This window comes from Petromyzon marinus, unplaced genomic scaffold (assembly GCF_048934315.1).
Source record: "Petromyzon marinus isolate PM22_M1 ecotype Great Lakes invasive population unplaced genomic scaffold, UKy_Petmar_22M1.pri1.0 PM_G_Scaffold_105, whole genome shotgun sequence".
NCBI lineage: Eukaryota > Metazoa > Chordata > Hyperoartia > Petromyzontiformes > Petromyzontidae > Petromyzon > Petromyzon marinus.
The window spans coordinates 116185-170300 of record NW_027422657.1 but is presented as its reverse complement, the minus strand read 5'-3'; the positions used below and the strand labels follow the sequence as shown (position 1 = coordinate 170300).

Here is a 54116-nt window from a genome sequence, read left to right as displayed (position 1 = left end):
GAGAGGGGACCCTGGGGGGTGAATGAGAGGGGGCCCCAGAGGGGTGAATGCGAGGGGGCCCCAGAGGGGTGAATGAGAGGGGGGGGGACCCCCGTTACCTGAGACTGTTGCTCTGTGATCACCGCCACCGCCGCCACCGCCAGCAGCAGCAGCAGCATCACGCGGCGCTCCATCAGCCTCACCCACGGGGTTATCTCTTCAGGGCCACACTCACTGATGCTGCTGCTCATGGCGACATTAAGCGGGAAGTGACATCATCAGGTGACATTTAAAGGGAAGTGACATCATCAGGTGATATTAACAGGGAAGTGACATCATCAGGCGACATTAAGAGGGAAGTGACATCATCAGGCGATATTAACAGGGAAGTGCCATCATCAGGCGACATTAAGAGGAAAGTGACATCATCAGGCGACATTAAGAGGGAAGTGACATCATCAGGCGACATTAAGAGGGAAGTGACATCATCAGGCGACATTAAGAGGGAAGTGACATCATCAGGCGACATTAAGAGGGAAGTGACATCATCAGGCTATATTAACATGTACGTGACTACGAGATTACGAGTTAAATGTTCTTGCTGTGGTTTTCACACCTGACGGTGATTGCTTGTGTTGCGGTCGAAACGTCGTAAGAATTTTATTGTTTTATATATTTTTTATTATTTTATTGTTTCCCTTCTACGTGGTGACTTTACCGAAAGAACAAAGAATATGAATCGCTGCAGTCACGAAAGATTTAAATAATTAAATAAAAGCCACAAGAGATTGTGCCGCGTGCAAAAGAGCGTCGCGTAACCGATCACTCAGGAGTGGGACCTGCGCCTTTAGTGGCACCCCGACGTGAAACGAGCACACGGCACCAACTGTCCCCACTTCCTGAAACGGAACGGGGTTTTACAATCGATGCACGTACAACTAGTCTCAATGATTGTTGCGCAACAGGAGTGCTTCAGGAGAGCATCAGCGAGGTTTTACTGTTCCTCCTCCACTGGAGGGGCGCAGGCTACAGCACAGCGGTTTACCACCAGGCACTCCGTAGTTTGGGTTGTGTGGACACAACATCGCAGGGCTGTGAGACTTCTTGAAGGAGGAGATGTGGCACATCAGCCTGTTGATGTTTTGATTTAAAGCTTTCGTTACTGCAGTAATTCATATTCTTAGCTCTTTCGGTAAAGTCACGTTGAAGGGAAACAATAAAATAATAAAATATATATTGTGTTTTATATATATTTTATTGTTTTATTGTTTCCCTTCAACGTGACTTTACCGAAAGAGCTAAGAATATGAATTACTGCAGTCACGAAAGCTTTAAATCAAGAGTCCATCTATGTTCTGAAAAGAGGAGGGGGGAGACGAAAAATTAATTTATGCTGTCTGAAAGCCACCGTAAGCGTGAACAATCAATTAAGACCTGAAATGGTTTATCAAATCCTTCCAATGATTGCTAAGCCAGAGTCCATTTTCTCGGTTGAAATTGTCTCTGTGTTTGTATATGTGGATAGCCTCATGAACAAATCTCTCATGGTAGCCAGATGGATTGCAAAGAACCTCTGTCTTGGAGAAGTCAATGTCATGTGAGCCTACTGAATTATAACAGTGATCTGCCATGGCCGAGGTGTTGGTCCTACCGTGTTTAAGGTCTGCTTTGTGTTCACGAATGCGGTCCGAGACATGGCGTTTGGTTTCTCCAATGTAACTACTACCACAGAGGCAACTTAGTTTGTAGACACCAGGGTACTGTATGTCGTGATAGCGAACTAATGCGTATAATGCTCCCACATTTATAATGAACTTAGGTGGGTGACTACTATTGATTCCCATGTCACAGGGCTATACCTAATACATGAAAACTTGAAATGAAACTTGAAATAACAGACTGTTGAGGCAATTGCTGTTGGCGAGTAACAGCGTCTATGAAGGCTGGCACAGCACACGAGCAGTGGGTGGCCAACAGCAGGCCCGGCCACCAGAGACCCACAGAGACCCACAGGGACACATAGAGACTGACAGAGACACACAGAGACCCACAGAGACTCAGAGAGACCGACAGAGACACACAGAGACCCAGAGACACCCACAGAGACACACTGAGATACACAGAGACCAACAGACACAGAGACTCATAGAGACCCACAGGGACACACAGAGACCCGTAGAGACCCATAGAGACTCATAGAGACCCATATAGACCCAGAGTGACTGAGACTCGTAGACACCCATAGAGGCTCAGGGACTCACAGAGACCCATAGAGACACCATCACCACCACCATCACAACCATGATCATCACCACCATCACAACCACCACCATGATCACACTGCACCAGGTACTCATTTAAAGCCATGCCGACCCATGGAAAGCGGTTAAAATATTCGGCACCATTATTGGTCGAGAGTGGGGAGGAATTGAACTCTGTTCACTGGGTTCGCAACACAGCGTTGCAAGCCACCACACTGCCGCTCCCCATTAGGACGACGCACACGGCATTGACAACCTTGATGCTTCCGGTTGCTTGCGATGAAGTGACCGGTTGGCTCAGCCTGTCAAGAGCACCGAGCTGTACCGCTGAGACCATGGGTTTGAAATTCAGGCAACTTGCTTGTGATTTTAAACCAGGTTTCTCAAGCGTATTGCATTTAGCTAAATTCCAGCTGAGAATGAAAATATCAGTTTCACTCTCGTACGTGAAACATTTTTCTCGGTGGCAGGGCGTGTGGGGAGGTGCTGCTCATGACTGTTTGGGGGGGGGGGGGTGGTGGTGACACGTGGCCCCCCAATGATCCGATCAAAATCCCTCATTTCGATCGGATCAATGGGGTTTACAGTGAGGGAAAAAAAAGTATTTGATCCCCTGCTGATTTTGTACGTTTGCCCACTGACAAAGAAATATAATTATAAGAAATATAATTTTAATGGTAGGTTCATTTGAACAGTGAGAGATAGAATAACAACAACAAAATCCAGAAAAATGCATGTCAAAAATGCTATAAATTGATTTGCATTTTAATGAGGGAAATAAGTATTTGACCCCCTCTCAATCAGAAAGATTTCTGGCTCCCAGGTGTCTTTTATACAGGTAACGAGCTGAGATTAGGAGCACACTCTTAAAGGGAGTGCTCCTAATCTCAGCTCGTTACCTGTATAAAAGACACCTGTCCACAGAAGCAATCAATCAATCAATCAGATCCCAAACTCTCCACCAGTCAACGCCCTACCTGGTTGATTGACGTTGAGAGACCACGCCCACACACGTGATCGTCTAACGTGGTCGATTCCCACGTCTACACAGTAGGAATCGATTAATGAAGGTTCATTTTAGACCACTGTTGATTCCCATGTTATCCCAATGCAAATCGATTTTATTAGCCTAAGCCACAAATAAATCGGTTCCCATGTTATCCCAATTGAAATCGACTCATACATCCGTAACTCTATTATAATCGATTCCTAATGTTATCCCATTAGGAATCGGCGCGAGTATAGTTAATCGAAATTTAAATCGATTTTCTCTGCAGGTGACTTGGCGCAGCAGCCACGGTAAGCCGAGCCGATCGATACATCATCGGGTGCCAGGTTGTGGTGGACGTGGGGAGCGGTGGTGCAGTGGTTAGCGCACTGTGTGTGTGGGGAGCGGTGGTGCAGTGGTTAGCGCACTGTGTGTGTGTGGGGAGCGGTGGTGCAGTGGTTAGCGCACTGTGTGAGTGTGTGTTGAGTTTATGTGTGCGTTGGGGTGGTAGCTGTGAACACAGTGGGTACTGTGTGGTTAGTAGTGACAAGTACATTATTATACAGCAGTGCCTTAAACTTGTTATTAGATTCAAGTATAACGTTGCAATGACTATTGTTTGCTAAACATAACTTAACATTTTTAATGACTGAGTTGAGTTTATGCGTGCGTTGGGGTGGTAGCTGTGAACACAGTGGGGACTGTCTGTGTACTCAGTAGTGAGTAGTACATTATTATACAGCAGTGCATCTCATACACACACACGCATCTCATACACACATGCATCTCATACACACACACACGCATCTCATACACACACACACATCTCATACACACACACATCTCATACACACACATCTCATACACACACACACATCTCATACACACACACACATCTCATACACACACATCTCATACACACACACATCTCATACACACATCTCATACACACACACATCTCATACATACACACACACACACATCTCATACACACACATCTCATACACACACACACACATCTCATACACACACACATCTCATACACACACGTATCTCATACACACACACACATCTCATACACACACACATCTCATACACACACACACATCTCATACACACACACGCATCTCATACACACAAAGACAAAGACCCCCGTATAGCCTTAACAGACTCGGGGCAATGGCTGGGAGCCAACACCTATAAAGGCCGGCCCAACACACGATGGGGTGGGTGGCCAAACACCACGCCCGGCCGCATTTGTCTCCCAAGTGGCGATGTTCACACCCTGCACCAAGTACTCATTTAAGGCTGAGTTGACTTCAAAGACGGAAACAGGAATACTTCTTCACAATTATGGCAAATCGCCTGATGAAGCTGGTTGTAATAATCAGTGAAACGTCATACTCTAATGGTAAATGTTCTGGGTTTACTATCCAATACACCAGTGTGCTGAAGCAGTAACTAATTGGCACGTTTTGTTTACGTGAAATATGCTCTGACTTTAACATAGCTATTTCTGTGACCAGTTACAAGCTAATCACTCAGCTATTTCAATGCTAAATTCTATGCTAATTCCTTTGTCAAGGGGTACCTCTGCGGATATGTATACTTTAACTTAGCTATTTCAATGAGCCATTTCAATGCTAAATTATATGCTAATTCCTTTGTCAAGGCGCTTTGTGTTTTTCTTCTCACACAGCTTAAAGGTCGTGATCTAAGCGTGGCTTCTCTCACTCCAGCGCTGTCCTCCAGACAGTCTCGTCCCTTCACCTGATGAAGGCCGCTTGTGTTGTGGCCGAAACGTCGTGATTTTTTGTTATTTTATTTTCACCTACGTGACTTTACCCAATAGAACCAAAGAGTATTTATTATACTTTTTGCATTGTTTACAGTCTGGAAGCTACCCACATGGCAAATTTCAAGTTTGTTGCATGTCGGGAAGTATGCTAAACATTTCGAACAGACACACATATTCACAAATTTCGCTTTTATATATACAGACGAAGGGGTGGGTGACAGCACCACGCCCGGCCGCCTTTGTGTCCTCAGTGGCGATGTTCACACACCACAGCAATTACTCGTTTGAGGCTAAGTCGATCTAGGGGAGGCCCAGGAGCGGTTGAAATAATCGTCACCGGTGGTGGCCGTGAGCGGGAATTGAACTCGGGTTGCCGGGTTCGTAGCGCAGTGCGCTAACCACTACACTACAATGCGTTAAGCTTCCACATGCGTGGGTCACGTGACAGATTTGACGTCACAGCTCACTTGCCGTGCAAAAAATGCATTATTGAGCTTCCCCCCTCCTCCCCCCGGAAAAAAACACAAAAGTGTATTTTAATAGTTTTTGCGTGGTGTACAGTCTGGAAAGTACCCACATGGCAAATTTCAAGTTTGTTGCATGTCGGGAAGTACGCTAATCATTTTGAACAGACACACATAATCACAACTTTGCCTTTTACATATGTATGGAGATAATTTCGGCCAGGGCTGCCCTGTGTCAGCGACTCTGAAAAATCTGCTGACACCCGGCACACCACGTCCAGTGTGTACCTTTCGCTATCGCCGTGGCTACCGGGGCTGTGCTGCCCACTCCACTCCGCACCAGCGACCCGGAAAATATTCAGTGACAGATTAAGCCCTGATTATTATTCACACAATTACACATCCAGTGGAATTTGAACACGTGATTTCGTGCTTACGGGACAAGGTGTTTACTCGGTGGGCCATAGCTGCAGCTCCCCAATGCTGCATAAACCCACGGTTCTTGTTATAATTCCAGTTACAGTAATGCTACTTTATCAGGCACTGGCTGTATTTCCACTGAAATACACAAGGATAATTCTCTGTTATTACGAATCTTATATCTGATATGTTTAAGTGGTGCTTTTCTGTTCGGTGAAATGTGTTGCTATTAAATGTGATGCGAGCAAAGAGACTTGTTTATTGATCGCTGATCGATCGATTGACTTCATGGCCGAGCGGTAGCGCGTTGCAGATGTTTGTGGTACGAGCCCCACGACCACCCCGGTTAATACTGTGGGTGTATGAACTGTAAATATTGCGCACTGTGTGCTTCACAGTCGGATGCTAAAGATCTCGGAGATGTAATTTAAATAAGTAGTATGCCACGTGTGTCTGCACAACTCTGTAAATGCGAAAACTACTGTGGGCTGTCCGTGAAGCGTAGCGCCTCCAGGGTGTAGCCTCGTGTGTATGCTGAGCTTGTTTTGCACCATACGTAGCCAACCGTGCTCATCGGAGGCGCCTTGCGCTGCACGAATGGAGCGGACGCCAACGTGCACTTGCAAAACCCCAAAAGCTTTTTGATTGCCCTCGTTTTGTCCGTTGAAGACGATGCAAGCCGCGCCGCAGGACGATGGCCGCGAGCACGAGAAGCCGTGCCTCAGCGAGTCCCGCGCGGCGAAGCTGGTGGAGCGCCTCTACGGGGTGAGCGTGACGGGGATGAGCCCGCTGGCGAGCTACGTCGACCAGAACTACCGCGTGCTGGCGCGCGACGGTCGCCAGTTCGTGCTCAAGGTCACCAACACGCGGGACAGCCAGCGGCCGCAGCTGCTCGAGGTGCAGATGGCCATGATGAGGTTCCTGCGGGAGAGGGGCTTCCCCATGCAGGAGGTGGTGGACAACGTCAGCGGGAAGATCATGTCGCTCGAGAGCATCGGTGAGCTGCGCCTGCGTGGGTCCCGGGAGCAGAGACATTGGAGAAGAGATGTACATTATACTAAATCTTGTTCTACTTGATGTGCGTCTCCATCTCTCTTTGTCTCCCCCTACATGCTAAGGCCTCGGCACAGAGACCCTATCTCTCTGTGCTCCGTACGTTGTGTCTCTCTTTGTGTCTCTGTGTGAACTCCCTTCTACTTAGGTGTCTGTATATCTATCTGCGGTTCTGTGTTTCCTCTCTCTTAAATTTAGCTCTTCTATGCCTGATGATGATTGCTTGCGTTGCAATCGAAACGTCGTATGCTATTATGTAATTTTATTATTATTTCTTATTTCTACGTGACTTTACCGAAAAAACCAAAGAGTAATTCCTGCAGTCACGAAAGCGACAAATCAAGTTTAATAGATGTACAGTGCAGTACAATTGATTTTGCTGCAACTGAACTCTGGCCCCCACAACGTAGCACCACGCAGCAGCCTGTGATGCCTGTTTAATGCACGATTGTCACCCATAGAAGCCCTAATCCAGGCTCAACCTGCTTAGCTTTCAGATCTTATGATAGGGCACATTCTAGGTGATTTAGTAATAGGCTGATAGTAATCATACGAACACAGCATTGGTTTATACTTGCAAAGACAACGATCAATATCCGAGCATGAGGCGGTGGTATAATACTGGGTCGCACTCCACTGACGATAAGTGATGTAAAAGGATCATACTTTTTAGTTTTTGTGAGGTTGGTGGATGTAACGCACTGCTTGTTGGTACTGGCCCAAGGTCCACATTGTGATATTTTGTAAATTCTTCATATATATAAAAAAAAAACAATGTTTGGTGTGTGGGATGAAACTGGAATGACTGCTCACAGCAAAGCCACACGGACGAGACGATAACATCTGTGGTGAGAGATCAGAAGCACACTTGCTGTTTTCTCATCTACTGACCTGCAGGTTGGTAGATATAATGTTTGTACAGTTCACCGACGCCGCCATTCGCCAACTGCACAGTGTGTTCCACCTCCCCACACCTCCGATGAGCACGGTTGGCTACGTACGTATGGTGCGAAAGAATTTCAACATACTTACGAAACCTAAATCGTAATTTTTGTTTCTGCTTATCTTCCCACGAGACCCTGAGACGTTTTAATGGCACAGAGAAGCAAACGTCAAACTCTTTGCATCGAGTTCCGGATTGGCTGACAAGGGGAACACGTCAAACCAAAACCATGTATTACATGAACAAGCATAGACGGGAGAGAGATGTCACAAGCAATATAATGTAGAGATATGAGAGAGATTTATTCATGATAAAGGTTTTTGGGTGAGATCGCGTTATTAATAAATTTGTCGTAACCCTCCACCACCCGACACAGCCAAACAGTAAAAAATGTGTCACGTTGACAACAGACAAAATAGTTCACTACTTCAGCCCACCGGTGTGATGAGTGAATACACAACATTTACAATATTTGAGTACGACGTTTCGCTGGTAATTACATCCAGCATCATCGGGCAATTCGCCAGAATGGTGAAGCCCTCACTTGCTCCCGGTCTTAAATAGAGCAGCAGGGTGATGTCATAATTTAACTCATTCATAGAGAGATTTAATCAGAAATATATTTATATGGAAGAGATAGGAGAAAGATCTATCCGCAAGAGGAGAGATTTAGAGAAATGCAAACATGTCGATACAGAGCTTATCTCTCCCCCACACCCACTCCGACCTCCTGCATCGCATCACTTCTATTAATATTATTATTGTAATCATCATCGTTACACTTGTTTTCACAGCAGAGCCTCACTGAGTATCGGGAGGGTCTTGTCAAACTTTTCAGTTGGGGGTAGGGCGCGGGGGCGACGGTTGTCGTGTGTAATTTCAAGTGAGTATTGCTGACTGAGACATGTACTTAATTAGTTCTTGTAAGGCGTGGCGGGATAGTTGTCCTGTAGACCAGAATGAATTAATTTTGGTGGTTCGGGCTTGGCCCACGGGCTGTAGTTGGGACAACACTGGGCTGCTAAACATTTGTAAAGCAAAGTGCTTCATAGCTCATCGGATTCCTCCAGTAAAAGTACATATTCTGATTATAATGCCTGGGCTAGCAGCGCTCCTTTAAACCCAGGCTCGGGGTTCATCGCGTGAGCTGACATCGCCACCCAACGCCGTGTTTGGAATGCGAAGAACACGGAATGCCGCTGACCCTTATATTTACGTGATGGAACGAGCGATAAAAGTCGCCTCCTGATGCAGATGGGGCCCCCATTCACCCTGCTCCTAAGTAATTTGCTCAAGCTGAACCCAGGGAATTCAGCTAGACTCGTGGTGCTGACGTATCCATTCTGGCCCGAACCTGGGCGAATTGCCCCCGGTTCCGGCCAGCGTGCGCTAAGGCGTGAGGGTTGCGTGCCACGTTGCAACTTTGGCGGATGCCTTACGCATGGGTGTGGCGAGGTATTATTCCTCTCAAATGCTTTATTTAGCTACAGCGGTTTAGACAACAAGGCCATATAGGAATGCGAATTTCGGAATGCGTTCGTGTTATTAATTTCTGCGTTAATAGTACGGTGAAAGAAAGTCATGAGGAAAAAATCACTCCAATTTACTATTTTTGGGGGGGGGGAACAGAAATACTCGATTCAAGTTGCTTGAGAGATTGGCGTTTTAAAGACTACACGAATTTTATGTGCGTTATATATCGGACTTAGCACGTTCATTATTGTTATTAACCATTTAATACTGAGCAGCAAATTGTCGCTTAATTTCCTAAAAAAAGAATAGTAGCCTTGGCTATCAGTTGAGCAATTCATAAGAGACCCTGTGTAGTATAGCACGTGGGTAATGGACACAGGGCGCAAAGTGGTGAGTTGACACTTTGGCCAGACCTTGGAGGTTCCGATATCAGCTTCCGAACAGCTTTTTATGTTCCAGCAAAAGGAAGCGACGGTGAGATTTCACTAACCGTGGTGACCTCTTGACCTCGGTGGCGACTCCTGCTGTGAATTCTCAGACTGCGGCGAAGGAGAGAAGGAGTTCAACGTTCGGCTGCTCACGTACCTGCCCGGCGTGCCGCTGTCCAGGGTGCTGGCGGATGGCAGCCTGTACTACCAGGTGGGCAAGCTGGCAGCGAGCATCCACCAAGCCCTGCAGCAGGTACGAGCGCACGAGCGCCTCTTGACAGGTGACGTGAGACTGCAGGGATTCATATTCTTGTTGCTTTCGGTAAAGTCACCACCACGTAGAAGGGAAACAATAAAATAATAAAAAAATATAAAACAATGAAATTCTCACGACGTTTCGACTGCAACACAAGCAATCGTCATGAGGTGTGAAAACCACAACAAGGAAATTTGAAAAAAAAAATTCTTGTTGTGGTTTTCACACCTGATGATGAAAAAATGTAGTTGTTTTTTCATTCATTCTTTTATTTTATAGTTTTACCTACGTGACTTTACCGAAAAAAAACAAAGAGAAAATAATAAGTCAAGGAGAACATCTTTTTTGAAACGAAGACTATCCTTTGCTAGCTTGACGTTTTGCTGCCTTTAACTTACATATGTACTCAACTGGCCAATGCGATGTTAATCTCGTATTGCATTTTTTGTCATCTTACCGCCTTCATTTTTAAACATCTGCATAGTTTGAGCACCCGTTCCTGCACTCCCTGCAACGAGACGATTTCATCTGGAACCTGTCAAACACCCACCTGCTCGAGTCCTACCTCTTCACTCTGGACGGCGACCCCAACCAGGGTTTGGTCAGGGAGGTCATCGCCAAGTTCCGCGAGGAGATCCAACCCAACCTGCACAAGTTTACCAGATGTACGCTCGCCTCGCAGCTTCACCCGGGACGTAGCTCCATGCCTCAGGGGGCGAGGGGCGCTTCAGGCCACCGACGAGGCCTTGAAGCCACGACGGGTGCCACGTATGTGTGTACGTTGAACTTCTTTCGCACCGTATGTAGCCAACCGTGCTAATCGGAGGTGCGGGGGAAGGACAACAAACTAAACACAAAAAATCAGTTCAAAAATAAATTAGTGTTCAATCTAGGTTTAAAAGTGCATAGCTCCAGTGCCTTCCTAATATCGGAAAGAAGAGCTTTTCAGACGGCCGCAGAAGTGCATCTGAAAGCGCGCGATGCGGTGACCGTCTTTCTTTGTTCGATGGTTAGCCAAAAGCCGCTGCGAGGATCACCCGAATTCGCGTGATGGTTTATGCTGCTTGACGAGATCAGCAAGGTATTGTGTTTCATTTGTGGCAAGCATTTTCTTTGCAATGTGCTTCACGTGATTACTTTTACCCAGCATACACAGATGCATTACAAGGCATGCATGTAATGGGGGACACTCGCACAGACACTGATCACAGGTGAAATCAAATGACAGGGTTATTACATTCAGACGCTACTGTATATAAATCATAATTGTAATTTCTACCAAATCATTTTTCAATGGATGCTAAATTGTGTTCAACAGTTTTTGTTACACATATACTCATAATAATAATAATGTACAGCCCTTTGTCAATGCACTATCTGGACGAAGGCATTCCCAGGCTGTGTAGGGTCATGGGGGTTGTTTTGCCTCCTTCACCATGCTGGTCGGTGAGGAGGTAGGTAGGATCCCAGGACTGGTTCAGATATCAGTGATGTTCTCCATGGCCGGGAATCAAGGGCTCGTGATGCGGTGTGCATACCACTACACACCGCTCCATATCTCGCCCCTGTACAGGGTTGTACGACGCTGGTGGGTTATTGTAATTCTGTGCCTTTGAAGGCAGGAGAAGTCGGTGATTCACTGAGACTCTGCGGGGGCCGTTCTTAGACTCGCACACGCGGCTTGCGCAACACCAATCGTGCGGCCGGAATAAAAACGGCATGGGCACGAACGATGACGACGGCGACGAGGGGAGGACGGTCAACAATAAAAGACAACGGACGAAATCAAATTCGACGTTTCCCCCTCGCCGCAGGCATAATCCACGGTGACTTCAATGACGACAACATCCTGGTGCAGGAGGTGGCCGCGGGAAGCGAGCAGCAGCAGCAGCAGGGGCCCAAGTCGGCGGAGGGAGCGCCGCGGCACCACGTCTCCGGCATTGTGGACCTCAACTCGATGATGTTCGGCTACCACGTGTACGACCTGGCCATGGCCATCATGTACATGATGGTGGAGAGCGGAGAGGCGATGGAGGCCGGGGGTCACGTCCTGGCCGGCTACGAGAGCGTGCAGGCCCTCGTCGAGGACGAGAGGAGGGCCGTTTACTTCCTGGTGGCGTGCAGGTGAGAGCGGAGGTGGGGAGGGGGGCCGGGGCAGGTCGGGTCGGGTCTGCCCGGATCGCCGTTGGCCGCATCGGGAAACGTTGGCTTCAAAAACCTGTGGCGGTTACGTAACGAGAATTAATCCAGGTCTGGCGAGAATCCGATAAACTCGATGATTGTGCGGCAAAAAAAGTGCTTTATTATTTATTTAAAGCTCTTCATCAGACCAATGATGAAGGTCTTGCCAATGCCATGTCGATCGTCGCGGTGGTTGACCATACTTTACCATGCTGGTTAATGTGTATTGGTGAACGGGGGGGATCAGTAACAGTTAAGACATAATAATGCTGATTACCATGATGTTGCTAACAGCACTTCTACGGATGCTGCTGATGACGGTGATGATGATTATAGAAAAGACACTCATAGCGATGTTGTTTACGATCATGTTGCTGATCACACTGCTGCTGCTGCTGCTGGAGACGAGGAAGATGAAGACGGCGACTTTCCTTCTGCTGGCACTTCTGCTGCTGACCACGAGACTTGATCCAACTATGGCTGCGATTCCTGGACGCTAAAATCCCAGCCGATCAACAAGTCGGCAGCAAAAACCCTCTTGAATAACAAACGATATTAACCGTCATGACAGCAACGGCGACAACAACAACATGGTCTACTTTTCCCCGCAGGTTCTGCCAGTCGCTGGTCATGGCCCGCTACACGATCCTGCGATACCCGCAGAACGCCGACTACCTGCTGATAACGGCGCGCACCGGCTGGGTGAAGCTACGCGAGCTCTGGACCAGGGGCCTGGAGGACATGCAGAAGCTGTGGTCCGATGTTGCGGCACGGTACAGAAACTAGAACCGCGGTGGAGATCGAGCGGACGGCGAGGAGAGAGAAGGGGGAGTTTGGGGTGGGAGGGGGCCCACCGTGAGACACGTCCTCCCACTCGCCCCACCGGTACCTCCCGAGGCTTCGCAAGGAACCGGTTTCAACTTGAACGTGGCGCCGTTGGTTTTGGACACGTGCGATCTTTGAATACGGAATCTGAAAAATGTGAATTGCTCATGCCAGGCACTTAATGCATAGGGGAGGTTTTTCGTGGCTTCAGGTTAGGAACGTATTGTTGCTGCATCCAGCGCTGTTGACAAAACAGCGTTCATATGCGCATCCGTGGGTGATAATAATAATACTGTCAGAATATTTTTTTCCCGTTCATTTACTCAGGAAATCCTGACTTGTTTCTGAGATTTTGTATTCATGAAGTTCCAGCGTTCAGATGTTCGACCAATTATTTTGTAGCTTGTTTGGCTCGTGAGAGGAAACCGGAGTAACTCGGAGATTACCTGTACATACGAAAGGTGGTGGGGGGGGGTAACACTCGACAACTGCATAGATGTTTTATATTTTTATTATTTTATTGTTTCCCTGCTACGTGACTTTACCGAAAGAACCAAGAATATAAAAAGCGTCACCGTACACCGACATCTGTTGGCCAACTTGCAGCGCAAGGCCTAAAACGTCTGCTTTTCCCAGACAGTCTTCAAATTAAGCACTAAACCCAGGCTCTTCCCCGGCTGAGCTTCAAAGATCTGACGAGATTTGGTGCATTCTGGGTTAATTTTGTTATTTTGTGAGTTGTGGTTGCATTCAAATATTTTTGTTAATCTAAACTACAGTTGACCTTAGAACCCTCAGACACGGGCGTGGGGAGTCCTGGCCTCGTGAAAGATCAGTCGACTTTCTTGTGTTGCCATGACCTTCCACTCGGCGGACTTTGGGAACGGTAGTGGGGTGGGGGTGGTGGGTGTTTGATGATTTTGCTGTAAAGGTTTCCTCTACAAAAGTGGGACACTCCTGGGTTTTGCCACCAAGTACTAAGTCATGTTTTGCAGAGGGGTCAAATACTTATTTCCCTCATTAAAATGCAAATCAATTTATAAAATTTTTGACATGCGTTTTTCTGGATTTTTGTTGTTATTCTGTCTCTCACTGTTCAAATAAACCTACCATGAAAATTATAGACTGATCATTTCTTTGTCAGTGGGCAAACGTACAAAATCAGCAGGGGATCAAATACTTTTTTCCCTCACTGTAAGTTCGATTACAGGGAATGACTATAACATGAATTGAAAGTGATATCTGGACCCCTTCAAACAAACCGCATTGACCAGTGTGGTGCAGTATGGTCAAGTAACCCATATAATATGGGGAAAGGCATCATCCAGCAGTGGATTGATCTGAGGCTGTGAAAATTGGCTAAGCCTCGAACGCAGATGCACCACGTATACACTGCCGCCTCCTGTCTTATGCCATTACCGACGAGAATGTTGCCCTCTCATACTAAATTAAAACTTTTTTTATTTTACCAGGGCCCACTGAGCTGTAAAGCTCTTTTTTTTAGAAGCGACCTGGCCACAAATGATAGCTCAACGAAGTGGCTTATTGTGTGAAAATTTCTAGCAGCCAAATACTCCAAACGCATGCTTCTGAATTGGGAGGGAAAAACCGGAGGACTCGGAGAAAAAGCCACACGACCAAGGGGAGAACATCCAAATATACAGCAGCAGGCGTCAGGGTCGAGATCGAACCAACGACCTCCTGTATACTAGGCGAGGTAGTTAACATCTGGCCACGGTGCTTGCAGCCCATCTTACCCGAGTGAATGTGAGCTTGCATTCTGTGCTCTGGTAACCCGTAATTGTACACAAGCGAGAGTGAGAAAGTACACCGCCAGTGTTTCAGGTCGCCCTATCCGATGAGAGCGATCAAACACGAAGTGCGATTCTCAGAGACAGCAATAATATAATCCCATTCCTCTAGAATTACTGTCAGCTGTGCCCCTATGATGGGAAAGGTTATGCCACTCTTCAGAGGTATGGGGTGCTCTCCTTTCCTTCTCACCTCATCTATGCCAACCGTGTCACGATGTATTTATTTCAATTGTGCCTCTCGTTCGCCAGTCTGATTCTTCAGCTTGTGTACGTCTTGTATCGAGTAGGTGGTGTGGCCAACACCACGCCAAAGGGGCCATCCATAAATGACGTCACGCACCTGGGGGGGGGGGTCAGACATTTGTGACGATGTGTGACGAGGGGGGGGTGAGAAATGTGACGTCACATCAAAATGCGCAACTTTAAATAAATATAGACAACACGTTCCACTTAATTAAATAGACTTGTTAATAAATGTTTTCTCCTACAACATCAGAGTGCAGCGGCACAATAAATACGCACTACAATGACAATCGTTTAAAGCGATTTGAAGCATGTTTTATCTTTTTTTTGGGGGGGGGGGGGGTCAGACATTTGTGACAATGACGAGGGGGGGGGTCAAAAATCGTCCAAAATCGCGTGACGTCATTTATGGACGGCCCCAAAGCCGCTTTTGTCGCCCCAATGCTGACGTATCCACAGCACACCAGGTACTCATTTAAGTCTGAGCCGACATAATTGAGGCCCAGGAAGTCACCGTTGTGACCACATACACACGCACGAACATTCGCCAATGCGTCATCATCGCCACTCCGATCACTTAGCGGCCGACGACAACGACGACGACGACAATGTCTGGGGCCGCTCTACCCGATGCAAGGATTCTGCCGACGGCTAAAGGCTCCTCCTCCCGTGCGCCTCTGGCGATGCCCCCCGAACAGCGCTGTGCCGAGATGGCTGCGTCAACGGCGGGCGCTGCGCGGCTCCCTGGCGTGTGCACCTGCAGGGACGGCTACTCGGGGCTTCGCTGCCACAAGCGTACGGCCACCATCTGCTGCTGCTGCTGCCGCCTCTCAAAACCCCGCCGTCAACTCTTCGTAGAGAGAGATTGGGGGGGGGGGGGTATCCGATCGGGATTTCCTTGGCATTTTTCCCTCCAGTCCTCTGCATTCTCAAACTGAAGTTTGTGGGCCAGTCTTCCACGGTCCATTCGCATCTCCCATTAGTCGCCATTGAAGTGTAAATTGGACCGTATCGCTGCATTGTATTGCAGGCTGCTGATTTTGTGGGAAGTGAAAAGTGGGCCGCAGAAAGGTGTATCTACTGGCTTTACGAAACACCTGTTGTAGCCTATAGTTACCTGTGTACTAGAAGACAGCGAAAGAACGCGTCAACTCCTTGGTAGGTCGGTAAGCTGTACAATGTGGTTATTTATATAAGCATCGTGTCTATCTGTTGATTTGAGAGCTGGAATCGAGACATTCTTCCATATAAGCTGGTATGCTTGATTTGTCACATCGTGTTCCCTGAGACATCACAAATAGTGGCATCAAATGACTGCATCTAACAGAGAAATCCATGTTTAGAAGTCTGTCTCCTTCCTGTTTTATTTCCTCGTAATGATGAATATTTCAAATTTTCAGATTCAGGTTAATGTATCAAGATGCGTTAAAATTGTGGGGAAGATACGTGACCGTTAGTCATTATACCCTGGTCAATGCAGGTTGATGAGGAAACTCACCCGACGTGGATAACCACACACCACTTGCACTCAGATGACCCCAACCACTCGGGACTCAAGCAGGTACACGGATAGCACCGGGAGGTCTTCATCCAGCTGTGGATTGATCGTGGTCAATGATGACATTCAATGTTTAAGGTGTAGTAGCGGTGCAATTGTTAGCGCAATGCACTATGAACCCAGCAGCGAGTCAAGTTTGATTACTGATCACGGATGACATCAGTAGCGAGTGATATCTGAACTAATTCCGGGCACCTACCTGTCCTTCACCAATCCACACTGACCAATGTGGTGAATGATGGTCAAACAACCCCCATGGCAGAAACATCGTGGTGGAGGAATTTATCCAGCAGTGGATCGACAAATGTCTTCACATTTAAATAAAATGTTTAGTGCCAAGCGATTGGACTACACATTTTAATTCTAGATTTAAAGCTTTCGTGACTGCTAGGATCCATACTCTTTGGTTCTATTGGGTAAAGTCAGCGCTGTCCTCCAGACAGTCTCGTCCCTTCACCTGATGAAGGCCGCTTGTGTTGTGGCCGAAACGTCGTGATTTTTTGTTATTTTATTTTCACCTACGTGACTTTACCCAATAGAACCAAAGAGTACTACACATTTTACCCAGCAGAATGGCGGTGATTGTTGCACGCGCAAAACGAAATCGTCTCGCAAGTTCACAGTGTCACATTGTGCGTCTTCATTCTTTGTGCCGTCTGCCTTTTGCTCAAGTCAAGCGCGACGTCCCGTGTAGTCACGGCGCTGTCACTGATCACCAATCGATTATATAATCACTGCACCTGAATGAGTTAAATGAAGACGTCACCCTGCTGCTGCTCTATTTAAGACCGGGAGTAAGTGAGGGCTTTACCATTCTGGCGAATTGCCCGATAATGCTGGATGTAATTACCAGCGAAACGTCGTATTCAAACTGTAAATGTTGTGGATTCACTCTTCAACACACCGGTGAGCTGATGTAGTGAAACTCTTTTGTCAATGTGACACTTTTTTTGCTGATTGGCCATGTCGGGTGGTGGAGGGTTACGACACATTTATAAATAACGCTAGCTCCGTAACCACCAGGCTAACTACACTAATTACACTGTAACTAGCTCCGTGACCACCAGGCTAACTACACTAATTACACCGTAACTAGCTACGTGACCACCAGGCTAACTACACTAATTACACCGTAACTAGCTACGTGACCACCAGGCTAACTACACTAATTACACTGTAACTAGCTACGTAACCACCAGGCTAACTACACTAATTACACCGTAACTAGCTACGTCACCACCAGGCTAACTACACTAATTACACCGTAACTAGCTACGTGACCACCAGGCTAACTACACTAATTACACCGTAACTAGCTACCTGACCACCAGGCTATCTACATTAATTACACCGTAACTAGCTACGTGACCATCAGGCTAACTACACTAATTACACCGTAACTAGCTACGTGACCACCAGGCTAACTACACTAATTACACTGTAACTAGCTACGTGACCACCAGGCTAACTACACTAATTACACCGTAACTAACTACGTAACCACCAGGCTAACTACACTAATTACACCGTAACTAGCTACGTCACCACCAGGCTAACTACACTAATTACACCGTAACTAGCTACGTAACCAGGCTAACTACACTAATTACACTGTAACTAGCTACGTCACCACCAGGCTAACTATACTAATTACACTGTAACTAGCTACGTAACCACCAGGCTAACTACACTAATTACACCGTAACTAGCTACGTGACCACCAGGCTAACTACACTAATTACACCGTAACTAGCTACGTGACCACCAGGCTAACTACACTAATTACACCATAACTAGCTACCTGACCACCAGGCTAACTACACTAATTACACCGTAACTAGCTACGTGACCACCAGGCTAACTACACTAATTACACTGTAACTAGCTACGTAACCACCAGGCTAACTACACTAATTACACCGTAACTAGCTACGTCACCACCAGGCTAACTACATTAATTACACCGTAACTAGCTACGTGACCACCAGGCTAACTACACTAATTACACCGTAACTAGCTACCTGACCACCAGGCTAACTACATTAATTACACCGTAACTAGCTACGTGACCACCAGGCTAACTACACTAATTACACCGTAACTAGCTACGTGACCACCAGGCTAACTACACTAATTACACTGTAACTAGCTACGTGACCACCAGGCTAACTACACTAATTACACCGTAACTAACTACGTAACCACCAGGCTAACTACACTAATTACACCGTAACTAGCTACGTCACCACCAGGCTAACTACACTAATTACACCGTAACTAGCTACGTAACCAGGCTAACTACACTAATTACACTGTAACTAGCTACGTCACCACCAGGCTAACTACACTAATTACACTGTAACTAGCTACGTAACCACCAGGCTAACTACACAAATTACACCGCAACTAGCTACGTGACCACCAGGCTAACTACACTAACTACACCGTAACTAGCTACGTCACCACCAGGCTAACTACACTAATTACACCGTAACTAGCTACGTAACCACCAGGCTAACTACACTAATTACACCGTAACTAGCTACGTGACCACCAGGCTAACTACACTAACTACACTGGGAGTAGCTACAACGGACAGAACCCCAGCTTGGGTCCAGGTCCACGTGTTGGTGACTCTTCACGGACGTCGAATGTAGAGCTTCAGGATGACAACAGCAACTCTGGGGACCCAGCTTATATCCTCCGTGGTCGTGGCTGGCCTCACCCTTGGCCACGACCACCTTCTAGAATCCCCAAGCAGGATCTCGCCCCGACACGTGACCACCCCTAGCCCCCCACTTGGGGACCCTGTGTAGACTTTACCAGTCACGTGTTCTCCGGGGTCAACCAGAGTGCCATGGCCTATAGTAACCCGATTCCATGGCTGACACTCTCACACCCCATCCTGTAGGAGTCGGCAATGCACACCTGAGCGTGGTGTCACTCAGCGCTATGACTCAGCGCTCACAGAGCCCCTCTAGGGCCAGCACAACACCCGCATACAAGTGGTGTCCGCGATGTGAGTACATCGCACGCCGTGCCTCTCTAGGGCCGGCATTACACAGTGACATCCACGATGTCACTATATACGTGGTGTCCATGATGTGAGTACATCGCACACCGTGCACCTCTAGCGCCGGCATTAAACAGCGACGTCTGCGATGTCAGTACATCTGCATTCCTCTTTCCATCCCAGAGTAACTCTCAGCATGCACCGCTCCACGCTTTTTTCCTAAATACTTTTCAGCTTTTGTTCCATGTTCTTGTTTGATAATTCTTATTTATCACCGGTGCTATGGTATAAGCCATTGTCCTTGTGTATTCTGTGCAACGGCATGGACCATAAATAGCTCGGCACACACCCGGCTTGTTGATGTCCAATTGAACGATGCAATGCGGTGGCACTTGAACCTTAAAGCAGGATCCAAAATCCTGGCTTCTCGAGTTGCCACGCATCACTTCCCCATCCATTTGCCTCAATACTGCAACTGTCCAGGAAGCACAGCAAATCGTGGAAAAACGAACGTCTCCCCATCCATTCGGATCTCAATACAGTCCCTCGCCAGCACTCGAGTCGCGCAAGCCTTTTTGGACCCACGCGCTTAACCTTCAACAATGTAACTTCAAACGTGATATTCTTGGGTCTTTCGGTAAAGTCACGTAGATAGGTTCAAAGAAAATAACAAAAAATAACAAAAAAAACTGCAACGTTTCGATCACAACACAAGCAATCGTCATCAGGAGAGCAATCTTATTATCTCTGAGATCAGGGCTAGGCCAGCCCTGAACAAGATCCGTCGACTCGATCAAGTCGCTCACATTTCTGAAGAGATGCCGCGACACTAAGGTAATACCGATCGCCTTCACACTGACATCTGCTGTTGTCACTTCTCCCAATGGTAAACGGATCTTGTTCAGGGCTGGCCTAGCCCTGATCTCAAGGATAATAAGATTGCTCTCCTGATGACGATTGCTTGTGCTGTGATCGAAACGTCGTAGTTTTTTTTGTTATTTTATTTAAACCTATCTACGTGACTTTACCGAAAGACCCAAGAATGTGAATTCCTGCAGTCACGAAAGCTTTAAGGCAACATTCAAACGTGATTCTTGGAAATCCGAATGAAGTCCACAAGACACAAACACCTCATGAAAGACCCGATGTAAAAGGTACCTGGCTTCAATCTTCCGTAAAGCTTACGGGCTACCCTAAACAACATCCGGTCGATGCACAAAAAAGGAAAATAGAAAAAACTCTCCAGTGTGCGACTGGGCTCACCCAGAACCATGGAACATATAACAATTCAATGCCCGATTCACAAACATAATGGAGGCATTACAGTGATACAATCTGCTACAGCTGACGCAGTCATCCGGCTCTACCACCTCAAAGAAACATTATTGTAGTTGCTACACGTCTGCACATACGAATAAGATGTTTGTGAAACTTGAATCGATGTGGTCATGCTATATAAAGCTGCTGCACTGGCTGAAATTGTCAGTTTGTATTTATGCATGTTGTTGTTGCAACGCGTTTTCTCAGTGGTCCGTGAACAGTACACGTCGTGTTGAGTGACCAGAACGACACGTACTGCCCCTTCGAGCTTAGTTGTTCCCCTAACTGATAAATGGAGGCTAATGAAAACACTGTTCGTACAGACGTGTCTAATGCCATACAAGACATTGATGTATGGCACCAGTTACCGCAAATGCGAGCTGTTACCTGAGCAAAATGTAACCAAGCAAAAAGTACATTTAAAATGAATAAATCCAACACTCAGTTCAGCAGAAAATACTGAACGTATGATCACCAAAAATAGAATGCGACTTCTAGATTTGAAGCTTTCGTGACTGCAAGGATGAAATTGTCAGTTTGTATTTATGCATGTTGTTGCAACGCAACAACAACATGCATAGTGGTATTCCAAACTCCCAGGGTGGTGTATTATCATCTTGTGCTAATTCCAAACTTTGTCAGTGGTGCGTTTCATGCTAATTTCCTTTGTCAGAGCGTTTGCTGTTTGCCCCCTCACAGCTTAAAGGGAGGCGACCAGCGCTTGGCTTTCTTCACTCCAACCCTGCCCGCTGGACAGGTTGGTCCCTTCACCTGATGAAGGCCGCTTGTGTTGTGGCCGAAACGTCGTGATTTTTGTTGTTTTAATTTTTTTACCTACGTGACTTTACCGAATAGAACCAAAGAGTAAGAATGCCACTTATAATAATACACATTAAACAGGATGTAATTGAATGGAGTGGTGGCACTAGGAAACTGACGAAACAACCAGTTAAATTCCCAGCCACAGTTAACATCAGTGGGTGAAGAATGACCGACATGGTGTGGTGAGGCCTTCGTTTAAGCAGTGGGTTGACAAAACGCTGTAAATGATGAACAGTGAACACATTACAATTCTCCAGTGAACTGTTTATCAACACATGGTAAACATGCCTTTAAAAGTGGCAAGGCTCCAAAATACAACTTGTTAAAATGTTGTTGTTGGGTGTCAATTTAAATTTGACATATCCACATATCTGTAACATTCCCAGAGTAAAGAACATGACAACTTAAACTGGACATATTTCCAGGTACATTCATGTTTTTTCAACTTTTAAATACACAGCAAAATAGATTCAAAGCTTTCGTGACTGCAGGAATGACTCTTTGGTTCTTTCGGGTAAAGTCGTGTAGTAATTTCTTTCGACGAGACTTTACCGAAAAAAAGTGTAACACTGCAAAATGTCATGAATGAAAATATTAACATCAAAAACAATTTTAATGAAAAAAATGTGGAATAAGTGGTGCAGAGCTAAAAGCAGCTTTTTTTCTTATATCCAAATACTGATTTCTAGAAGAGATCAGATAACGGTAATATATTTACCACATGAAAAGGGTTTATATTGCCATTTATAATGCAAATCAATTTAGAAAACACGTAATATACAAGAATGGTTCATTTTGCAATTCCAATCATCTGCTGACAATTCATTGTAAAAGGGCCTTACAAAACATTTATATTACATCCAAAACAGTATTATCTGTAATGGAAAAAGATAAAAAGGTCAAACATTGGGGCACTATACCGCATTTCTAGCTTTCATCTCTGAATATGCAAAAAAACTCGTGGGAAGAACCCAAAACTGTCTTGCATGCAATCACACTTTTTCAAAACACACACTTTTTACAAAGACCATATTATTATTTCTGCAATTATATATATTTTTTGGCAGTTACAGTATATCCATTTTCCAATAAACATTTACATTTGGCGCAAAGTGTTTTCAATTTCGGAAGTCATACAAGGCAACAATTTGAAGAGTACATTATCGGTAACTGCCTGATACATTTCAGGGGTCAATTAGTCCACCGCACTCACACTCACTTATGACAGCATAGACTTGCTGCAGATTAGAACCCCAATCAGATTTCAATGCTTTAACTCTCACCATGACAACAAATAACTTCCCCGAATCACCTAATCAGTTTTTAATTGAATAGGTAGAGTGCAATGTACCATATACATCTTTAGCATCAAATATATATAAGGACGAAACTAAAATATTAAACAAATAACAAAATAAATAGACTGCTTACAACACTGGCTATCCTTAATTTTGCATGTATTATCCAACTTGTTTTGTACGTTTAACACGTAAAAAAAACTCCAACATTCTCGTCGTTTGCATTTGTTCATATCCCAACACATTGCATTAGATTGTAATATTCTTAAAATCGACTCAAATCCATGACACTGCTCATTTGTTGTACTTTCATATTATATCCTGCAGCTTTGAATATTATTTAAATCTGTGCTTCCAAATCTATGTGTGTAATCCTTCAAAGCTTATGCAATTTTATGTACAATTTAATTTTAAGTGAGAGGTTACGTAAAACAGCGCTGATGCAAAAATTATGGTCCTTCCAATCACGTAAAACTCTGGGTTGACATGATGCTACGAGTTGGTAATAGATGAAATTCATAATAAAAACAAATCATTACAATATAATACGAAACAAAACTTAGAAAACAGCACATCTTGTTTCCGTGAATACAAACTACTAAATTGATGGACATAAGATTTACTTTTGTTGTAAGTCAAAAACCTTTGGGTCATACATGAAAGCCCATACGAGCAAAAAAGTGAAATGTTATCAACTGCGTAACATGGCCAAATTGATGCTGTGCCTTGCCTTTTCTTACACCGAGCACTCCATCCATGCTTTGTTATACGCAGGATACACGACTGCAATATTATCTTTGTCAGTCTTCAAACTCGCGCAATCATAGTACTCCTGTTCTAGTCAATGCATAAGCTGTCTGTGCAATGAAAAATCAATCTGAAAAGTTTACCTCTTGAATTAAGGCCTTATATGGCTTGGCACATTCTTATCTTTCAGAACTGGTTGTTCCCTATACCACTATCTGTAACCTTGAGTACACAGACACTGGACGAATACTCATCCTTCACGTTAAGGTAGACATTGCAGGGTTTTAGACCATTCTGTTTTTGCTTAACTAAACAATTGAACCAAATTGTCCTGCCACCTAGGGACAATCACATCGAACGTTTTATTTTACACTCTCTCAATTGGGATATGTCGTGGTGTTTATTAGGTTGTAGTTTTCCACTTTTTCTACATATATACTTGTTTATAGAGTTGTAGATGTATAGATGTAACACTATATTACATGGTAAAGTGAATTTGGCCACCTTTTTGTGAAAGTAAACATATTTGCTTAAATTAACATTATTTTCAAAGCAGAGGAAAGTTGGTAGTCTGATGCAAAGTCTTCACGGTTGTTTGCATGGAGGCCACAGGTAAATAACCGCACCGTGCAGCCAAAGTTTTCCTGGTCATAGATGTTCTTTGCCTGCCACCGTTAAGTCTGTTTGAGACGCTTGCATGGAGGTCCCAGCTGTGGAGACTGGGCCGTGGCCAAGGCACGGAAAGCATCCGCAACCAGGTGAGGGCGAGACAGAACCATGGACTTCCAGCCCGCCGTCTCCATTACGTCCATCGCATGACTGCAAGTACAAGTCAGGGTTAAGCGAGCTCCTAATAAGCAGTGTCTATAAGGATTGGGGCAAACGGTTAGTCTCCATTAAAAGGGACTGTAATGCAAATTGCCAGGTAACATCATCAATGTTACGCAGCTCAGTGACAGTCACACTCTCACTAGACTTGCCTGTTTATTATGAAGTCAATGGCCCGGGCCTTCAACTGCTCTGCACTGTGCAAATCGGCCAAGATCAAAGTCTCTACAACATTTTCCACCGACAAGTTTGTGCATAGTGCCTCCTCGCACATCACCTTCAACCTCTCTAATGCATACTTGAGAAAAGTAAAAACAAAGTGCAATTTCAGTATTAAGAACACTATTTTCTCTACCTATTTCGCTTGTATAACATTCCCTCACCCCATGAACTACTTTATAAACGCAGTATATAGCAGTCAAATGTTTGAGAATTTTCTTAAAACATGGCATCAACCTTTCAGCATATTTATGTTTTAAGTCATGTATTTATTGATCTCTACTATAATTAGGGGTCCTTGTCCTAAACTTTATTATATTGGTTACAAAGTCATGCAAATTACAAAGGAGGTGAGATGTTGTTTTCCAAGAGCTTAAAGAGTTTGGTTGTTAAGCTGATAAACAATGCAACTGCAAGCCACCATATTTCAACTCTAGCAGAATATTAAACTTTAATGAACAAAGCTTGAACATGCGACTTTATACGATTTGTATTCTTATTTCATTACAATCGCTTTAGGAACTATTGAATATGATGTTCCAGAAGGGAGAGTAATGACTCTTAACTGATTATCTGGCAGATCTTCAGGAACAGCAGGATATCCGTTTCCTTAATAAAAGTATATTTGTTCCAATTTATTTCTATACAGCCATGCCATATCAAACAATCTTTTAAAACACTTCCCTTTATTTTATTACTAATTGTATCAATTGTTAATGTGATTAACAAAAAACCCTCAATACAAGAACACACAGCCAAATGGTTGCGCTTAGGATAAAAATGCTGCATGTGAATGCACTTCAATGCACACGCACTAGCCTCTAGCATGGACTAATACCAGTTTGACATTCAATTCAATTGTGAAATTGCATGACAATTTATATTTTTTGTTGAAAATTCAATCATCTCCCAGGACATCAATTCCAAAACCTGAAAGCACTAATGTGAACGTCTGCATCATATACATTTGCTATTCATATTATTTGTGACACGGGCTTTAGAAAATACCTAAATGCTGTTTTAATTTCACTTGCGACCTACAACTGCATACCGATACATCACAAGGTGGTGCGATCTCATGTTAATATTTTAAGCGTGTAACCTTGTCAGCAGCGGCCAGCAGCTCATCAGCCATCTTCTCCAGGTTTGGAGCCCTTCCCGTATAGACAAAACTCATCATTTCCTTGAACACGTCAGGCTCCACATCATTAATCTCCACTCGATTCTGCAAGGTAGCAACACAATATATTCAAATTAACTTCGGCATATATTGGGAGACGAAAATATAGCATTAAATAAAATAAACATCCTTTATATCTACACAACACATGTAAAGTGGCTCCATTCAAGTTGTATTCAACTTGCCGATGACTATTTATTGCGCGTAATAAATCCATTCTTGACACACATGCAATGGCCTTCTGTGAAATGTTGTATAAAAAATTGCTATAAAATACAATCTAACATTCCCTCGGAATGAATACTTTTTGATAATAAATGTGCAATGCGCCAAAAGAGTTACTAGGGTAATAGTTCAACATTTGACAGCACTCTCAAGAGATACTTATCAACCGATCCATTGTGACAAATGCACCTTGGAAATGTATGATCACAGTATTAATGTGCTGTATTAAGATTGCATTTAAAGATACCTTTTTGCTCTCTTCCATTTCATGTTCAAACATAGCATTAAAAACAAGTGACCGACCTGAAAAAGGTAAAGCAACTGTTAACAAATACAGTAAAACCTTGGATTGCGAGAATAATTTGTTCCGGAAACGTGTTTGTAATCCAAAGCACTCGTATATCAAAGCACTCGTATATCAGTTGTGATCACGTGACGCTCGGCAGACAAAGCGTATACGTACTACTCGTATTGCAAAACCTCACTCGTTTATCAAATTAATATGTATTAAAAAATTTTGCTCGTCTTGCAAAACACCTGTAGACCAAGTTACTCGCAATTCAAGGTTTTACTGTACAGTGAATTGGAAAAACACCGGAATGTGGTACAGACACATTTAGATGTTATATCTAGAGATCAAATAATCTAGATACAAAAGAGGTAAAATCCAGATCCATATTTTATTTCATATGGCATATCCATTACAGATTTGTCAAACATGGACACAAATAAATGTCCAAATTAGAGGCTCAAAACCTACACAATAACTGCATTGTGAAAAATGAATTCCTGCACAACGATGATATAGTGAAGTAAATAAAAACGGAATAAAAACTTTAGCAACAGGATTATTAAATATGTTTATCTCTCACACAATACAATATTACATTTATATATATGTAGTGACATCGCTAATGTCACTGTGTAATGCCGGCTACAGAGAGGCACGGCGTGCGATGTATTAACATCACGGGCACCACGTGGATGTGGGTGCAGTACCGGCCCGAGAGGGGCATGGTGAGCGCTGTCTGACAGTGCTGAGTGGCACCACGCTCTGCGTGCAGTGCCGACCCCTACAGGATAGGGTGTGAGAGTGCTGGCCATGGGAATGGGGTTACCAAGGGCCATGGCACTTGACCACGAAGGACACGTGACCGGTAAAGTGTACACAGGGCCCCCAGGTGGGGGCTAGGGGTGGTCACGTGTCAGGGCCGGGAACCCGCTAGAGGATTCCAGAAGGTGGCCGTGGCCAAGGGCGGAGCCACCCTCACCACAGAGGATAAAAGCCGGGTCCCTGAGAGGGACCGGCTGCTGTTGTTCATCCTGAAGAATATACGTCCTACAAGAGTCACCAACACGTGGACCCGGACCCCGGCCAGGGTCCGGTCCGTCGTAGCTAATTCCCGTGTAATTAGTGTAGATAGCCTGGTGGTCCACCACCATAGGTTGTTCATGTGTTAAGGGGTAGTACCCCGTGTGTCGGTTGAAGAAGTGCGTCTGTGACTCAGTTGAATTCACTACACATATTTACTGATGTATCCTTTAACAAAAAGCATTACAAATTGACGTAAGCATTTGCCAGTGTTAGTTAATAAAATTCAGTGTAAAACAGGAAATGGCTGTAGTTGATTATCCCAAACTAATTACAGTATCATTAATTATATGGTTCTATTGTACACTAAACGACGCATGTGTTGCTTGTTGTGGCACAGACCTGCCAATACGGCCTTGTGGGCTTTAAACTCCTGGCCACCAACACGAAGCAGGCAGTCAGTGAAGCGGGAATTGTCCCAGATCTCCCCGAAGTCAACTGCCAGCCGGCAATCTGGTACTTTGAATGTACTCATGCTGGATTGACCAGAAATGTTCACGGAATCCTGCACCACAATAACCTGCATAAACATCAACCAGCTTTGAGAAGGCATTGATGATTTTTTTTTACAAATCCTCACTTAACTTCACATTTTGCATGAAGATGTAGGCTTTGGTTCAATCAAGCAAGCAAATCTGCACAAACATCCTATATCAGAACAAGTGTTGTGAATAATGCCAAAATAGTGGTCCGTGAAATGTTTTTCATATTAATAAATTTTCATTCTATATTTTTGTCAAGTTATTTTACACTGTATAAACAGTTTCAACAGGTAGTGAGGCCCCTAATTATGGGTTCTGCACAACAACAGAGGAAGTGAACAGCCCTCCTTGATGTGCTTCCTTTCATTATCAAAAATGCTTGTATTTTGTAAAGGATTTTAAAGGTAAAAAAATTAAATCTGGTGATTAAAAGGACCCCCCCAAGGACAAGAAACATTTACATCAATCTGGCTGATGTCCGAGAATAGGAAAAGGAATTAATGTGGCGACATTTAAACAAAACACTTTATGTAATACCTGACATTCTAGTTTATAAAAATGTCAAGGTTTAAATATAAACACTATCCAGAGGGAGAAAACCTAAAAAAAATTACGATTGATTATTTAATTGTTGTGCTATGTTAACTCTAGCACCAGTGGAAGAAAAAAGTGCTAGGAGAACTCATGTTAACAATTTCCCTGTATGGAACAGGGAAAGTAATTATTACAATCTTCAATTAAGTAGAATATTGACTCCAACTGTGCAATTGTAATGAATAAAATAGAAAATTACACATTAGCTGCAGCATGTCATACTTACTTCACCAAAGAGTGTCAGTTTGTTAACTGGAAGCAAGCTATTAGATTCATCAAACAAAAAATCTCTTCGAATGAATGTTTTAAATCCCCAGCCTTTTCCTTGGACAAAGCGGTATGCTCACGGGGTATCTGTAAAAAAATAGGTTTCAAACAATACTCACCAGTTCTTACAATAAACTGTGGTAATTTCATGTAATGGGAAAAAAAAACTTCATTATATTTTCAAAGTGTAAAGATAGCAATGTATTCTGAAGCCCTGCGCCACGGTGGCAGTCAACTACCTCGCCTGGTATATAGGTCATGGGTTCGATCTCAACCCGGATGCCTGTATATTTGGAGTCTGCATGTTTTACTTGTGGTTGCATGTATTTTTATCCAGGTCTTCCGGTTTTTCCCTCCATATTTATAAAAATCCAGAGTATTTGGCTGCTATGCATTTCCACACAATAAGCCATCTCGTTAAGCTATTGTTTGTGGCCAGGGCACTTCTGAAAAAGAGCTATGTACAGTGAGGAAAAAAAAGTATTTGATCCCCTGCTGATTTTGTACGTTTGCCCACTGACAAAGAAATGATCAGTCTACCATTTTAATGGTAGGTTTATTTGAACAGTGAGAGACAGAATAACAACAAAATCCAGAAAAACGCATGTCAAAAATGTGATCAATTGATTTGCATTTTAATGAGGGAAATAAGTATTTTACCCCTCTGCAAAACATGACCTAGTACTTGGTGGCAAAACCCTTGTTGGCAATCACAGAGGTCAGAAGTTTCTTGTAGTTGGCCACCTGGTTTGCACACATCTCAGGAGGGATTTTGGCCCACTCCTCTTTGCAGATCTTCTCCAAGTCATGAAGGTTTCGAGGCTGACGTTTGGCAACTCGAACCTTCAGCTCCCTCCACATATTTTCTATGGGATTAAGGTCTGGAGACTGGCTAGGCCACTCCAGGACCTTAATGTGCTTTTTCTTGAGCCACTCCTTTGTTGCCTTGGCCGTGTGTTTTGGGTTATTGTCATGCTGGAATACCCATACACGACCCATTTTCAATGCCCTGGCTGAGGGAAGGAGGTTCTCACATGGCCCCGTCCATTTTCCCTTTGATGCGGTGAAGTTGTCCCGTCCCCTTAGCAGAAAAACACCCCCAAAGCATAATGTTTCCACCTCCATGTCTGACAGTGGGGATGGTGTTTTTGGCGTCATAGGCAGCATTCCTCCTCCTCCTCCAAACACGGCGAGTTGAGTTGATGCCAAAGAGGTCCATTTTGGTCTCATCTGACCACAACACTTTCACCCAGTTGTCCTCTGAATCACTCAGATGTTCATTGGCAAGCTTCAGACGGGCATGTATATGTGCTTTCTTGAGCAGGGGGACCTTGCGGGCGCTGCAGGATTTCAGTCCTGCACGGCGTAGTGTGTTACCAATTGTTTTCTTGGTGGCTATGGTCCCAGCTGCATTGAGATCATTGACAAGATCCTCCCGTGTAGTTCTGGGCTGATTCCTCACCGTTCTCATGATCATTGCAACCCCACGAGGTGAGATCTTGCATGGGGCCCCAGACCGAGGGAGATTGACAGTTCTTTTGTGTTTCTTCCATTTGCGAATAATCGCACCAACTGTTGTCACCTTCTCACCAAGCTGCTTGGCAATGGTCTTGTAGCCCATTCCAGCCATGTGTAGGTCTACAATCTTGTCCCTGCCATCCTTGGAGAGCTCTTTGGTCTTGGCCATGGTGGAGAGTTTGGAATCTGATTGATTGCTTCTGTGGAAAGGTGTCTGTTATACAGGTAAGCTGAGATTAGGAGCACTCCCTTTAAGAGTGTGCTCCTAATCTCAGCTCGTTACCTGTATAAAAGACACCTGGGAGCCAGAAATCTTTCTGATTGAGAGGGAGTCAAATACTTATTTCCCTCATTAAAATGCCAATCAATTTATACAATTTTTGACATGCGTTTTTCTGGATTTTTTTGTTGTTATTCTGTCTCTTACTGTTCAAATAAACCTACCATGAAAATTATAGACTGATCATTTCTTTGTTAGTGGGCAAACGTATAAAATCAGCAGGGCATCAAATACTTTTTTCCCACACTGTAACTCAGTGGGCCTTGCCTGGTAAAATAAAAATAGTTCAGTTTAGCTTTTAACTTCAAGGTAGATGAAAATCAGACCTGGATTTAAGTGTATGAAGATATAGTTCATATGGATTAGGTGAATGTGTTTGTGTATTAATAATGCTTGTCTTTGTAAACATGGTTGTGTGACGTGAGTTACATGTTAACATTACCAAAGACAACACCAAAGCAAATAATAAGAAAAAAAACATGAAAGTTTAAAACAAAAAGATAGATTTAGACTCTCAGAAAAATGTTAATAGCCTTAGCAAAGCACAGTAAATGTATGGATGTCATCACTTAAAATAGTTATCGTGCATTGAAAGAGTATCCTGAAAGTAATAAGGCAATTATAAAACAAACAATATGAACCACTAAAGCAAGGTAAAGAAGAAGTGTGAAATGGGATGAAAATGCCAACCTTTGTAAAACCACCAGAAATGAATAAAAAAATGGATGAGAATACAAACAAAAATAATGAAGTTGTAATAAACAGTGAGTGCAAGCAGAAAAAACAAAGCCGTCACTTGATAAATTACAATGGAATAACACATGGTGAAGATTGTAAAACTAGGAAAAGAAATGTCCGTGAATGACAATGTCCAGGTACACTAAGCAAAATGAAATTATTATTGGAGGGTCAATATCATGGAAAACAGAAAAAATATGCATAAAGGCAACTTCTGAAGGTGGAACAGGATCAAGAGCACTTTTGGAAAATGAATTTGATAATGAAAAGTTGCAATGTGCTACAGGATGAAAGATTCCAATCTAGTGCATATTACCTACTATGAAACACTGATTACAAATAGAAACACTGACACATGGAACAAAACTACAAAGTACACAAAGCATGGAGAGAAGTATGTTGAGAATTACAGTGAGAAACTGAAAGAGGAACACGTTGGTCAAATCAAAACGGCAAATTAGAGACATCATATTCACTTTTGTAAATATAGATTGGGCTTGGACAGGACACATCGCTAAATGGGATGGTTGATGGATGAGACTAGTGGTCGAATGGGAAGAAAAGTAGAGTACATGCCCAAGACGATGTCAAACGTAGACAAGGAGATATTAGATCAGCTCATGTGAAGGATGAGGGATGGTGTTCGTAAGGTTTATAAAATGTTTCAAGCAGTCGATAAATAATGGCTGATTATGATATAATCCTGTTACCAAATACACATATGACGTGAATTGATACTTTAATACAAGTAGTTTCACCCATAGCCTTGGTTTCCTCTCCCTTGGCATTAAGAATAGAAATCTTGAACTTGGCGTAGACTTCACTCTTGGGACAGCTGACCAATACCAAGTACAACGATAGGTAATCTTTGCTCTCTTCGTCAAAACCCTCGGGGTTTATGCGTAGGCACCTGATTGAACATATGAACAAGACATGGTCGTTAATATTAGGTGTGTATGTACGCGCAGACTACATTACTAAAACAATATAGTATGAACTAAAACATGCACTATGCAAAATTGTTCTAGTAAAGCACCTCCGTGAGCATTGTGATTTTTTTTAATGTCATAAAATAGCCAGAATTTACTGTACCATTTCAATGTATCATTGGTGCCTGCTGAAAATGTAGAACTCTTGAGAACTTGGCCCATTTCTTCACGACAGAAGCTGAAATTGTTGATGGTCCACATATAAGAGAACTTCACGACCTTAACCTGAAATACACGAGCACATAACAGCTATAAAGCTCAATCATTACCATAAATACATGACCATTGAAAAACCCTGAAGTATTTCACCCACACATCTGAATATTGTGCTCAAAAACACAAACTGTCTATAAGGAAAGAAACATTACTGTAAATGAAAGGGTCTTATTAGTGTTCTGGGATTACCTTGCATGTTCATTACTGCACAGCGTTAACACAAGTCTCAACATGTCATAGATTAGAGTGTGCAATAAAAGGCCTTTTTATTTTTATTTGATAAAAACTGCTGCCCCTTTTGTAAAAATACACTACCAGTCAAAATCAGAGACAATTATCTAGTATAATGTTGTTAGTGCAATTCTATGAACTTTGCAATCTGATGTACAAAAATAGCCTGTACAATGATAATCCATAATTGCACTTACACATAATTATGAAACCATTATGGATCGCTTTGCGACGAACAAAAAACGTGTAAAAGTTAAATGCATTAGCCATGCGCATACTTTGACCGGCACAAGATGGAGACCCGTTGAATGTGATTGGCCACAGGGGAACAAGTTACCTGTGTGTAGCACCAGCTTTCTGCGATGGGCGCATTGGACATTTCAGACGGAGGTGGGGGGCTCGGGGCCCTGGACATGTTTGCATTGAATGCGAGGGAAGTGACATCATCAGGTGACATTAAGAGGGAAGTGACATCATGAGGTGACATTAAGCAGGAAGTGACATCATCAGGCGACATTAAGAGGGAAGTGACATCATCAGGCGATATTAACATGTAAGTGACATCATCAGGCGATATTAACATGTAAGTGACTACGAGATTACGAGTTAAATGTTCTTGCTGTGGTTTTCACACCTGACGATGATTGCTTGTGTTGCGGTCGAAACGTCATAAGAATTTTATTGTTTTATATTTTTTATTATTTTATTGTTTCCCTTCTACGTGGTGACTTTACCGAAAGAACAAAGAATATGAATCGCTGCAGTCACGGAAGATTTAAATAATTAAATAAATCGCTAGAGATTGATTATTCGTGCAAAAGAGCGTCGCGTAACCGATCACTCAGGAGTGGGACCTGCGCCTTTAGTGGCACCCCGACGTGAAACGAGCACACGGCACCAACTGTCCCCACCTCCTGAAACGGAACGGGGTTTTACAATCGATGCACGTGCAACTAGTCTCAATGATTGTTGCGCACAGGAGTGCTTCAGGAGAGCATCAGCGAGGTTTTACTGTTCCTCCTCCACTGGAGGGGCGCAGGCTACAGCACAGCGGTTTACCACCAGGCACTCCGTAGTTTGGGTTGTGTGGACACAACATCGCAGGGCTGTGAGACTTCTTGAAGGAGGAGATGTGGCACATCAGCCTGTTGATGTTTTGATTTAAAGCTTTCGTTACTGCAGTAATTCATATTCTTAGCTCTTTCGGTAAAGTTACGTTGAAGAGAAACAATAAAATAATAAAATATATTGTGCTTTATATATATTTTATTGTTTTATTGTTTCCCTTCAACGTGACTTTACCGAAAGAGCTAAGAATATGAATTAGTGCAGTCACGAAAGCTTTAAATCAAGAGTCCATCTATGTTCTGAAAAGAGGAGATGGGAGACAAAAAAATAATTTATGCTGTCTGAAAGCCACCGTAAGCATGAACAATCAATTAAGACCTGAAATGGTTTATCAAATCCTTCCAATGATTGCTAAGCCAGAGTCCATCTTCTCGGTTGAAATTGTCTCTGTGTTTGTATATGTGGATAGCCTCATGAACAAATCTCTCATGGTAGCCAGATGGATTGCAAAGAACCTCTGTCTTGGAGAAGTCAATGTCATGTGAGCCTACTGAATTATAACAGTGATCTGCCATGGTCGAGGTGTTGGTCCTACCGTGTTTAAGGTCTGCTTTGTGTTCACGAATGCGGTCCGAGACATGGCGTTTGGTTTCTCCAATGTAACTACTACCACAGAGGCAACTTAGTTTGTAGACACCAGGGTACTGTATGTCGTGATAGCGAACTAATGCGTATAACGCTCCCACGTTTATAATGAACTTAGGTGGGTGACCACTATTGATTCCCATGTCACAGGGCTATACCTAATACATGAAAACTTGAAATGAAACTTGAAATAACAGACTGTTGAGGCAATTGCTGTTGGGGAGTAGCAGCGTCTATGAAGGCTGGCACAGCACACGAGCAGTGGGTGGCCAACAGCAGGCCCGGCCACCAGAGACCCACAGAGACCCACAGGGACACACAGAGACCGACAGAGACACACAGAGACCCACAGAGACTCACAGAGACCGACAGAGACACACAGAGACCCAGAGACACCCACAGAGACACACAAAGACACACAGAGACCAACAGACACACAGAGACTCACAGAGACCCACAGGGACACACAGAGACCCGTAGAGACCCGTAGAGACTCATAGAGACCCATATAGACCCAGAGTGACTGAGACTCGTAGACACCCATAGAGGCTCAGGGACTCACAGAGACCCATAGAGAGACCATCACCACCACCATCATCACAACTATGATCATCACCACCATCACAACCACCACCACGATCACACTGCACCAGGTACTCATTTAAAGCCATGGCGACCCATGGAAAGCGGTTTAAATATTCGGCACCGTTATTGGTCGTGAGTGGGGAGGAATTGAACTCTGTTCACTGGGTTCGCAACACAGCGTTGCAAGCCACCACACTGCCGCACCCCATTAGGACGACGCACACGGCATTGACAACCTTGATGCTTCCGGTTGCTTGCGATGAAGTGACCGGTTGGCTCAGCCTGTCAAGAGCACCGAGCTGTACCGCTGAGACCATGGGTTTGAAATTCAGGCAACTTGCTTGTGATTTTAAACCAGGTTTCTCAAGCGTATTGCATTTGGCTAAATTCCAGCTGAGAATGAAAATATCAGTTTCACTCTCGTACGTGAAACATTTTTCTCGGTGGCAGGGCGTGTGGGGAGGTGCTGCTCATGACTGTTTGGGGGGGGGGGGGTGGTGGTGGCACGTGGCCCCCCAATGATCCGATCAAAATCCCTCATTTCGATCGGATCAGTGGGGTTTACAGTGAGGGAAAAAAGTATTTGATCCCCTGCTGATTTTGTACGTTTGCCCACTGACAAATATAATTTTAAGAAATATAATTTTAATGGTAGGTTTATTTGAACAGTGAGAGATAGAATAACAACAACACAATCCAGAAAAATGCATGTAAAAAATGCTATAAATTGATTTGCATTTTAATGAGAGAAATAAGTATTTGACCCCCTCTCAATCAGAAAGATTTCTGGCTCCCAGGTGTCTTTTATACAGGTAACGAGCTGAGATTAGGAGCACACTCTTAAAGGGAGTGCTCCTAATCTCAGCTCGTTACCTGTATAAAAGACACCTGTCCACAGAAGCAATCAATCAATCAGATCCCAAACTCTCCACCAGTCAACGCCCTACCTGGTTGATTGACGTTGAGAGACCACGCCCACACACGTGATCGTCTAACGTGGTCGATTCCCACGTCCACACAGTAGGAATCGATTAATGAAGGTTCATTTTAGACCACTGTTGATTCCCATGTTATCCCAATGCAAATCGATTTTATTAGCCTAAGCCACAAATAAATCGATTCCCATGTTATCCCAATGGAAATCGACTCATACATCCGTAACTCTACTATAATGGATTCCTAATGTTATCCCATTAGGAATCGGCGCGAGTATAGTTAATCGAAATTTAAATCGATTTTCCCTGCAGGTGACTTGGCGCAGCAACCACGGTAAGCCGAGCCGATCGATACATCATCGGGTGCCAGGTTGTGGTGGACGTGGGGAGCGGTGGTGCAGTGGTTAGCGCACTGTGTGTGTGTGTGGGGAGCGGTGGTGCAGTGGTTAGCGCACTGTGTGTGTGTTGAGTTTGTGTGCGTTGGGGTGGTAGCTGTGAACACAGTGGGTACTGTGTGGTTAGTAGTGACAAGTACATTATTATACAGCAGTGCCTTAAACTTGTTATTAGATTCAAGTATAACGTTGCAATGACTATTGTTTGCTAAACATAACTTAACATTTTTAATGACTGAGTTGAGTTTATGCGTGCGTTGGGGTGGTAGCTGTGAACACAGTGGGGACTGTCTGTGTACTCAGTAGTGAGTAGTACATTATTATACAGCAGTGCATCTCATACACACACATCTCATACACACACATCTCATACACACACATCTCATATACACACACACATCTCATACACACACACACACCTCATACACACACACACACATCTCATACACACACATCTCATATACACACACACATCTCATACACACACACACATCTCATACACACATGCATCTCATACACACACACATCTCATATACACACACATCTCATATACACACACACATCTCATACACACACACACTCGCATGCATCTCATACACACAAAGACAAAGACCCCCGTATAGCCTTAACAGACTCGGGGCAATGGCTGGGAGCCAACACCTATGAAGGCCGGCCCAGCACACGATGGGGTGGGTGGCCAAACACCACGCCCGGCCGCATTTGTCTCCCAAGTGGCGATGTTCACACCCTGCACCAAGTACTCATTTAAGGCTGAGTTGACTTCAAAGACGGAAACAGGAATACTTCTTCACAATTATGGCAAATCGCCTGATGAAGCTGGTTGTAATAATCAGTGAAACGTCATACTCTAATGGTAAATGTTCTGGGTTTACTATCCAATACACCAGTGTGCTGAAGAAGTAACTAATTGGCACGTTTTGTTTACGTGAAATATGCTCTGACTTTAACATAGCTATTTCTGTGACCAGTTACAAGCTAATCACTCAGCTATTTCAATGCTAAATTCTATGCTAATTCCTTTGTCAAGGGGTACCTCTGCGGATGTGTATGCTTTAACTTAGCTATTTCAATGAACCATTTCAATGCTAAATTTTATGCTAATTCCTTTGTCAAGGCACTTTGTGTTTTCTCACACAGCTTAAAGGTCGTGATCTAAGCGTGGCTTCTCTCACTCCAGCGCTGTCCTCCAGACAGTCTCGTCCCTTCACCTGATGAAGGCCGCTTGTGTTGTGGCCGAAACGTCGTGATTTTTTGTTATTTTATTTTCACCTACGTGACTTTACCCAATAGAACCAAAGAGTATATTTTATACTTTTTGCATTGTTTACAGTCTGGAAGCTACCCACATGGCAAATTTCAAGTTTGTTGCATGTCGGGAAGTACGCTAAACATTTGAACAGACACACATAATCACAACTTTGCCTTTTACATTTATATGGAGATAATTTCGGCCAGGGCTGCCCTGTGTCAGCGACTCTGAAAAATCTGCTGACACCCGGCACACCACGTCCCGTGTGTACCTTTCGCTATCGCCGTGGCTACCGGGGCTGTGCTGCCCACTCCACTCCGCACCAGCGACCCGGAAAATATTCAGTGACAGATTAAGCCCTGATTATTATTCACACAATTACACATCCAGTGGAATTTGAACACGTGATTTCGTGCTTACGGGACAAGGTGTTTACTCGGTGGGCCATAGCTGCAGCTCCCCAATGCTGCATAAACCCACGGTTCTTGTTAAAATTCCAGTTACAGTATTGCTACTTTATCAGGCACTGGCTGTATTTCCACTGAAATACACAAGGAGAATTCTCTGTTATTACGAATCTTATATCTGACATGTTTAAGTGGTGCTTTTCTGTTCGGTGACATGTGTCGCTATTAAATGTGATGCGAGCAAAGAGACGTGTTTATTGATCGCTGATCGATCGATTGACTTCATGGCCGAGCGGTAGCGCGTTGCAGATGTTTGTGGTACGAGTCCCACGACTGCCCCGGTTAACGCTGTGGGTGTATGAACTGAAAATATTGCGCACTGTCTGCTTCACAGTCGGATGCTAAAGATCTCGGAGATGTAATTTAAATAAGTAGTATGCCACGTGTGTCGGCACAACTCTGTAAAAGCGACAACTACTGTGGGCTGTCCGTGAAGCGTAGCGCCTCCAGGGTGTAGCCTCGTGTGTACGCTGAGCTTGTTTCGCACCGTACGTAGCCAACCGTGCTCATCGGAGGCGCCTCGCGCTGCACGGATGGAGCGGACGCCAACGTGCACTCGCAAAACCGAAAAGCTTTTCGATTGCCCTCGTTTTGTCCGTTGAAGACGATGCAAGCCGCGCCGCAGGACGATGGCCGCGAGCACGAGAAGCCGTGCCTCAGCGAGTCCCGCGCGGCGGAGCTGGTGGAGCGCCTCTACGGGGTGAGCGTGGCGGGGGTGAGCCCGCTGGCGAGCTACGTCGACCAGAACTACCGCGTGCTGGCGCGCGACGGTCGCCAGTTCGTGCTCAAGGTCACCAACACGCGGGACAGCCAGCGGCCGCAGCTGCTCGAGGTGCAGATGGCCATGATGAGGTTCCTGCGGGAGAGGGGCTTCCCCATGCAGGAGGTGGTGGACAACGTCAGCGGGAAGATCATGTCGCTCGAGAGCATCGGTGAGCTGCGCCTGCGTGGGTCCCGGGAGCAGAGACATTGGAGAAGAGATGTACATAATACTAAATCTTGTTCTACTTGATGTGCGTCTCCATCTCTCTTTGTCTCCCCCTACATGCTAAGGCCTCGGCACAGAGACCCTATCTCTCTGTGCTCCGTACGTTGTGTCTCTCTTTGTGTCTCTGTGTGAACTCCCTTCTACTTAGGTGTCTGTATATCTATCTGCGGTTCTGTGTTTCCTCTCTCTTAAATTTAGCTCTTCTATGCCTGATGATGATTGCTTGCGTTGCAATCGAAACGTCGTATGCTATTATGTAATTTTATTATTATTTCTTATTTCTACGTGACTTTACCGAAAAAACCAAAGAGTAATTCCTGCAGTCACGAAAGCGACAAATCAAGTTTAATAGATGTACAGTGCAGTACAATTGATTTTGCTGCAACTGAACTCTGGCCCCCACAACGTAGCACCACGCAGCAGCCTGTGATGCCTGTTTAATGCACGATTGTCACCCATAGAAGCCCTAATCCAGGCTCAACCTGCTTAGCTTTCAGATCTTATGATAGGGCACATTCCAGGTGATTTAGTAATAGGCTGATAGTAATCATACGAACACAGCATTGGTTTATACTTGCAAAGACAACGATCAATATCCGAGCATGAGGCGGTGGTATAATACTGGGTCGCACTCCACTGACGATAAGTGATGTAAAAGGATCATACTTTTTAGTTTTTGTGAGGTTGGTGGATGTAACGCACTGCTTGTTGGTACTGGCCCAAGGTCCACATTGTGATATTTTGTAAATTCTTCATATATATAAAAAAAAACAATGTTTGGTGTGTGGGATGAAACTGGAATGACTGCTCACAGCAAAGCCACACGGACGAGATGATAACATCTGTGGTGAGAGATCAGAAGCACACTTGCTGTTTTCTCATCTACTGACCTGCAGGTTGGTAGATATAATGTTTGTACAGTTCACCGACGCCGCCATTCGCCAACTGCACAGTGTGTTCTACCTCCCCACACCTCCGATGAGCACGGTTGGCTACGTACGTATGGTGCGAAAGAATTTCAACATACTTACGAAACCTAAATCGTAATTTTTGTTTCTGCTTATCTTCCCACGAGACCCTGAGACGTTTTAATGGCACAGAGAAGCAAACGTCAAACTCTTTGCATCGAGTTCCGGATTGGCTGACAAGGGGAACACGTCAAACCAAAACCATGTATTACATGAACAAGCATAGACGGGAGAGAGATGTCACAAGCAATATAATGTAGAGATATGAGAGAGATTTATTCATGATAAAGGTTTTTGGGTGAGATCGCGTTATTAATAAATTTGTCGTAACCCTCCACCACCCGACACAGCCAAACAGTAAAAAACGTGTCACGTTGACAACAGACAAAATAGTTCACTACTTTAGCCCACCGGTGTGATGAGTGAATACACAACATTTACAATATTTGAGTACGACGTTTCGCTGGTAATTACATCCAGCATCATCGGGCAATTCGCCAGAATGGTGAAGCCCTCACTTGCTCCCGGTCTTAAATAGAGCAGCAGGGTGATGTCATCATTTAACTCATTCATAGAGAGATTTAATCAGAAATATATTTACATGGAAGAGATAGGAGAAAGATCTATCCGCAAGAGGAGAGATTTAGAGAAATGCAAACATGTCGATACAGAGCTTATCTCTCCCCCACACCCACTCCGACCTCCTGCATCGCATCACTTCTATTAATATTATTATTGTAATCATCATCGTTACACTTGTTTTCACAGCAGAGCCTCACTGAGTATCGGGAGGGTCTTGTCAAACTTTTCAGTTGGGGGTAAGGCGCGGGGGCGACGGTTGTCGTGTGTAATTTCAAGTGAGTATTGCTGACTGAGACATGTACTTAATTAGTTCTTGTAAGGCGTGGCGGGATAGTTGTCCTGTAGACCAGAATGAATTAATTTTGGTGGTTCGGGCTTGGCCCACGGGCTGTAGTTGGGACAACCCTGGGCTGCTAAACATTTGTAAAGCAAAGTGCTTCATAGCTCATCGGATTCCTCTAGTAAAAGTACATATTCTGATTATAATGCCTGGGCTAGCAGCGCTCCTTTAAACCCAGGCTCGGGGTTCATCGCGTGAGCTGACATCGCCACCCAACGCCGTGTTTGGAATGCGAAGATCACGGAATGCCGCTGACCCTTATATTTACGTGATGGAACGAGCGATAAAAGTCGCCTCCTGATGCAGATGGGGCCCCCATTCACCCTGCTCCTAAGTAATTTGCTCAAGCTGAACCCAGGGAATTCAGCTAGACTCGTGGTGCTGACGTATCCATTCTGGCCCGAACCTGGGCGAATTGCCCCCGGTTCCGGCCAGCGTGCGCTAAGGCGTGAGGGTTGCGTGCCACGTTGCAACTTTGGCGGATGCCTTACGCATGGGTGTGGCGAGGTATTATTCCTCTCAAATGCTTTATTTAGCTACAGCGGTTTAGACAACAAGGCCATATAGGAATGCGAATTTCGGAATGCGTTCGTGTTATTAATTTCTGCGTTAATAGTACCGTGAAAGAAAGTCATGAGGAAAAAATCACTCCAATTTACTATTTTTTTTGGGGGGGAACAGAAATACTCGATTCAAGTTGCTTGAGAGATTGGCGTTTTAAAGACTACACGAATTTTATGTGCGTTATATATCGGACTTAGCACGTTCATTATTGTTATTAACCATTTAATACTGAGCAGCAAATTGTCGCTTAATTTCCTAAAAAAAGAATAGTAGCCTTGGCTATCAGTTGAGCAATTCATAAGAGACCCTGTGTAGTATAGCACGTGGGTAATGGACACAGGGCGCAAAGTGGTGAGTTGACACTTTGGCCAGACCTTGGAGGTTCCGATATCAGCTTCCGAACAGCTTTTTATGTTCCAGCAAAAGGAAGCGACGGTGAGATTTCACTAACCGTGGTGACCTCTTGACCTCGGTGGCGACTCCTGCTGTGAATTCTCAGACTGCGGCGAAGGAGAGAAGGAGTTCAACGTGCGGCTGCTCACGTACCTGCCCGGCGTGCCGCTGTCCAGGGTGCTGGCGGATGGCAGCCTGTACTACCAGGTGGGCAAGCTGGCAGCGAGCATCCACCAAGCCCTGCAGCAGGTACGAGCGCACGAGCGCCTCTTGACAGGTGACGTGAGACTGCAGGGATTCATATTCTTGTTGCTTTCGGTAAAGTCACCACCACGTAGAAGGGAAACAATAAAATAATAAAAAATATAAAACAATGAAATTCTCACGACGTTTCGACTGCAACACAAGCAATCGTCATGAGGTGTGAAAACCACAACAAGGAAATTTGAAAAAAAAAAAATTCTTGTTGTGGTTTTCACACCTGATGATGAAAAAATGTAGTTGTTTTTTCATTCATTCTTTTATTTTATAGTTTTACCTACGTGACTTTACCGAAAAAAAACAAAGAGAAAATAATAAGTCAAGGAGAACATCTTTTTTGAAACGAAGACTATCCTTTGCTAGCTTGACGTTTTGCTGCCTTTAACTTACATATGTACTCAACTGGCCAATGCGATGTTAATCTCGTATTGCATTTTTTGTCATCTTACCGCCTTCATTTTTAAACATCTGCATAGTTTGAGCACCCGTTCCTGCACTCCCTGCAACGAGACGATTTCATCTGGAACCTGTCAAACACCCACCTGCTCGAGTCCTACCTCTTCACTCTGGACGGCGACCCCAACCAGGGTTTGGTCAGGGAGGTCATCGCCAAGTTCCGCGAGGAGATCCAACCCAACCTGCACAAGTTTACCAGATGTACGCTCGCCTCGCAGCTTCACCCGGGACGTAGCTCCATGCCTCAGGGGGCGAGGGGCGCTTCAGGCCACCGACGAGGCCTTGAAGCCACGACGGGTGCCGCGTACGTGTGTACGTTGAACTTCTTTCGCACCGTACGTAGCCAACCGTGCTAATCGGAGGTGCGGGGGAAGGACAACAAACTAAACACAAAAAATCAGTTCAAAAATAAATTAGTGTTCAATCTAGGTTTAAAAGTGCATAGCTCCAGTGCCTTCCTAATATCGGAAAGAAGAGCTTTTCAGACGGCCGCAGAAGTGCATCTGAAAGCGCGCGATGCGGTGACCGTCTTTGTTTGTTCGATGGTTAGCCACAAGCCGCTGCGAGGATCACCCGAATTCGCGTGATGGTTTATGCTGCTTGACGAGATCAGCAAGGTATTGTGATTCATTTGTGGCAAGCATTTTCTTTGCAATGTGCTTTACGTGATTACTTTTACCCAGCATACACAGATGCATTACAGGGCATGCATGTAATGGGGGACACTCGCACAGACACTGATCACAGGTGAAATCAAATGACAGGGTTATGACATTCAGACGCTACTGTATATAAATCATAATTGTAATTTCTACCAAATCATTTTTCAATGGATGCTAAATTGTGTTCAACAGTTTTTGTTACACATATACTCATAATAATAATGTACAGCCCTTTGTCAATGCACTATCTGGACGAAGGCATTCCCAGGCTGTGTAGGGTCATGGGGGTTGTTTTGCCACCTTCACCATGCTGGTCGGTGAGGAGGTAGGTAGGATCCCAGGACTGGTTCAGATATCAGTGATGTTCTCCATGGCCGGGAATCAAGGGCTCGTGATGCGGTGTGCATACCACTACACACCGCTCCATATCTCGCCCCCGTGCAGGGTTGTACGACGCTGGTGGGTTATTGTAATTCTGTGCCTTTGAAGGCAGGAGAAGTCGGTGATTCACTGAGACTCTGCGGGGGCCGTTCTTAGACTCGCACACGCGGCTTGCGCAACACCAATCGTGCGGCCGGAATAAAAACGGCACGGGCACAAACGATGACGACGGCGACGAGGGGAGGACGGTCAACAATAAAAGACAACGGACGAAATCAAATTCGACGTTCCCCCTCGCCGCAGGCATAATCCACGGTGACTTCAATGACGACAACATCCTGGTGCAGGAGGTGGCCGTGGGAAGCGAGCAGCGGCAGCAGCAGCAGGGGCCCAAGTCGGCGGAGGGAGTGCCGCGGCACCGCGTCTCCGGCATTGTGGACCTCAACTCGATGATGTTCGGCTACCACGTGTACGACCTGGCCATGGCCATCATGTACATGATGGTGGAGAGCGGAGAGGCGATGGAGGCCGGGGGTCACGTCCTAGCCGGCTACGAGAGCGTGCAGGCCCTCACCGAGGACGAGAGGAGGGCCGTTTACTTCCTGGTGGCGTGCAGGTGAGAGCAGAGGTGGGGACACTAAAATCCCAGTCGATCAACAAGTCGGCAGCAAAAACCCTCTTGAATAACAAACGATATTAACCGTAACGACAGCAACGGTGACAACAACAATATGGTCTACTTTTCCCCGCAGGTTCTGCCAGTCGCTGGTCATGGCCCGCTACACGATCCTGCGATACCCGCAGAACGCCGACTACCTGCTGATAACGGCGCGCACCGGCTGGGTGAAGCTACGCGAGCTCTGGACCAGGGGCCTGGAGGACATGCAGAGGCTGTGGTCCGATGTTGCGGCACGGTACAGAAACTAGAACCGCGGTGGAGATCGAGCGGACGGCGAGGAGAGAGAAGGGGGAGTTTGGGGTGGGGGGGGGCCCACCGTGAGACACGTCCTCCCACTCGCCCCACCGGTACCTCCCGAGGCTTCGCAAGGAACCGGTTTCAACTTGATCGTGGCGCCGTTGGTTTTGGACAGTGCGATCTTTGAATACGGAATCTGAAAAATGTGAATTGCTCATGCCAGGCACTTAATGCATAGGGGAGGTTTTTCGTGGCTTCAGGTTGAGGAGGCCACAAGTGCCACCTCGGGTTTTCCAGTCTCGGGCGATGGCGCGCGCGTCCGGTGGATTCGTTGAGTAACTGGAATGCGACGGCATTGGCTTCATCAGCAATACGATCCAAGCGCATTGAGAGACCGTCTAAATCCGCATCGCTGAGAATCGCCTAAAAACAGGAAAGTATTCATTTTCTTCTTTGAAACATTTCGGAGACTTGCGACGATCGTAGACAAGAAGGACGAGGAAAGATTTTGGTCTGGACTTGAACAGGGGGCAGTAAGATGGGAGATCTTAGTTGCTGGTGTGCAGATAATATTATAGGCGATTAGAGGGGGGGGGGAGAGGTTGGAGCGTTGAGAGCCCATGGAAGATCTTGAAGACATTGAAGGCGTCTTCAAGATCCTCCATCTTGCGGTTGAGTCGGAATTAGGTTGAGAGCACAGTGGAGGGATCCGAGTACCGGGTTGATGCGTTCTCATGGATGGGTACAAGTTTGAAGGTTGGACGATCACTTGCACTTAGGAAGGTGGGAGATTTGTGGAGTCCACAGAGAGGGGTCCCTCCATGATTAATCAACGAGCATGATGAAGGCACGAATAAGATTCGGAGCAGCAGTTACATCGGCGCTTTCTCCAACCGGACAGGGGCACATATCTTCCCGGGATAAACTGCTCCGTATAATTGGTCCCTAGCAAAGGAGCTTCATCATCATCATCAGACTTTTTTTTCACGTTCCAGTTCTCAATGAATCCACCTGTACGCGCCAAGTGACGGGCGGGGAAAGCACAGGGCCGTCACAGACAATATCCATTGTCGTATTGTGCTTCTATGCTCCCGTGTCCATTCTTGGCCGCCTTTAACCCGCACTGACCGGCACGGTGAATTGTGGTCACGTGACCCCAACGGAGCAGCACGACGTGGGGTGGGGGTCATCCTCATACAGCAGTGGATTGACACGAGGCCTGTACGCGTGCCTCTCAATCTCACGTCACCGGAGGTTGAACAAACCTGAAGTTGAAGCTGTTGTTTCCTCAACCTGGAGGCACTGGTCACCCACTGCCTTGTTGCATATGTACATACGCGGATTTATACATATTTCCATACACATGTACATTTGCTTTCCATAGGTTACGTGTATATGCATGGATGTATACATGCATGTGTACATTCATACCTACACACATGCATTCATATGTGCAGATATAAATATATAAGTCCACTAATAATTTACATAGGAACATGTTAGCATATCTATACATTTGTAAATACATTTACAAACATATACCCATGTATGTGTACGCAACACATGCATGGGTATATGTCTGTATGGCGCGTACATTGACACGTATACGTATTTCCATACACATACATTTTTTTCCCATAGGTCATGTGTGTATGCATGCATGTATGTATACATGCATGTATGCATGTGTACATTCATACATAGACACATGCATTCATATGTACAGATATATATGTAAGTCCACTAATAATAAACGTAGGAACATGTTTGCAGATATATACATCTGTAAATACACGTACAAACATATACCCATGTATGTGTACGCAACACATGCATGGGTATATGACATTGCTTACTTAGGCCCATATAATTATATTCGTATGTATAGCACATTGTCCTGTACAGGGTGTGTTGTCCTTGAATGTACCCATAATTAAATAATCGTAATTATACATCTAATTGAACTGTGCGGTTCAAGTTTCAAGTTTGCTATGTTCATGCAGATGAGAACCCAAGAGACCAGGATGGTCTCATGTGAAGACTGACCTGGGCCATTCGGATGGGCAGTAGGGAGAGTGATGAACACCATGTATCCAATTGAGATAATTTGCGGTGTAATTTTCGCCAAACGTGGACCCTGACGCCAGCGCACAGTGGTCCCACTCTTGCGAACTACGCCAAGGGATCTTTAACGTGTCCCCCTGGCTGAAATATTGGCAGCAAAAATAATCCTTACCGTGCTTGCATTTAACGATTGCGAAAACCTCGAGCGAATCCGTGTCGGCAGCACGCACAGAGGCGCGTGCCGAGTGCACAAAAATGTCTCCGCCTTGGTCATTGTGCAAAATCACCAATTCCTAAATAACTGCATCCGTTGGTCATCCATCTTTCTAGAGTGGTCGCCGATAGCAGCACACGAGAAAAGCACGTGATGTTGGCAAACACCTGGGACTTTTAAATCTCGATATGATGCGTGTCAACGCGATGGTCGACATGTGGCGGTCGAGAGGAGGGCATGAGACACAGATGATGAAATCTTCACATTACCAAGTGTGTATGGGTTATGTGATTTCATAAACATAGCTAGGACTGCAGTCTACTGTAATCCATTTTCTTCAGTGATTGGTGGACACCCATGTAACAGGTACATTCACAATCTTATACAGTAAACGTGTACATTGAGACATTAAATGCATGCTGTTAGAATTATGATGTATATGTATTACTATTAGGGATGTTCCAGATTTTCAGATTAATCTGAAAAATATCGCAATCCAGGCTGAGACGTAAAATTTGGGACAAAATAAATAAATATTCTTTATATTGATCTGAAAAAGTGATGTCACAAACAGGTGGCATCACCTTCACGCCAAGAGTGGTGTCACTTGACAGGAGGTAATTGCCACATGACATCACTTGTTAAAACCCCAAAACGCATAAAAATTAGGACATCGTGTAAGTGGTCAAAAATCCATAAGAAGATCCATAATTGTTACAAATGCAAGCAAGTAATTTTTTTTTTAAATCAGAAAATCACCCATAGTATTTTACATGCATAAGCGTATCTGTACACACAAGTATGGGTGTGCATACACAAATACTAGGCGTGTAGCGATGCATAGACCGTAAACAAACGATTCCTACACCCACAAACGTTCGCATCTAATCGTGCATTTGGGAATTTGTTATTTACAAGTGATGCAAACGACGTCCGAGCGACACCGTACGCATCGCAGTCGGGCCAAGTTGAGTGAACGAAAACCGTAGAGACGAGAACGAAAAAAAGTGTGAAACAATACAAATGCGAGTTTCATCATCGATGGTGACCCACTGCAGGACCGGTGTTTTTATCGGTCGTAGTAACGACGCAGCGGATCAGAATCCTCGATTCCGTATGCTCGCAACACGTGTGGCAAATAGTGAACGTTAGAATCGCCCAGTAAACCGTTTGGCCAACGTTGGCCGAACGTTCACCTCTTGCGCTGGTCCAGATGTTCCACTTTTACTGGGAAACCACTTGCATTCCATCCGTGCAATCCACCTAATTGATCCGGTCACCTAATCCACCGCAGGCACTCGAGGTGCCGCGTTCACCACATTTGGTAATTAAAACCAAATTGTTTAATCTTGAATCTATCGCAGCGCCCGAGTGATGCTGGGTGGTGGGGGGGGGGTAGTCTTATTCGTACATGCCTAATATTTACCTACATGCATAACCTGTGCGCACAGGATAGTACTGGCGTAACGCGTGTAGCCAGTTTTCCGCCTTCAAAAGTGCCTTTATTTTTTAACAAAACAGGAGAGACGCGAGCGGCCCAGCTGCGGAGAGCTATCCTCCGGAAACGATGCTTGCGTTCCTCTGCACGGCTACCTCCTGGGGCGACAACCTGTGGTTAATCCCAACATTGCTCCCTGCCATAGCTGCTCGTGCGTTAGGAACGTATTGTTGCTGCATCCAGCGCTGTTGACAAAACGGCGTTCACAGTTGACATGTAGTTCACATGTAGTTCACATGTAGTTCACACAGAGTTTCAGTGCAGCGTGCAACGTGTGCCTAGCTTTGAACTATTGTGTCGTGTTGTTTTAGTTTCCTGCCCCCCCCCGCCCCCCTCCCCGAATATATTTCACGTTAAGTGTATTTTTTTTCGGCGCAGGTGAGAAACAAAATAAAAATTGGCGCAAAAACAACTTTCGGCACGTAAAATATAAAAATCGAAAAAATAAAAATATAAATGAATGTTATTGAAGATATTCCCTATGGCGCTTGTCGATGTGATTTCCAATTATGCTGTCAATGTCGCGCATATCCATTTGAAAATCCTGCATAGCAGCGCACCACCCTGTGTGCCACGCACTTACAAAAAGAAATCCCCCGAAAATTCAGTTATTGAAAAACGCGACATGTTTCGAATGCCAACCCCCTTCAAAGCACCGTCTATACGTACACACGCAAACCTGAACAGGCTTAGGCTGAAATTAAGCAACAATGCGGATGCCGAATTTTTTAAATTCTGTCATGTTTGGATTTGACATCCTTCAACACTTCCAGACAATACTTTCGCAGGACCCAAGCTTGCAAACGACAAACACACACACACAAGTTTTAGCCCACGGAATTTTTAAGAGGGCAAATCGCAGTTTTCGGATTTTAAAATCTGATGTCATGTTTGGAATGTGTCACCCTTCAGTATCTCCAGATGCAAACTTGATTAAGTCTGAGTTTGTGAAAAAATAAGACACCCAAGTCTAAAATGTTTTGGTCTTACATTTGAGGGGCATGTCATTAAAATGGCGGTTTTTCAATTTTTCCAAGTCGTAAATGTCGAGACTCTGCTCTCGTTCTTTAAATTTTAAGCTCTCCAAACGCTTTAGAACATCATTATAATTGACATCGCTCGCTCGGTGAACTTACTCGCCACTGTAATTAGATTGGGGAGGCATGAATGGTTATGTTAATTCGCTTATTATTACTGGAATCTTTAGATGTTAATAATGATTTAGTTGCGGTTGATGATCAAATGTGACGGTGCTGTTGTAGGGTCTCTAGCAATTGCACCACAATCGAGGGGTGTCCCAGAATAACCTGGTAACCCACACTTATTATTCTTCTCTCTAACCCCACGTGTGACTTCTTTGAAGCGCTTGACAATACAACTTTCCCCGTACAGATGTTCCGCACAGTGGCCTTAAAACATTCGCTCGCATCATCTCTTCCATCCCCTTACTCTCTTTTACAAAGCCCTACCTCTCACGAAGGTGTGCTGCTTGTGTGGGTTATCAAGTTTTCCTAACACGCCCGCCAGTTGCAGTAGAATCTGGATATAAGCACACCCTTTACAGAGCAAGGCCACCAGTGTAACGTAAGAATGTGTTGCCATATAAGAACTGTGCTTATAGCAGGTGTGCTTATATCCAGCTACTTATCTGTTTTTATTTGCCAATGATTATTGCCCAGGGTCCACAGCATGGCGACTAGTCGCTCGTGACGCCGACGTGCAGTGTTGTCAACGCAAACCACAATGACATGCGATTTGTGTTCTAGAAGTGTCTGCATGCGACCCCTATTGGCCTGCGGCCTAACCGCGCACCTATCTCGTCTGAGCAGGTTTTGAGCCTGGATACTGCTCGGATGGGCGACCACCTTGCACAAAACACAGGTGCAGTAGTAGTGGGCATTCTGGGCAGTGCAGCTAAATCCATTTTGTGTCTGTACTCCCCCTGAGCTTTATCAAGACACATTGACGTGTGGTCAGATAACCCCTCACTACCGACTGCTGGGTGGCGTGAGCCCTTATCCAGCAGTGGATTGACAAACGGGGGATGTATACACGCACACGTACGGCTGTGTAGCCAAGACGAAAGATAATCCGTTTGATCTCTTCGAAACAATGGCATTGTAATCGAACAAATTGTTCAGTCATTTTCACAAGTGAGGGGGAGAGAAAGAAGGGGGAGGGGGGGGGTGGACTTTTTCCAACTCTGACCTCTTTTTAGCTCGCTGGTTGCCCCCAGTGGTCCGGCAGAGGCCGTGGTTTTATACCGGGGGTTTGTGCAGTGCACGGAATTTATAGCGGTCCGCATCCAGTTGGGCGAACCACCACACCCCCCGTACATTCCACGTACAACCAGAGGACCAGAGCCCCCCGCAGTCCATTCAGTCTTCACGCGTGGCGCGCCCGCACACGAGGAGGCCTTACATTTCTCATGGAATATTTTCTGGGTCGCTGGTAGACCGGAGGAGGCACACGTGATTTTTTTTGTTTGTTTAGCCACGGCCGTAGTGTGAGAAGTGCGTACTGGACGTGGTGTGCCGTGTGTGGGATGTGGTTGAAATTAAAGCCCCGCTCCTCACATGCGCACCCGTGGGTGATAATAATAATACTGTCAGAATCTTTTTTTTCCCGTTCATTTACTCAGGAAATCCTGACTGTTTCTGAGATTTTGTATTCATGAAGTTCCAGCGTTCAGATGTTCGACCAATTCTTTTGTAACTTGTTTGGCTCGTGAGAGGAAACCGGAGTAACTCGGAGATTACCTGTGCATACGACATCTGTTGGCCAACTTGCAGCGCAAGGCCTAAAACGTCTGCTTTTCCCAGACAGTCTTCAAATTAAGCACTAAACCCAGGCTCTTCCCCGGTTGAGCTTCAAAGATCTGACGAGATTTGGTGCATTCTGGGTTAATTTTGTTATTTTGTGAGTTGAGGTTGCATTCAGATATTTTTTTAATCTAAACTACAGTTGACCACAGAACCCTCAGACACGGGCGTGGGGAGTCCTGGCCTCGTGAAAGATCAGTGGACTTTCTTGCGTTGCCATGACCTTCCACTCGGCGGACTTTGGGAACGGTAGTGTGGTGGGGGTGGTGGGTGTTTGATGATTTTGCTGTAAAGGTTTCCTCTACAAAAGTGGGACACTCCTGGGTTTTGCCACCAAGTACTAAGTCATGTTTTGCAGAGGGGTCAAATACTTATTTCCCTCATTAAAATGCAAATCAATTTATAACATTTTTGACATGCGTTTTTCTGGATTTTTGTTGTTGTTATTCTGTCTCTCACTGTTCAAATAAACCTACCATGAAAATTATAGACTGATCATTTCTTTGTCAGTGGGCAAACGTACAAAATCAGCAGAGGATCAAATACTTTTTTCCCTCACTGTAAGTTCGATTACAGGGAATGACTATAACATGAATTGGAAGTGATATCTGGACCCCTTCAAACAAACCGCATTGGCCAGTGTGGTGCAGTATGGTCAAGCAACCCATATAATATGGGGAAAGGCATCATCCAGCAGTGGATTAATCTGAGGCTGTGAAAATTGGCTAAGCCTCGAACGCAGATGCACCACGTATACACTGCCGCCTCCTGTCTTATGCCATTGCCGACGAGAATGTTGCGCTCTCATACAAAATTAAAACTATTTTTTATTTTACCAGGGCCCACTGAGCTGTAAAGCTCTTTTTTTTAGAAGCGACCTGGCCACAAATGATAGCTCAACGAAGTGGCTTATCGCGTGAAAATTTCTAGCAGCCAAATACTCCAAACGCATGCTTCTGAATGGGGAGGGAAAAACCGGAGGACTCGGAGAAAAAGCCACACGATCAAGGGGAGAACATCCAAATATACAGCAGCAGGCGTCAGGGTCGAGATCGAACCAACGACCTCCTGTATACCAGGCGAGGTAGTTAATATCTAGCCTCTGTGCTTGCAGCCCATCTTACCCGAGTGAATGTGAGCTTGCATTCTGTGCTCTGGTAACCCGTAATTGTACACAAGCGAGAGTGAGAAAGTACACCACCAGTTTTTCAGGTCGCCCTATCCGATGAGAGCGATCAAACACGATGTGCGATTCTCAGAGACAGCAATAATATAATTCCATTCCTCTAGAATTACTGTCAGCTGTGCCCCTATGATAGGAAAGGTTATGCCACTCTTCAGAGGTGTAGAGGAGTAGAATGGGGAAGTGGCATCACTTGTGCTGTCCAGGGCGATGACGTGACGTCATGCGCTCGGGGCAGCAGAGTGACGTCACGGCTCCTGAAGGATAAAAAGGGGACCCCGGGACATAAGAGGGGTCGTAGCTGGAGAGTAGGGTCTGAGAAGGGTGAAACGGGGAGCCAAGGGCAAGAGGGTAGGGATAGGGGAGAGCACAGTGCCAGGCTAGACGTGGCTGTGCTCTTCGCTCGGCCGTGTTGGTTGATCCCACGGCCGGGGCAGAGGAGACAGCACAGGGCAGCCGGCTGTGTCGGGACCTAGCCCGGGACCCCTAACCCCTGGGGAGTTGTTCACCCCTGTGTATTGTTAAAGATTTGTAATAAAACCTTGGCAGAAGCCCCTACCTTACCTTAGCCTCCGAGTGAGTCGTCGGGAACTCCTTTACAGAGGTATGGGGTGCTCTCCTTTCCTTCTCACCTCATCTATGCCAACCGTGTCACGATGTATTTATTTCAATTGTGCCTCTCGTTCGCCAGTCTGATTCTTCAGCTTGTGTACGTCTTGTATCGAGTAATTATCGAATCAAGAAGGCGTCCTGTTCTTAAGCGGTGCTAAATGGATCGCTACATCCCAGGACCATGAGAGATGCCAACGGTTTTGGGAGTGGATTATGGCTGATGAAAATGATGAACATACACATGAACCCAGAAATCTGAGTTGAATTCGCAGCCGTGACTCACATCAGTGGAGAGTTACATATTTATTCATCGTCGCTGGGACTTCCCCCATTTACCATCCCACACTGACCAGCGTGGTGAAGTATGGTCAAATAACCTTAATGACCGACATGCATGGGGATGCCTTCATCCAGCACTGGATTGACAAAGGGATTCAAATGATCATTGTTATTATATATATAAAAAAAACATGTTTCAAATTCTGTCTTTTGTTTTGTGTGTAGCCCTCTGCTATCCACCGTGCTACAATGGAGGTACCCGCTTGAACAGTAACCGGTGTGCTTGTTCCAAGGGATACATGGGTGCGCGATGCACCATCGGTATGTATTTCCTTTATCTTACCATTCAGCGACACGTGTGCGCATTTCATAATTTTTTTGGGGAGTTTGTGCCATCTGCATTTCATAAAAAAACCCATCAATGTTTAGTTTTACATACTGCGTCGTTCATGCAAATTGCGCCTCACAATCGCCGTGGAACTACAGACGAGCTGGAAGAGACAGCAGCCTGCGCGAGGTGAGCGGGCGCATTCATAAATTGCCCA

At 45.0% G+C, this 54116-nt stretch overlaps 2 protein-coding genes and 1 pseudogene across 2 annotated transcripts; 2 read left to right on the top strand and 1 right to left on the bottom strand.

Annotated features, from left to right (window-relative positions):
* Positions 1–6582: 6582 nt before the first annotated feature.
* Positions 6583–14190, top strand: LOC142908856 (hydroxylysine kinase-like). Its single transcript, XM_076059497.1, has 5 exons — positions 6583–6907; positions 9918–10060; positions 10548–10728; positions 11878–12187; positions 12856–14190. Exons 1-5 carry the CDS (start codon positions 6583–6585, stop codon positions 13028–13030), a joined length of 1134 nt encoding a protein of 377 aa, XP_075915612.1. The 3' UTR covers positions 13031–14190.
* Positions 14191–22253: 8063 nt separating this feature from the next.
* LOC142908855 (speckle-type POZ protein-like) lies at positions 22254–33474 on the bottom strand (annotated as a pseudogene).
* Positions 33475–38995: 5521 nt separating this feature from the next.
* On the top strand, positions 38996–47493 carry LOC142908854 (hydroxylysine kinase-like). Its single transcript, XM_076059496.1, has 5 exons — positions 38996–39320; positions 42330–42472; positions 42961–43141; positions 44287–44599; positions 44736–47493. The coding sequence occupies exons 1-5, from the start codon at positions 38996–38998 to the stop codon at positions 44908–44910; spliced, it is 1137 nt and encodes a 378-aa protein (XP_075915611.1). The 3' UTR covers positions 44911–47493.
* The last annotated feature ends 6623 nt before the right edge of the window (positions 47494–54116 follow it).

Bases quoted from the DNA above. Each gene is read 5' to 3' on its own strand.
- LOC142908854 (XM_076059496.1), top strand. From the start codon at position 38,996: ATGCAAGCCGCGCCGCAGGACGATGGCCGCGAGCACGAGAAGCCGTGC. The intron at 39,321-42,329 runs GTGAGCTGCGCC...GTGAATTCTCAG, and splicing joins CATGTCGCTCGAGAGCATCG to ACTGCGGCGAAGGAGAGAAG. The intron at 43,142-44,286 runs GTACGCTCGCCT...CCCTCGCCGCAG, and splicing joins CCTGCACAAGTTTACCAGAT to GCATAATCCACGGTGACTTC.
- LOC142908856 (XM_076059497.1), top strand. From the start codon at position 6,583: ATGCAAGCCGCGCCGCAGGACGATGGCCGCGAGCACGAGAAGCCGTGC. The intron at 10,729-11,877 runs GTACGCTCGCCT...CCCTCGCCGCAG, and splicing joins CCTGCACAAGTTTACCAGAT to GCATAATCCACGGTGACTTC. The intron at 12,188-12,855 runs GTGAGAGCGGAG...TTTTCCCCGCAG, and splicing joins TACTTCCTGGTGGCGTGCAG to GTTCTGCCAGTCGCTGGTCA.